The sequence below is a fragment of the Ricinus communis genome, chromosome 6, assembly GCF_019578655.1.
Source record: "Ricinus communis isolate WT05 ecotype wild-type chromosome 6, ASM1957865v1, whole genome shotgun sequence".
In the NCBI taxonomy this organism is placed as follows: domain Eukaryota; kingdom Viridiplantae; phylum Streptophyta; class Magnoliopsida; order Malpighiales; family Euphorbiaceae; genus Ricinus; species Ricinus communis.
Genome location: NC_063261.1, coordinates 19,941,637 through 19,994,645, shown reverse-complemented (window position 1 = coordinate 19,994,645; position 53,009 = coordinate 19,941,637). Strand labels below are relative to the sequence as shown.

Genomic DNA, 53,009 nt, shown 5'->3' with positions numbered 1-53,009 from the left:
TTGTTAATTGCTTGTCAGAACAAGACCTTACCTGTTTATCAGACAGGGATGATTCTCATTAAACCTTGTCCTACCATTCCTTTGTAGCCCTTAATAAAACCGTAAATGGTCTATACACAGACATTGACAACAGAACTTAATCTGACTATTCCTTCTTTCTTTTAAAACACAAAAAGATTTGTAATATGGAAGCTTTCAATAGGCAATATGCAAGGATTAATGGAGCTGCTAATAGTTTAGATCCATTATCTTACTATTAAAATCTTAAATTAAATAAAAATAGTAAAAGGTGCATATAAGTTATTTATTTATTTATTTATTTTAACTCTTATCCTAAAAGACAAATTAACTAATTAATCTTACTTAAATTCTAAACTCTTTTTTGGAACCATTACTAGTACCTTTCCTTTAAAAAAAAAAAAAAGGGAAAGACTTACAGCTAAATAGCCCTTCCCTTCAAATCAATGAATTACAAGTAACCCTTACCATTCCACAATCTAATGCATCATTGCTCAGCCATAAATGTCCAAAAGGTTTTGTACTTATTCTCTTTAACAATTTTGTATAGTTCAGAATATTTCAAGAATTGCTCTGCTATAAAAGAAAAAGAAGAATGTTTCAAGAACTGCATTAATAAAAGTCTGTATAGGCAAGATCAATACAATAGAGTTGAGCAAAAGTAAAAGAAGGGTTAGGTAAGGTGAGAGAGTAGGGACAGCAAAATATGCACTATGCATAGAATTGCATTAATTCAAAAAAAAAAAAAGTCTTAATACTAATTAATTAATTGATTATACCTAATCTCACAAAATGAATGCTGTGTATCTTTTGATTATTTAATATTTAATTAACTTAATTATTTAATATGTTCACAAATTTAATCTCACGATAAATATATATTTCGATTTAAACTAGATTTTAAGAGTATTCTTCCAGCATTTCATATGTAAGTGGACAAGAAAAAAAAACCCTTAATTAATTGGCTTCTTCCTCCAATAAAAAAGAATACTTAATTGACTTCTAAGTAGGAAAGTGAGATGGGTCTAAAGAATAAGGCAAATTTTTAATATGCTTTATGCTGTATCTTTCATCTTTTCCAGGAGAAAATCAGATTCTCTAATGTTTTTCTTTAAAAAAAAAAAAAAAAAAAACAAAAAACTATCAAGTACAACAGAAGCATAATGGCCAACAAAGCTGCCAAACTTACATTAATTGAATAGAATTGCAAGTGTTGCAACTAACCTTTCTGGTCTCAAAGACTCAATAATATGGAATCAGGTGGATGCTGGTTACTACAACCCAATCCTGCATTTTATGAACTAAACTCTTTTGGGTTCTCTTTTTCAATTATATTTGCAGTTATATTTCAGAAGGATCAAACCCATTGCCAGTCTTTGCTATATAATCTTTTCTTTCTAAAATGATATTAAAAAAAAAAAAATCTCAAAAATTTGCTTCTGATCTTTCTAATTGAAATCATATACATCCTATTGAGTTTTTAAAATTTTTCTCATATTTATTTACTATTTTAAAAAATATAATTCCAAAGATATTTACATATAAATTTTTATGATTTAAGAGAAAAATAAGTAAATACTCTACCTTTTTTTATCTCACCTTTTGCCTATCTCTAAAATTAAATATAAAAATCAATTCAAATTTGTCACAAATAAAACTTTATAACAAATTTTATTTAACTTTCTAATAAAATAACAAATTTTCAATAACTTACCATATTGAAAACACTCTTGTCAGAAATAAAAGTGTTTTAAACTACTAAATGTTTATATTTAACATTCACCTCTCTTATGTCGAGATGTAAAATTTTCAACTCAAAAGATAAATATTATAGAAAATAAATATCTAATACATATATTTCATCAATAATAATAAAAGATTGAATATGTATAGATCATTTAATACATTTAAATTATTTTTTAATTTACAATTTATTATAAATATAAAATAAAATTTTTATAGTGATATTTTATATAGGAATAATTTTATATAATTATAAAAAAATTTATTCCAATTTGAGCAAGTTGTAAATAGAAACAAACTCTATATGGTAATAAATTATAAATTTTTAATCTTATTTGAAAGACTATATTATTCTATACAGTAATATTTGGATATATATATTCTTAAAGAATATAGATTATGTCTAATGCAGTATTATTTTTCTATTGAATCTTATTTGTATAACATGATAAAATATTAACTTTTTTTATCCCTCAATGCTATTATTTCACCAACAAAATTAAATATTAAATCAAAAAAAATCTATAGTACTTAAACTTTTATTGAGTTATAATCTCTTCATTATTTGATCCCAAGTGTATAATTATAAGATGTTAGTGTATATCCCTTGAGGAGATAACTCTTACCCAAATATTACTTAGCATAAAGTTTGCTTTATGCCACCCTATTCACAAGCGAGGTGCAACTCTCCCTTTCTGGTTAGGCTTCACATGCAACTCTCTCTATGAAATAAATTTGATCAGTTGAGCCAGGTTCACGTTTACAGTAAGGAGTCAATTCCTATATCCAACTAGTTATGGCTCTATGAACATTCCGCAGCGAAAAAAAGCTTGTATAATTGCATTTAGCAAGAGTTTTTACCACTAGTCGCTCACTTTTATATTTCTTGGCCAAAAATAAAAATTTCTATATGATTCAAACTCAAATAGTAAGTAGTACTAATTATCTTCACCTTTATAAACCATATCAAAATTAGTAATAAGATGATCAATAATTTTTTTGTCTCTTCTAAATAAAATATATAATTTACATCCTGTGTTCTCAAAAAAAGGGAAAAAAATAATTGAGTAAAAATTGAGAGCTTCGTAATTAGTAAAAATTATAGTATTGCTTTGCATGCTGCTTAGGTCCTTGTTAATGTAAGATACTAATGATTATACACCTAATCCACATAGGAGAATAGAAATTAATATGATTCAATTACAAGCATATTTTGCTGATTCGGATGCTTGTAGATTATTACTAGTGAACCAAACTTTCCATCTTGCAAACATAAGATAGGCTAACTAACAGTCATATCTAAAGTCTCATTCTTTGAAAATTAGTAATTCACAATCATGGGTGGTATTTATATTCCCTACCATATGCTCCTCATCAATTCACCAAGTATTCACATTTCTCCTGTTGCCTATCTCTTCTTCTTCTGCTGCTCTTTCTGTTAAGTAAACAAACCAAGCAATTTTTCTACTGAAAAAGCAGACCAACAAAGCAAGCAATGGGTTCTGAGTCACTTGTTCACGTCCTTCTTATTTCTTTTCCTGGCCAAGGCCATGTTAACCCTTTGCTTAGACTTGGCAAGAAACTTGCCTCTAGGGGCTTGCTTGTCACTTTCTCTACTCCTGAGATCACTGGCAGGCAGATGAGGAAGTCTGGCAGCATCTCGGACGAGCCTACTCCCGTTGGTGATGGTTACATGAGGTTCGAATTCTTTGAAGATGGGTGGCACGATGATGAACCTCGACGCCAAGACCTTGATCAGTACCTGCCTCAACTTGAGCTTGTGGGTAAAAAATTCTTTCCCGATTTAATCAAGAGAAATGCTGAGGAAGGTCGGCCAATTTCTTGCTTGATCAACAACCCTTTCATTCCTTGGGTTTCGGATGTTGCTGAAAGTCTTGGTCTCCCTTCTGCAATGCTTTGGGTTCAATCTTGTGCTTGCTTTTCCTCTTATTACCATTACTACCATGGTCTTGTCCCCTTCCCCAATGAGGAAAACCCCGAAATCGATGTTCAGCTGCCATGTATGCCACTTCTCAAGTATGACGAAGTGCCTAGTTTCTTGTATCCTACTAGTCCTTATCCTTTCTTGAGAAGAGCAATTCTTGGTCAGTACAAGAATCTCGATAAGCCTTTCTGCATCTTGATGGAATCATTCCAGGAACTTGAGCCTGAAATCATCGAGTACATGTCTAAAATTTGCCCTATCAAAACTGTTGGTCCTTTATTCAAGAACCCTAAAGCACCAAACTCAGCCGTCCGAGGTGATATCATGAAGGCTGATGATTGCATTGAATGGCTTGATAGCAAGCCACCATCATCGGTTGTTTATGTTTCTTTTGGTAGTGTAGTGTACTTGAAGCAAGATCAATGGGATGAAATTGCATATGGACTTTTGAATTCTGGTGTCTCATTCCTGTGGGTTATGAAACCACCACACAAAGATTCAGGCTTTCAAGTTCTTCAATTGCCTGAAGGTTTCTTAGAGAAAGCAGGAGACAGGGGAAAAGTCGTGCAATGGAGTCCACAAGAAAAAGTATTAGCTCACCCATCAACTGCATGCTTTGTAACACACTGTGGATGGAACTCAACAATGGAAGCACTTTCCTCAGGCATGCCAGTCGTCTGTTTCCCACAATGGGGTGATCAAGTGACTGATGCTAAGTACTTAGTTGATGTCTTTAATGTTGGCGTTAGAATGTGCCGTGGAGAGGCTGAAAACAAGTTGATCACACGCGATGAAGTTGAGAAATGCCTCCTTGAGGCAACAGTTGGACCCAGGGCCGCAGAGATAAAGCAGAATGCATTGAAATGGAAGGAAGCAGCCGAGGCAGCGGTGGGTGAAGGTGGTTCATCTGACAGGAACATACAATACTTCGTGGATGAGGTGAGGAGGAGAAGCGTCGAGATAAGTAGCAAGTTAAGCAATAGCAATGGAAATGAAGAGAAGCCAACCAGCAACCAAAACGAAGAGAAGCCAACCAGCAACCAAAACGAAGGGAAGCCAACCAGCAACCAAAACGAAGAGAAGCCAACCAGCAACCAAAATGAAGAGAAGCCAACCAGCAAAGGAAAAGTAGAGAAGCCAACCAACAACGGAAAAGTGGAAGTATTGGTGGAGTCATCGGCATGAAGAAGAGTGTCAATCTACGGTCAATTTCAATCTTCAATGACCCATTGTTGAATAAGTTAATTGCCCTTCTGTAGGTTGGGTGTGTTGTTCTTTATTTATTTTTCTTCTTTTTAAGCTTACCCAATGTTTTTCTTGGAATAATGTGTCAAGTGTCATCTTTGTTTGGTTGTTATAACTAGAATGCTGGTACATTTTAGTTTTCTTCTTTTTCCAACTTTTGACCCATTGTAATTTTTCCTGTTATGCAATTTATTCTCTTGATGAAATGCCATGTACTGTTGTTACCTACCAATTGGTCTTAGTTCTATTGCCTGTGATTCTTTAAACTCCAATTGGGTACTAACTCATACTTCCAAACTGCATCAAAACTCTTTGCAAAATGGTGTTTGAATCAGTCTGATGCTCAATTCTATTAATCTACCCCCAGACATCCAAATATTATTACTCTCAAGTACTTACTGCAAGGATCAAACTCGAAATGATAGACTGGGAGTAACACTTGATTGCGTCCTGAAATTAATCTCCAATGCGTCCTGAAATTACTCTACAATGAAGGTTAACATTCTTGTAAATTTTTTTAGGTTTTTGCTGCCAGCTGATCCCTGTCCAAGAAAAAAAGGGGTTTTCAGCTTTCCAACCATATAGATGGGAGCTCCAAGTGCTGCAAAAAGCAGCATGTCGGCAGTGGCAAATGGACCCTTCAGATCAAATTTCAGTATTTTTTTTCACTTGAGAATGTTTTCTTATTCGATACCTTATTTTTCGACTGTCAGAGTTTAATTTTAGTAGAGTTACATAAACTGTATTATGACATGAAAACGTTTTCAATAGGAAACTCATAATTTTTTTAGCTGAAACATTAGATTTCCCCTTTTTTAATCCAATTTTAAGGCTAGACAGAAAGAACATTTCTTTTGTGAATTCTTTAACTCCCAGTCTAATATAATAAGACAAGGAAGATAAGTGCCCCTGTTCCAACCCTAACTAAACCCAGACAGATTTGGGGTTAGGTATTACCTAAAAGTTTTCTTCTTCTTCTTCTGCCAGCCACCAGCATGGATAGTTTTAGTGGTTGCATTTCAAGATTACTGCCAGGTGACTCATCGATTTGAATGGGTCATAATTTTAGCACGATATAATAATGATAAAAGAGAAATGGACAATAATCGTTATACAGTGCATACTCACACGGAGATTCTTCTTATTCTCGAGGAACCAAATGAGAACTCAGCATCTGCAGATTATACGAGTATACCTACTTACAGAGAAGAGCTGCAGAGCAGGGGGTTAGTGGAATAGAAAAGAAAGAAGAATGTTCAAGCAAGCATGGGAAAAAGAATCAATTCATAGGGAATAAAAGAAATGGAAAGAAGCCAACTGATCCTAATTTTACAATAAGCTTTTTGTTAATGAGAATTATTCTATTGCATTGGGTAGCTCATGCCACAGTTTCATGGCCATTGACCTCCCAATGAGCTAAAAGAAAAAAGGAAGAAATTGGGCAAGACATGTTTATCTATGAGGGAGGTAGTTATTTTCATTTTTTTTTGGGCAATAACATGTACAAAGGGAGGAAAGGCACCTTTACAATTTATGCACACAGCTAATTAGTGAAATACACATATAATAAACAGTATTGTCTCATATTACAAGTATCTAACTCAAGAATTACCCAATGACCTGAAAAATCCAATCATATGGTTGAAAACATCCTCCTTTGCTCGCTCGCTCAAGAGGAAGTCTATATGACCATAGTTCTCTAGATAAAGCAGCTGAGGTTTGGATTGCAGGTCCTCTAGAGTGTGCTCTACATCCTTCACATCCGCTAATCCATCATAGCCCCCATAACCCATCCATAAAGGCAATGACTTGGGTATTAGACTAAGATCAAATGCTGGGGGTTCAACCTGACCATATAGCTTGAGGTTTTTAAATATTCCATAATCATAATGTGAAAAAGTACCCTGACGAATCACTGTCAAGAACGAGAAAAGCGCATGAGAATTGAATTCAGTTTGATTGAACATAACAGTTCAAGTAAGCAAAAAATTTCCAACAGATGAACTTAAATTGGAATTTGCATATATGACTACTAAAAGAGAAGTGGGCGGAACATACTCTGGAAAAGATGGCGCAGGTTTTTTGTCGATGATGGGTGAGGCTCATATTCAAAAAAGAGATCCATACGTGAGGTGTTAAGGCAACAATTGCTCCCTGTAATGTTACAAAATACTTGGTTTAGGATGGAAAAACCGCATATATTATCAAACAATTTTTTTAAAGAGCATAACAGCACCTTAATTTCATTGGTTCTCCCAACAAAAACTATTTACTGTACTTCAGTTTGCCTCACACCCATGACTTACATGTTCATTCTTAGTAAAGCTAAGCATATATGAAAAGAAAAGGAAAAATGGATTTGCATCAAGATAAAGAGCCAAATTATCTTTTCTGTAATATTAATATCCAGGTATCGTCTAGCACTGTAGAATCAAGTTATAAACCATGAAATCATGAATAACATTATCAAGACCTATGATTCCATCAAAAGGGAACAAAATAATAAGCATTCAGCATTGAGAACTGCAAATTTATTAGTTCTACCAATATAGAATCTGATTAATCTAATGCTAGAGGACCTTCTGTCCAAGGAATTCTGCCCTAATAAATCTGTAGAAGTGATAATATAAACAAGCACAGTAACTTAATGATCCCTAATAAAAAAGAATAACAGGATAACAGGTAAAAACAAATACGACATGATGACATTAAAATGTGGTTCCAAGTTAGAGCAGCTGCAGCAATGCACCCAGACCAAACTGTCAGAAATACCTGCTGAACTGCCAAGTAGAAAAAACTTGCCCAACTAATTTATAAATCTTAAACGCAAATTATTATACTTCATGACTTTTTCTTTTTAATCCATTTCAACATTATACGATTAGCATGATTCAGTTGAGCTTTTGTGTTATTATGTCTAAATATACACTTCTTTTTCACTGCTACTGCATAAAAAGGACAGAATTCATAGGAGAACTTAAACCAGCAAACTGAAAAATTAAAGACTGCACAGAGAAAGAGAAAGAGAGAGAGACCTGTTAAAGAAGTTAGCAAGTCATTGCATTCCAGGCGATTGTCGCATATGGAATCCAAAAGGTTTATTAATACTTCACTGTAGACAACAGAGCAAATTACAAAATGAAGAAAAGTTAACTCACTAAAATATCAGAAATTTGAGCGAAAAAGTGCAAAAAGAAAATATGTGAGAGAGGGAGAGGGCGTAGTAGCTTAAAACCTTCTAAAGTTCAATTCATGTATGCCCATGGCCACAACCATCTGTCAGAAAGAAGAGATAAACTTATTCTATCACTGAACAGCCATAAGATACTGCAAAATATAGCAAACAAAATATACCTGATCAAGATGCAACCTAACCATTCGAAGTACAAGTGGAGCACTTATATGATTCAAGTATGATATTGGACACAGAAGCGCAGCAGCTTCAACCATTTCGACTATATTTGGCTTAATTAGAGCTGCCAGAGACATGATTGTCCCCTGCAGGAAAAGTAAATAACTTAAGTGCATACGGGAACAAGGAGCAAAAGCCAGATGCAATTGAGCATGAGTTATACCTGCGAGTGCCCAACAATAAAAATTTTAGAGTTTGTTGTTGAATATACATGGTGTATCATTGCTGCAAGGTCATAAAGAGCCAATTCCTGCCAACTCCAATCCCAAAATTCCTGAAGGAATAACACATTTACTTTGTGAATTCACAATATGGAAAAGAGTAGAACACCCAGAAATAGTCAAAAACAAATATTGACAGGTTTTTGAATTCAGTATGAGGCTCAATACTAGCACAACCACCGGAAAATAGGAATATCTTCTAGACTTCGTCTACCTTATCTTTCTTTGACAGGTATACATGCCCATAACTCCAAAAAGTCCCACGAACATTTCCAACCCATACATCAAATCCCTGATCTGCGAGAATGAAGCCTAATGACTGGTCTGGAGAGTTCAAAAACCATGCATCACCTGCCTGTTCACAAATTAAATTTAGGATTAATGTTTATATCAAAGAATACGAAACACCAAGTATTACTTCATTGTGAACAGCCAGCTCCATAAAAATGCATATTATTTTAAGAAAAACAACGTTGGTACGCTCTATAGTGAATTTTATTGGGAAAATATTCTTTACAAATCCAAAATGATTAATAAACAAAAAAAAGAAGGCAAATTCACTAATTTTGGTTCAGAAAACTCTTAAAATAAGTTAATTCAACTAGGAACTTGAGCTTATCGGAAACAACTAGGCATGTAAACGAATTAACCCACATTAAACTAATCTAAAAGTACTGTCTTGAAAAGTAACAAGCAAATAAATGGCATCTTAATTTCGTGGACACATTCTTCACCAGATTAATGTACAAAGTTACTGGATTCAAAGGACTAAGAAGTGTATGAGATTCATTATCAAACATTGCAGTGCATACTTAACTTCTTAAACAAGAAATCATGATAGTAAATACTAAAATTTTCAAGTCACTACAGAAAAACCAGAATTTTAACAAGAACCAATTGTAGTAAATATGAGTATCACCATAAAGAGTCCATGCTGAAGCAAAACAGGAGGTCCTCGTGTCAGCTTTAATTCACCATTACGCGATGATACACGTTGAAGAGCTAGTAAATAACCATCCTGTGTTTGTATCTATAAGACCAAAACCATTTATAATATAATTAAATCAAAATAATCTCAATTAAATCAAAACTCACTGCAGTTTTATGTACTTCAATACAACAAATAATTATATAAACACAAGCTTTTAGAAAAATAAGAAAAATATCGAATTACTTACAATTAAAGGGTTGATTAATTACAAATTCACTGACTCTAAAAACAAAAAATCATAATACATTTGATATTCATGAAATTAATGATACGACTGCGTTTCTTTTTTTGACTAAGCGACTGAGTGAGAGAGAGAGAGAGAGATTACAGTGTATTCGGTGCAAGGATAACCGGCGGGTTCGATGAGCTGACTGCACAAGGATTCTCCCGGTGTTCGGAGCCTGAGATAAGCATTTCCGGCGGGAGACTGACCGGAGATTGTGGAGATGAAGAGAGAAATGATTGTTGCTAAAGTGAGAAGCAGTTTCGTTTCCATCTAATTGGCGCGAGTTGTACACGCCTAATCTGCGGAGCGAAATACAACTTGCAATAGTTGAGTTTGCTTTGCGTTTGCGGGAGAGGAATATGCAAGTTTTTTGGAGATTATCCTACCCGCGAAATGAAGCGCGTTTGTTACACTTTCACTTGAGCTACTCAAAATCCTAGTTACGTGGCAGAATTATCAAAAATGGCTTTAAATCGAAGATTAGTAGCTGGATTGAATTTTTTTATTTTCATTTTCTTTTTTCCGGTTTAGGTATGGTTTAAAGCAATGCTATCAAAACCGGTTTAATCGTTGGATTAATGGTTTGAGCTATTGATTTTTTAATAATAAAACTAATTATAAATAACTAATAACAAAAATAGAAATAATAATAAAAATTATTTTAAAAAAGATGCATATTAATGGACACACATTAAGCTTCAAATGTCAAAATTTATCTGTCATGTAATTTCATATTAATAATAACTAATAATTTGTTGATTTTTTATTATATATTTTGTTAAAAAATAAATATATTCTTTACTTACTAATTTAAAATATTATAAAAATATTTAAAATTTTATATTTAATATTTTAATCCACTCGGTTCGTTACTATTCATACAATTTTTATGGTTTACGGTGAATTTTATATATTTTATCGAGATTTAATGGTTTTTTTATTTATTTAAATTTTTAATTAAACGAATTATTTTTCATCACAAATTATAATTTAATTGAAGAATCGGTTCAATTCTAAAAAAAAAAAACTGATTTCAAAAATTGTAAATAATATATGATAATTTAATTATAAACTTTTATCTCAAAAATCAATTGAGAAGTAATTAAATTTTTATTTTATTTATAAAAACATGTTAAAATAATTAAAATTTTAATATCTAAATAGGTGTTTAAATATGCTATCATGTCTTTAATATATCAGTATGAACTTTAAATATTAGATCGATCCAAAATGAACTTCATATAAATTTAACTTTAAATCATTTTAAAAATAGTTAAGTAAATAAGACAAAATGAGCGTTAAATAATTACTTGTACTTTGGATAAATATTTAAAGGCTCATCCATACTTGTGCATTTTTCAAGAACATATGATACTCATACTAGTCCGATTGGAGCTGCATCTGCGTATTAGTGAAGCAGACTGGGCACAAAACGACTAGGTTCAACGAACCACATCGACGCCTTGGGTCCAGCAAGAGTCACGCCTCCAGCAGTTTGGTCAAAGTCATCACTCATCCTCCTTATTCACCAAAAGAAAAAAAAAACAGAAAGCCAATTCCTTTTTCCTCCTTAAAAACCCACCATCGTTCCATCACCATCACAACCACAACCACAATCTCCGCCTTTGCATCCACATGGCATTCTCAGAGTTTAGGCCACTGGACGAGAAGTCTTTGATAGAGTATATAAGGGGTACTCCTGTATTGGCCAATAAGATTGGCGACAAGTTTGATGACTTGAAGATTAAAGAAGTTGGCGATGGGAATCTTAATTTTGTCTACATAGTTGTTAGTTCTGATGGTTCTTTTGTTATTAAGCAGGTAAAGATTGAATCTTTGGAATTGGGTTTTCATTTATATGTGATAAAGCTTAATTATTTTTTTAGTGGAAGGAGTGTAATTTGTGTTCAGATTGACTGTGTTTTGGCTGCCATTTGTAGTAATGAGTTGTATTTTCTTTTCCCGTTTATTGGATATGATTACTGTATTGGAAACTGGGAAATGGGATTATTCTGGGAAAAAATGAGAATCTATTAACATTTTAAGCTATATTCTTTATGGAGCTATGTATGCACTTGTGGAATTTAATAAATTTTTGAGCTCAACTATTTACTGTTGAAAGTTGATAATTCTGTTCACTTTTATTAGACGAAGGATAATATATATTTATATATTTGGAGATGATTGTCGAAGTGTTCTAGACTTGTTCTAATCTTTATTATCTTTTAGGCACTCCCTTACATACGCTGTATTGGCGAATCATGGCCTATGACAAAGGAAAGAGCCTATTTTGAAGCTCGGACTCTTAAAGAGCATGGCCGGTTGTGCCCGGAACATGTTCCTGATGTTTATCACTTTGATCACACTATGTGTTTGATTGGCATGCGATACTTGGAGCCTCCTCATATTATCCTTAGAAAAGGGCTAATTGGTGGACATGAGTACCCTCATTTAGCAGAACATATGTCGGATTATATGGCAAAGACTCTTTTTTATACATCCCTTCTGTATCTTACCACCACTGAGCACAAACGTGCTGGTAAGTGTTTCTGTCTTTCATTTATTGTTTATTTGATTTGTTAGGTAGACATTCAATTGTCATTGAAGAAATGTTGCCGACATGCTTATTTTGAATGCTGTATGCAGTTGCTGAATTCTGTGGGAATGTGGAGTTATGCAGGCTAACTGAGCAGGTTGTTTTCTCTGACCCGTACAAAGTTTCTCAATACAACCATTGGACTTCCCCTTACCTTGATCACGATGCTGAGGCTGTCCGTGAGGATAATATTTTGAAGCTTGAAATTGCTGAATTAAAATCCAAGTATTGTTTTCATCTTCATAGCTTTTTTCTTCACAAATTGTTTTAGTTAGTTCATCATCTAATCCATCAGACTTGTCTTTTTGCACAGGTTCTGTGAAAGAGGCCAAGCCTTAATACATGGAGATCTCCACACTGGTTCAGTCATGGTTACTCCTTCTTCAACTCAGGTTATAGATCCAGAATTTTCATTTTATGGTCCAATGGGTTTTGATATTGGAGCTTTTATTGGGAACCTGATTTTGGCATACTTTGCTCAAGCTGGCCATGCTGATTCAGCAAATGATCGTAAAGTAAGTCAAGTTCTTTTCCATTTTCAGTTTATTGATTTTCTCTCTTTTTCTTTTTGTTGCTTTTGGCTGTTCTATGCCCATTATTTGTCTTTTGTGTCTGTATTATTTCCAACTCAGTCTCAATCATATGCATTACCTCATGCATTCAATTTAGTTAAAGAATAGTTTTATAATTTCATTTAGTTGGTCCTTAGCTCCTATTATAATGGCTATGTTTCTAGATTTTGTAAAATTTCCCTTTGTACAAGACACCTCTCAAATTAAGTTGTTTATTCTTTCTAGCTCTACTGGTGTTTACTGTTTCTACCCTTTGCTATTTTGTGAAGAAATGCTACTTATTATTCATCTAAATAACTCAATTCATTAGGTCGTCAGAGGCATTCTAAATCATGGTTGTAATTGCACTAACGGGTTACAGACTTGCATCCAATGCTACTTTTAGTTGTTTCAAAAGTAGCAAGATAATACTCATTGCAGTAGTATAACACGAATTTACTGAAACATACAGCATAACAATACTTCTGAAATCTAAAAAAACTATCAATTCGTGCAAATACGTAGCATAATGCAAAAGCACAAACCCCCACACACTCGTATATATATATAAGCAAATAAAATCCGAAACTTCAAATCAAGTTGAGGAATGTCCAGGTCAAGAAAGAAATGTTGTCAAAATCATGTTATGATATAATAACAAGGTTGAAATAAAGGAAAGCAGTTGAGAAAAGTTTGCTTGGGCTGGCTGTTCGTACATTGAGCTGTAGAGACAATAATGTTGGTGTTGTCAATGACCTTGTAGTTAATGACCAAAAAAATCCTGAAATCTGCAAACTGATTTGACACCATCTCACATGTGAACTCATATCCCCATAAGGAAACAGGGTGCACGTGTTAACACCTGCTTCAATGTTTCTATAGGAATTTGTTGACTAATATATCCAACACTTTGACCCTGGTGATTTCTGGCTTGTGACTGCCATCAATCTTTGGTCTGTTGCCTATGTAAATTAGCAAATTTCTGTTTTGATCTTCTTATTTCTCCATTTTCTTTTGTTTCTTGGATATTCTCTGTTTGCATTACCTGTTTTTTTCAAAATAGCGATAGCTTGATGATGCAGTACAGGTTCAAAAGTATCTGCTTAGTAATTCCTCAATTGTGGCTGAATTCAACTATTTGATTAAATTTGGGGTTCAGATTTGTAAAAGTAAGTTTGGAGGTCGAAAATTGAAGCCAGGTTGATTTGAATATGAGAGAAGGATTTACTAAAATAGCAACTTTTTGCAACACTGCAGCAGTATCTTGGATGAAAGAAAGGAAGAAGAGGATAAAAGATGGGAGGCAGAGAGAAGATGCGCTAGGCACAGAATCCTGAATCAAATCAAATTAATCTAAACTTACATTACTAAAACTAAGATGGAAATAATTTCAAAAGTTCTTTTTCGTGTTCTGCATGATTCAGCTTGCTTATGGACTGGAAAGTAATCACAACTTCTCTTGCATATTTTACTTTGTAATTTTGTTACTTAATTATTTTTGAGGTTTATTTCTAAAAGTCACATTTAAATGCAGTCATATAAAGAGTGGATTTTGAAGATAATCGAAAATACATGGAATCTTTTCGACAAAAAGTTCATTGCACTTTGGGATGAGCACAAGGATGGACCTGGTGAGGCATATCTTCCAGAAATTTATAATAAGCCCGAAGTTCGGCAGCTTGTACAGAGAAAATTCATGAGAGACTTGTTCCATGACACGCTTGGATTTGGTGCAGCAAAAATGATAAGGTAAGCAAGCAAGTTTTTTATTTTGTCTTTGTAGTTTCTATGTACTTGTCCTGAGATTTGCTATTCTTGGTAATCTGAACAGGAACATCTTAATGTATGAGAAAAAAAAAAAATTAAGATGAATAAGCTTTCAAGTTCTAATGGAAAAAAAAAAGAACCAACTCTTACTTTTACATCTCGAAATGGTTACTTTTTGACATTCTGATTCAAACACCACACTGATAGTACTTTTTTTTTCCTCCATTTCAATTAATAGGAGAATAGTTGGGGTAGCCCATGTTGAGGATTTTGAATCAATTAAGGATGCTAGCAAACGAGCTGAATGCGAGCGGAAGGCACTCGATTTTGCAAAAATGCTTCTCAAGAATAGGCGAGATTTTGATTCCATTGATGGAGTCGTGTCAGCCATGCAGCCATTGGATAGTTGTCAAACTTTTGGGTAGAGCTTCTGCCTTGTTACTGATATTATGGCTCTGAGTATTGTTTTATACAGTCCAGAATACTTTTTAAGAGTGAATTGCTTTATCTGCAATCTTTATTTCTTTATCTGCGATCAATCGATGCTGTACTGCTAATATATTTAATTCAAGTGAATGGGGGTTGGCTATACAAGTTCTCTTTCTCCCACTCGTGCATCTTCATAAAGATATAAGGTTATAAGATCATCTTGAATTAATTTTCTCCATGTTAGTTTAGGATTACATAAATTTTGTTTTGCTTCACTTCATGAAATCCTTATATGATCAATCTTTCTAACTGGGGTACCAATAGGTTTGTGAGCACCATCTCTCAATTTCTCTTTAATGGGAGCCACTCCTACTTATTTTCCTAATTACAGGCAGGCACATCTTTTCAACAATCATCTTAGAGATATGTTGCTCCTTGTTCAATATTCACTATCATAATTTATTAAAGGTTTTCATATTGCGTTTTTAGTATTAATATACATAAAATAAGTAAAGGTACATACATGTTTTCTTTCATACATAAATACATTAAAGAGTAATTACTTTTACTTAGTATTATCAATAAAAACATCATTTTCATTCAATTTTGACTAGAGTGCTAGGAAAAGAATCAAATTATGTTCAGGTATCATTGAGTAATGCCTCAGTAAAGCATGCCTGGCCTTCTACTGGCTCCAAAGCTGATCAACATTAATAAAAGTATATCTCACCGTAACCACTCATCATTTTCATATTAACCTGAGCTACCAACTTCCTTCTTAGATCATCATCTCAATACTCCAATACCTTATTCATACTAATTCTCAAAATTACTCGCATTTATTCAGGAATGACAACAATTCTTAATTGCAATTTGTATTCAATTGATACATTAACATTAACTCAAAATTATGCTAATAGAGATACAATGTTTAATTAGCTATATATTCTTTTTCAAGTCCAGACCCACTATTTTATTTTGCATATTTGGCCTTGTAATCACTCCAAAGCTGATCAACAGACTTCCCTAGCAATTCAATGAAGAACTCATCACTATAATCATCTATCATCTTCTTGTTCAGCTCAGCTACAAACCCATTTCTAAGATCATTACAGTAATCCAAAAATCTTGCTGTAACATCGTACCCTTGATCCCACCTATCACCTTGTCCTGGCTGAACCCAGTGACTAGGCGCATAGTTAGCCTTTAACCTTACAAAATCAGCAATTCCTTCAATTAGTCCTCCTGGAGTTTGCCCATTTCCGTTCCATTGCCATATATGTGTCGTTTCATGATAGAGGATTCCAGTAACTTCACTTCTCAAACATTCCCTTGAACAATTTTCTATATATCTTGTACTAATATGCATCTCATTATCTTCTGTGTATGCAACCCCATCTATATCTTCAATGATCAAGCTGATTCTTGCAGCACATTTTCTATTTCTCAAGATGTTTAAATCCAACAGCTTCCATATGAATCCTGTGGCTTCTGTTAATGTTTTATTGCTGAGTTCAACTCCGATTTCCCCTGCGAATCGGACGCCACCTGTTGATGTTTCTGCTTTGTTGATCACTTGATATTGAACCAGAGAAGAGACTCCCATATTTTTTCTTGATATGGTGCAATGGTAGGTAAAGGCTATGTGGTTTTATATTGGATTATTGTCTTTGTAGTTTCCAGAAACAAATTGTTCTATTGATACAGACATATACATATATTACTGAGATCAAAGGATCACAGGCTAAACAAGACAAGAAAATGAGTTTGTCAAGGGCTATTAAATATATATTCTAACATAAGAATGACAAGTGAAAGAGCCAAATGAAAATAACAAAATTCTCCACTCAGCACACAATTCTTTACTACACCATTACAAAGAGGTGTTAGTGGAATGGAGTGGAGTGTGTAGAAATCCAAAGACAGCTGATGTTAGTGGAGTGGGTTATTGTAATAACTTACATACTAATCAGCGAGTAAGAGATATGAAATAGGGCTAAGTAGTATGTGCTTATTCTTATCAATGTTGGTGAATAAATAAAAGTACCAATCAATTCAATCCTTATTAGATCCAATTATCATTTGGCTGGTTTTGGTCTGAGAATTTATTTGTATTTTTATGTTATTGACAAGATTACAAATGCATTAACAAATTTCAGTAAAAAATGACTTGCATATAAATAGTATAGAAACATATTTAGAGGTTTTCCAATGAAAGTTTTTAGAAAATCTATTCTTTAACTATACAATTTCAATTGAGTAATACTCCATATATATAAATGGTTTTGTATTACATGTTCATTTAAAGAAAAAATGATACTCTAAGGAATATATTTGTAATTAGAAAGATAAATTATTTTAAAATACTAAATCAAAAAATAAATAATTAAAAAATTACAATTTTTAACCAATGAAGTTTCATATTAATGTAGTGATTGTACATCCAAATTGTATTTATTAGTGATTAATTAGTAGATAAGAATTAGCTGTTTGTACTTGAGAGTATAAAATACGTGGGTTCTTCAGTATTGGTTTAGAAATTGACATCAAAGAAAGATAAAATAAAATTGTCCTATTTATTAGGAAGTTTCTGTCTCGTACAGAATTGAACGACAGTAATTGAACATTACATAAGCATCCTGTGAAAGTAAGAATGTGAGAAGTGAAGCCACTCAGTACAAATTACAACATCTCCACTGCTCAATGCGCATCTTTTACTGGGGTGAATTTGAAGGACAGAGGGATTTAGACATTGTTTAATTTAGATGTTGTTTGTAGCAAATGATAGTTGATATTTTCATTAATTAATAGTTGATAAATATGAATTAGTTGGTCAAATTTAATTAGTTGTTGTTAATTTGATAAATTATAATATAATATTTTCAATGTGTTTGATATTTTACTGAACAAAATATTTAAAAATGGAAAATACTCTTTAGAAATATCATAATTAATTATATATATATATTATTAAATAAAATTTTTTTAAACAAGAACGTCATCAATGTAACATTTCTTTTTTAAAATAATTAAAAAATTCTTATCTAGATTTGATGTATACGCCGTAATAAATAAGAGAGTGACATATATTATGAATTTACACGTTAGTATTGAGTGATTGACACATATTCTATTAATTAAAACTAATGAATATGTGGCAATCGTTTATCACTTTAATGTATAAGTGAGGACATATAACACGTTTGAATAAAAAAAATTTAAAATAATTTAAATTTGAAAATCATAAGTATAAGATGTTAAATTTAATGATTTTAAATAAAATTTATCTATTATATTATTAAAAAAATAAATTACATAAAAAAAAACCGCAAAACAAATTAATATATTATTAATTACTTTTTCTTGGTGAAAAGCCAAAACTGCGAACTTATTAGCTCAAAACATCAACCATTTAAATATCTGGAAATGAACAAAAGAAATAAATGCCCATACAAATTCCTATAACCAAGAGATCATAGCAGAGTGATCTGCTACGCCTAACTTCAAGAAAACTTTGATCTGCACCATTATTTAATAATACAGTATTCTGAAAAATCTTCAGGTTACAAGCCTGCCGCAGGAAATGAACAAACTGTTGCACATGCAGAAAGCAAGTTTTTCTCATCTTTCCTTGCAAATTCCTGGCTTTAGTCTTTCTGCTGAACCAGGAAATCCCTGCACTTTAGTCCTTACTTGCCGAGACATCCTCTTTAGAACAAAGAGCTTAAATCATCCCCATATAGCCCCCATCTTCTTCTCGTTCTGCTCTTTGTAGATAATTTTGTTCTGCGCATATAAATTAAACTATGTTTAGGGATGTGCATTGGTCCCCAAAGCAGCTTGCACCAAGTCATCTTTTTCTGCTTGTCTCTAATAAGTTCATCAACATTATCAGCATGCTTCCGGAAAGCACTGCACTGATCCTAATTAACAGCATCAGGAAAGCACTTTGGAAACTATTTCAGCACCTGCTGCATGCTTCCGGAATGCTTATGATAGGATATCTCTTAATCAAAGCACAATCATGAGGCCAAGGATCATACAATAAAGAGAAGGATCTTCCATCCCCAAGCTCATACAATAGAAAATCGTCACACATTCACCGCTACAGGAGGAAATTTGGTTTAGGGGTTTACCCTTTTGGTATTGAAATTAAATTTTTATTTTGCTTCCCACTATTAAAAGATAATACCTTATCCGGAAAATTGTTATTCCACCAAGATAAACGACCATGTTAACATCAATAATGGCGGAAAGCCCATTCAAGTTCTTGAAACAGGGATTATATATTTTCTTTTTCTTACATCAATATATAAGCTAATAGATGGTTCTTTTTTCATAGGAGCTAGCTGGAATAAGCTCCTATTCTTATTTATACGAATTCCGAAAATTAAATTTTGTCTCGTTTTACTTTGCATATAATTGGAAACGACAACAATTTTATTGCAAATTTATTTAATTAATACATTGATATTGACTCTAGTATGCTAATGGAGATTCAATGTTTTATTAGCTTCATATTGTTCAACTCCAAACCCACTATTTTGCATATTTGGCCTTGTAGTCACTCCAGAGCTGATCAACAGATTTCCCAAGCAAATCAACAAAGAACTGATCACTGTAACCATCTTTCATCTTCTTGTTAAGCTCAGCCACAAAACCATTTCTAAGATCATTACAGTAATCCAAAAACCTTGCTGTAACATCATACCCTTGATCCCACCTATCACCTTGTCCTGGCTGAACCCAGTGACTAGGTGCATAGTTAGCCTTTAACCTTACAAAATCAGCAATTCCTTCAATCAGTCCTCCTGGAGCTTGGCCATTGCCATTCCATTGCCAAATATGTGTCATTTCATGGTAAATAACACCAGTGTATTCCCTTTTCAAGTCACCTGAATAGCCCCCTATGTATCTTGCACTAACATGGATTTCATTGTTGCTAGCATATGCAACTCCATCCATGTCATCGATAAACAAGCTGACCTTTTGTACATTTTTTCTATCTTCTGCATTGGGTTGTTGGAATAGTCTCCATATAAAATCTGTAGCAGCTGACAGTGTCTGCAAGCTATAATCTTCTCCTATTTCGGCCGAGAACCGTGCCCCGCCGGCCGTCGAACCGGCAGTGTTGGTCACGGTGTATTCTACTGCATAGTTGCCTTGAATGGTTGCTAGGGTTACTAGCAATGAGAGGATCAAAGTGTGGGGAGACATGGTGTAGCTAGTTTTAGTGCCTTATTTGCTTTGTTTCTCCAAGGTTTTTGTTGAAGAAATCTGCTGTTGCTCTATGATTTATATAGAGAGCTGGTTTTCATTTATGATCATACCACTTAAGAGTCAATTTAACAATTGTCTTAAGGGTTGGCTTTTAATTATGTATGTGATGGTGACTTTTATTTTTGTTTAAAGGATAATGTCATGGAAAATCAATCTTTTCAAGGTTCTTATACTTTTCAAATTCTGTTACGTGAGAAATGAGTTATATTGACTTGACAAGTCCACAATTGAGGCACAGAGTAAATTAAGATTGTAAAGCTAATTAGGAAATCTTAAAGAGCTGCCTAATATTTGAAAAAAAAATAAAAAAATTAACTTAATATATACGTTGCAGTATCAAAAGAGAAACAAATGCAAAACTACTGAGAATTAGGATTCTTGTACAAATTAATGAAGTTCTCATTTAAACATATGAGTCTGTGAGACTACTTTTTTTAGAATAATTATAGATATTTTATTAATGAAAATTAACAAGTACATCGAGATATAAAAAATAAAAATAAATATCAAACATTAAGAATTATATGTTATAATTTTGTAGAAGTAGTAGTTCCAAGTTTATGGGAAAAGCGTTTCACTTTATAGTACTAAATTACATATTGACTTTACAGGTGCTTCTTAACGAGTCTAATTGTTTGGATATCGGATTGATATTTTATCTTTCTTCACCATTTTCATAAAGAGAAAATTTAACACCCGTAATGGAAGACCTCCTACATAATAACTCAACACTCACTCCATAATAGAAGATCATTATTAAAATATTAATATAAAATAAAAAGAAAAAAGAATCATTGTTGATCCTCCAATTACTAATAGACTTAATGACATTAAAATTTCAAACATTTATCACTTTTTATAAATTTGGTTATTCTTTTAAATTTTTTCTTAAATAGCTCGATTTAGCTAATTAATTTCAATTATAGCCAAATTAAAATTTCGATCAAAATCGGATGCTACCTTCTTAACTCTAAATACTAATATCATTTTACTTTATCAATATTTTAAAAAAAAAAATCATAAAATCACGTCAAAAGTGAGAAAAGAAATGACTTAACCCTTCATTCTTCTTTTTAGTTTATGATTTTCATTTGTCATTCACACCTGAAATTTTAATTTGGTTATAATTATAATTAATTAGATAGATCGGATCATTTAAATAACAATTTAAAAAATGGACTGAATTCGCAATTAAATGTAAAAATTTAAATTTTTTATATCATTAAACTTTACTAATATATCATTAACCTAATGTCAAGTATGATGCATTGAAACAATTTTGTATTGTTTAGTTTCTAATAGAAATAGATTAGAAATTATAATGAATAAAAAATCAAGATTTTTAGTTGAAGTTTTTTATTCAAATATTACTCGGAATATATCATCTTTATAGTGTAAGAAACTAACTATACATTGGCATTTAATAACTAGAGAAAAAAATAAAGAAAGAAAGTTTCCATGATTGACTTTGACCAAGATAGTTGAGGAGTCTCTTGCGGCCGGCCGACTAATAATGGGGTCACTAAATCTCTTTGGTTCTAGAAAGTCTAAACATGTTTAATTCTCCAAATCCATAATTATAATAGATATCTTTCATGAGCTGTGGCAATTAAAGGAACGGTCCACTCTCATAATCACAATGAGAAGATTAAATGAGCCAAAATAACAATTCTTCTCCAAATGGGTAAGAAAGATATATAGAGTGTTTGTTCATTTCAAAGTTGATTAACAACATCAAACAAATGCTAAACCCCAAACATATAATGGAAAAAGTAACATGTATATTTAATTATTTAAAATTAATAAATATAAATTTAATAAATCTATAGATATAAATTTAAAAGATAAAAATTTTCTTAAATTACCTATTCAAATAGAATAAGTCAATTTAAATTCGAATACAATAAAGAGAAGAACAAGTCTACATCTATATAATAAAGAAGGCCTCATAATTCATTCATTCATATTTTTCTTGAGTATGTTTCTGTTTTTAGAAAAATAAATTAATTGAATTCAAGGACAAAAGAATATATGTCTAAAAAAAGGGACCCCAAATAAATGTTGCCAATTGTTAATTTATTTTATGTAAGAATTAAATCCTTTATTATGAGAGCTAAGCAATTCTCAAGAAAAATATCGTATTCTTACTGTGTATTTTTTTTTTTCAAAAATACTGTTTTTTTTTTTAATTTACAATTTAGTTGTTTTCAGCTGTTTTTTTCAAAAATAACTAAAATTATAATATGTAAAAAATTTAAAAAGTATTATTAATATTTTAACACAATAAAAATTTAAAAAAATATTATAAATCTGATAAAAAATTTAAAAAATATGAGTATTTCCATTTTTTTTTCTATAAATAAACCCATGTTATACTAATGTGGTTTAACATAAACTCCAACTGACTTGAGGTCATCAGGTTCGTTGAATCTTCCATGAAATCCACCAAACTGACCAATTCTCCATATGGTCCATAAGTCTTTACACTGGTAGTGAACATAAATGACTTCATACCATCTGAATAGTATTTACCCCTCAACCTTATAACGAACCCCTTAAGGGGTAATTCAATTTAATCTGCAAATTCAAATCAACATTAGCAAATTCTACGAATGCATTATATTTGCACTATTCTTATGCTTTTTCATACTTTATGCTGCCATTGGAAAACAAAATAATACACATAATTAAGAGTTAAGATGCACTTGCACACTAAAATCTTGGACCATGTTTGCCCATAATTTGGAGAAAGCACGAAGGAGCCATTCTGATAATATTGAAACTTGGATGGATGAAATTACCATGTCCATCAACAGAAACAAGAATTTGAGAGATTTCAGAATGGCCCATATGATTATATTTGCTGCTTCCATTATTTTACCACCAAGAACTGTCACTTTGATCATTTTGATAAGGAGGTTGTTGCTTCAAAATGTTAGCATTACTTTTCTTTTTCAGTTCAAAGTGAACACCTCACTTCTTATTATTAGGCAGTTGATCACACAAAGATAGGTTTTGCTTTGGTTTTCTAGTTCTATTTTCCACTGTGATGCATCAATTAACTCAATTGGCATTGTGAATGTTTCAAAACTTGAAGTCTTGATGTCTTTCTGGCTTCTCCAAAAGAACCCTTCATTTCTTTTCCTCTCCTCTATGAGTCTTTCTTTTTCTTTATACCTTCCCTTTTTTTTTTCTTTTTTTGTTTGCTGAGGTATAGATTTGCTCCTTTGGAGAGGTATTCAATTTGTTTGACCATCCAACAGGTATTCTGATAGTGTTTTTTATTTTAAAGATACTTTTTATTTGTATTTAAATTTAAAGAATAAAAAACTTTATTTGAGTTTAATAGTCTCTTTAGGAGGATGTAGACCAACAAGCATTAATGTTTTGATTTTTTCCTTCTTTTTCTTTGAATGGAAAAGAAAAATTATTTTTAAAGAAACAAAGTCAAAAATAATAAATACCAATTAATAAAATGTATAAGAATTTTTAGTATATTAATTATTATTAATTATTATGAGTAAATTTTTTATATATATCTTTTATTCTTTGATATTTTTTTATTTTTTATATTAAAATAAAAATTACCAGAATATTTATATTTCCTTATAAGAAAGAACTCAATCTCTTTCCTGTATTTCTTTTTTTTTTTTTTTTAAATCTGCCTACTGGCAAAGAAAAAAAAGATTAAGATCCACTCCCTGGACTTGAATGCATGAAAAATACAATTTCCATCCTTAGACAAAAACATTTCAAAGATTTTATTTAGACTTTGAAAATCGCTAAATACATATTTATACTTCTAAACTTGTATCAATTTAACACTTAAATTTTACTTTTTTTTAAATATCTAAATATTTTTTTCAATTTTAATCTAATATAAGCTAGAATTTTAATTTTTTGTAATATTTAAATACCTTTATGTAATATATATATATATATGTATTAAATGAAGACATGTTAAAATATTACAAAAAAATAAATTCAATTGTTTGTTAGGTTAGATTGAAAGAGAAAATGTGATTTCTTTTATATTTGAAAGGTGGAAAGAGATGACCTGATTTGATCTGGAGCTAATATGTAATTATTAATTTGAGTTGAATTTCAGTTTTTTTTGGTGACATATTTATTGTGCCATATCAGTTTTTCAACCATTAATTAAATAAAAATTGATGAACCATTAATTAAATAAAAATTGATGGTAAGGAATTTAATGATATTTCAATAAAAATTTAAAAATTTTAAGGACATAAATTTAAATTTAAAAATAATTATAATATATAAACAAAACTTCCTTCTATGCAATTTACCAATATTTTTCTACTAGAATACTTATTTTCTCTTTTTAAGAAATATATTTGAGATTGGTACAATTCTACGGTGAATAAAAATCACCGACTGTCGTTTTAAACGATTCAAATAAGCTTGTTTTCCAATGAAAATCAAAGTACGTATGTAAAATTCTGGTTTCTTATATAATTCTTAGAAACTTTGGAGTGGCCATGGACACCAATGTCTCGAAGAAGCTCCTCCGCTGCCTAATTTTATATTCATCATGCATATATATCAAAAAATTAGGTAGATTCAGAACATAAGAAATGGAATAGAAAAATCAAGCTCAGCAACAAGTTCACACCCCAGACCATGACATGAGATATAACAACTGGCTGACAAATCATATTTTTCAAAAATATGCAGGGCATAGCCACTTGGTATAATATTTCAACTGCATCAGAATCGTATACATGTTCAAGTAGCCAAACAGAAAGCAACTACAGAAACCAAAAATCACTATCTGAAAGCGTTGTTACTGAGGCTAGGAAAAGTAAGCCAAGGAAAAGAAAATCACAAAATGGAAATTTAATCCTCATCTGGGCCACCTGCTTCTTTGACATCAACATTAAAGCTATATTCCTGGTCACATCCCAGATAAGAATCACACATGAAGTAGAGAGTATACGACTTCCTTCCAGTTTCTGATGGGGCCGCAAACTCGAGTTTCACCTTTGACTTTCTCTGGAGAGAGACCCTCTTGATGGCCAGCAGCTGGTTACTCTTGGTATCGCCAACAACAAGCCACCAACCTTCTTCTTTAGCTTTAGGATACCTGGCAGCATCAACTGGTCCAACCTCAGTCCTCCCCTCCAGATCACGCTCTAGAGTGACTTGCAGAGTAATATCATCTCCCACCCTCACATCCTCCCCATCCATTACCTCATATGACATATCAATGTTGGGGAACCGGTTGCAGAACCTTACAACATCTAACAATTCTGAGTTGGACATTTGGAGTAGCTCCCGCCTCTCATCATCTTCCATCTCTACCAAATCAAAGACTGTCTCTATACTCTTTCCTGGATTCTCTTGGCATTTCTTGGCCAGCTCCTTCGTAAAATGTGGAAGTTGGAGAAGCATGGAATCACGCTCCCACATCCCCTGTGTCACCATTTGGCTAACTTCCATTGCTAGAAGAGCAAGGCTCAACCAACCATTGCTTGAAATAACATCAACCATTGCTTGAAGCAATCTGCTGGAAGAAAGGAGCACCTCTCGCTGGTCTAATGCTAGGTTTCCACCCACAGAATGCCTTGAGAAATGGGCTTGTAACAGTACATTTGCCTTCACATGTGGATCACTGTATCTGGGATTTTCAAATGAGAACCTCTGGTGATTGATCAGCCTACGAAGCACCTCTTCCTCTCCAGGTCGTATTGGAAGCTGTGCATACTCTGAAGCTGAAGCAAGAATTTCCAGAAGACCCTTCATCCTTGTTTTAGAAGTCAAAGAAGAACTGAAACGCTCAATGGTAGTATAACTGATGTAATAGTAAGACGCTATCATGCCAAGGTTCAATGGAGAAAGATCCATGTCCTCCTCAATAGCAACACATTTACTTGCTTCCAAATCACTCAATGTGTTCTCAACAAGCTCTGAAAGATGATCAGAAAGATGCCTATGACTAACTCCCTGGAGATTGTAGTAGTTCGGATTTTGTGTGAGCCGCCTATACATGAAAGTCCATGTAAGGTAATCTACTGCATCCTGCTTGTTTTCAATAACTCCAGCAACTACTTCTGCATTAAAATTGTCGTGCAGGAAATGGTGCAAATGACTTTCTACAGGGAATGCTTCATATAAAAACTTCTTGTAATATTCTTTACGTGGTGCGTGACAAAGGATGACACACTTTCCAGAGTTATCTAGTAAAGGTCGACTAGCATGACCCATCATCTGTAAGAGATCTGTAACTGGATAATCTGTGTGAGCATTTTCACGCCCATCATAGTACTGAGTTCCCATCACAACCACCAAATGTGCTGCCAATGGCACTCCCCAACACATTGAACTGCTCATAACACAAACCTGAATCCACCCAGCTTCGAAGAGCTGTGACACTACTTCTTGATCCAAACTACTCAAGCCCTCATGCAAGTACCCAACTCCTTGACGTAAAGTGGATCTTAACATTTCATCCTGAACCCTGCCAACAAAAGGTTCCAGTTCTTCTATGGATCGCATCATAAAAGCAGGCTTCTCTCCACTGTCTGCACTTGAGTATGTCATTAGATCCACTGCAGTAAGACGCACATGCTTTCTTGTAGGAACAAAAACAATAGCAGGCTTTCCATTTTTGGCATGTTGAACTATTGCAGTGTATGTCGGTTTTGTCATGGCCTGCATCCTTGCTTCAAAGTTTGCAATATCCACTCCCTGAATGTGTATTTCCAAGGGGACTGGGCGCACTCCAGGAGGGAAATTAAAAAGGCCATGCGAGGTGGCTCCTATCCATTCTCCAAGATCCTTAGCATTTGCAAGAGAAGATGACAAGGCCACAATCCGAATCTTATTCTCTATCTGACTAGCAATATACCTCATCCTAGAAACAATCACTTCCAAGATTGGACCACCTTGACCCCCAATCAAGTGGAGCTCGTCAATAATAAATAGACTAACCTGCTGGACATACTTCCGCTGTTTCCAGCGACGAGACAAAGCATCCCATTTTTCAGGAGTACTGATGATTATTTGACTCTTTTCAAGCAGTTTTAAGTCTGTTGCTGTTTCCCCAGTTAATTCAACAACCCGCATGCCAAGACCTCGACCAAATTTCCGCTCCCAATCACGATAACGCTCCTTGGCAATTGCTTCAAGAGGTGCAATATACACAGCGCGCGTAACACTATCAGGTCCCTTTTGATGATTTCTCAATATAGCAAATTCAGCACATATAGTTTTCCCACTACCTGTTGGTGCTGCAACTAATACATTGTCATCTGTATTATACAGAACAGTAAAGACCTGAGTTTGGACAGGATTAAAATGTTTAAAATCTTGATAAAGAGCTTCATATGATGGATTCCGCAATGCAGTCACAGGCAAAGGTTGCAAGTCCAATAACTCTGTGGGAGGAGGATACTTTTCTGGTAAGATAAGGTGCCTAAAAGACACTGGCAAAACAGTTTGTGACCCAAGCCACTTATCTGACACAACACGGATGAAATACTGAGGCGGCAATGGCTCATAGATAGGCACTGTGAAGTTCAATGTGTGGTCCTCATCGATGTACTGCTTCTTCAGCATAAAGTATTCATGGTGGAGAATATATTCACCGTCATTATCCTCCACAATGACCCAAAATGGCTCCACATAACCATGAACCTTATCCTCCCATTGGAAGTCCGGTGTTATGGTAAGTTCCACCCTCAACACTGTACGAGTGATTGGCTGAACGTGTGCCGCCAGGTTTAGCTTTGGAAATTGGTGAATGAACTTGTGTAATGTTCTGCCCATCTTTGGAAAACGAATGAGTTCACCGATCTCCTGTGATGAGAGATCATAATACCTTTCCCAAGCCAAATCTTTCTTCTCCAACTTCATCAGAATTTCATTTGGGATCCCATTGAATTGGCGCAGTGGCGTCTGGACACTCCACATCCTCTTGTTGATCATTTTACATAAGTTCAAAGCTTTCTCAGTTAATTGCGCCCAACCTCTCTTCAGGACAATCTCAAAAAGAGCTCGAAGAAGACGGCCCGCACTCTGACAAAGGAAATTAAAGAGCACGAATGAAAATATCACCAAATTAAGATTTTAATGAAACAGCAAAGCAAAGGAAAACAAAAGTTAAGTTGAAAAAAAACCTGAGTGATGAACACCATGTCTGATGTAAGAGAAAGCCCCTCAAGCTTAAGTTGTGAAATATATGCTTGAAGCAAAACATTAATCTTAGCACTAGGCTCCTCCAGGCTTTCCTTGATTGGAATTGGAACACGGTCCAACAGCTTTGCTAGTTCCATCTTCTCATCTTGTCTCACTGTCACATACTTAAATTCTTCACTCAATGAGAACAGACGACATAACTCTATATCCCCCATTGTTGGCTTCAGATGCTCATTATACGTGGATATTGTGCCATGAGTTATATAGTAATAGCTAGCTATGCGACCCAAGTCAGTAACCTGGAAATATCCACTTTTTCTATCATACTTAACCAGATTATTCTTGTCTAATATAGTCGCAGAAGAATGAATCTGCGAAAAACATTAAAATCAAATTAGATACAAGATATAGCAGCTAAACAAAGGCAATCAAGAGTCTAGATCAAGAAACGGTGAGAGTAAAGAAGCACCAGAAATCAAAAAAATAGATGGTAACTCTCAAATATTTTAGAACAGAATGCGGGTGAACCTAATAAGTTAGCAATTATAATAATGATTCCAGCACAAAAACATGAGGAGAAAAGGAATGCAATATTAGCTAGAGTAGAATATTGGACAGGTGCAAAATTGGCAATGCCAACTCAATTCCTCACTGATCAAATAATCCATCAAAATAACCAATTTTAAGATAATATTATTAGATAAATATCCTAATTCATGCTATGACTGAAATTAAACTGCTAACCTAAAAATTTACTTGTAATAGATTAATTGACCAGAATAGACAAAATCTAAACACATGAATTAAAAGCTCTAACAAATCAGGATTCAGGAACCTTCAAAAGTTTATTTGGAAAATTTCAGTGTTTGTGCAACTGAAGAAGAATTGAAAATGCTGAAATAACAAGTATAGCCTCTCTCCCTAATCCAATCTCCTAACAAACAAACAAACAAATAAATAAATAACACTAACAAATACACAAAAGTTTGCAATAAAGTAGTGTGTCGGGAGATATTAGAAGTTAACAAAAGAAGCAAAGAACTATTAAATAAAACAAATTCATTAAAAGGTAGATGCATACCAAATCAGCCCTCCTCTCCTCCAGTGTAATATCTCTTGTGAGAACATCTGGTGCTAAGCCATACAGTGTTGGGTTTCGCAGCATACGAATATACAAGTAAGTGTAGCCAAGCCAGTTGCAAGCTTCTCTAGCATTTTGTACAGTTCCAAGAACAATTTCGGCATTCAATTGATCAGCCAGTTTGGACACAAACTGACTTTCAATGGGAAGTTGTTGATTCATTAAAGACAGATAGTATTGAAGTTCAGTATGGCCAGTAATGATAATTCCTTCCCCATATGAATCATACTGGGGTCTTCCTGCACGACCCAGCATCTGCATAACATCCAACGGACTTAATTCAGTCCATGCTCCTTTTTCTGGATTGTATATCTGAGTCCCTTTAATAATCACAGTATGAGCAGGCAAATTGACACCCCAAGCAAGAGTTGCAGTAGAAACCAACACTTGTACATGTCCATCTGCAAACAGATCCTCAACAAGTTGACGGTCAGCCCTTGTCATGCCAGCATGATGAATTGCAAAACCATAGGGCAGAAGATCTTTCAGGTCATTGCTTTTTACCATATCTGTATGACTTTGAAGGATCTCACGGCTAGCACTGTCCTCTTTCAAGAATCTGCCCAGAGTATCATTAGCAAGTGCAGAATCCCGTATTGCTCTAGCTGTCTTTGCCGTTTCCTTTCTTGAGTGGACAAAAATAAGAACTTGATGCTTTCCAGCAACTGCCATCACCTTTTCATAACAGATATCATTCATCAACTGAAACCTCTGCAGTGGCTTCTTCACAGTGATGCCAATATACTGTTGAGAGAGAGGGACAGGTCTGTAACTATTGTCAAAATGGAAGAGTCCTTTTTTAAGGTCAACTCTTAAAAACAATGCCACATCTTCATAATTAGGGAGCGTTGCAGATAATCCCACTAGGCGGATATGTTCTTTAGTAGTTTCAATTTGTCTAACAGTTCTAGCAACAATACTCTCAAGGACAGGTCCTCTATTATCATGGAGAAGATGAATCTCATCAATAATAAGTAGTTTCACAAGCTGAGTGTAAGTGCGATCCCCAGACTTCCGAGTAATAATATCCCACTTCTCAGGAGTAGTCACAATTATTTGAGTTTCTTCAATTTGTTGGCGAGTCAATGACTGGTCTCCACTCAGCTCCCTAACCTTCACACCATACTCCTGCAGACGATTGGACAAATTACCAACAACTTCAGCAACAAGAGCTTTCATAGGTGCCACATAGACTATCTTATAGTCGCTATGGTTGAATGAACCGTCTTCTTTATTCATCTTCAATCCAAGTTGCTGAAGTATGGTGAGTACTGCAACATTAGTTTTTCCTGCTCCAGTGGGGGCACACAGGAGAACATTATCTGCCTTAAAAAGCGCAGTTTCATAAACTCTACTCTGTACTCTATTCAACTGCTGCATCCCTTTGAAAGCAGGTTGTGCCCAACCTGGCATGTCGGATATCTTGACAAGCTTCTCATCAGATGCTATAGGTCTAGGCTTCAAGGCTGGCACATGAACTTCCTCATAACCTTTGCTTGTATGCCTGTAGGAACCAACTGGAAGATCACATTTCTTGGTTGCCATCAAATGACCCCCTTGCTCAAAAGCAATGCTTTCTAGATCAAGCAACTGGGGCTGGCCTTTCACCCAGCCACTTTCTGCATCTCTATCCACAAGCCCCCTCCTATCTCTATCATAGTCCCCACCACTCTCGTCCTTGAGCCGGCGAGCCTCTTCTCTTATACTCTTCTCCAAGTTTTTTTGCCTCTCTTTTGCAGTTGCCCTTGTAGCATGCAACTGCTCCAGAATTGCTACTAAATCTGGACCAGAACTCATCATTTCTTCCTCAATCTGCTTCCTCTCTTGCTGGTCTTTAGCCCTTGCCAAACGAGTACACCATACTATCTTCAGCCTGTTACGCATAAGAATCCTAACAAGGTTGAACATCTCATAAGAGAGATGCAAGAGTAACTTGTTCTCAACTTCCCTGTCCTCTCCTCCCTCGGCAAGTATTTTAAGGACCTCCTCTGCAAGTTTCTGGCACTGTTGTGGATCCATCTTCTGCTCAAAAGCTTGTGATATCTTCCTTTGAAGCCAATAAGCATCAATATCCTGCACATTGAGGCTCAACCCTACATTCGCCTCCTGCATTTCTTCATCATCAATACCACCCATTTGCATACCACCAGCCCCAGAACCATTCTGTTCTGCCACATCCTCCTCCTCATCATCTTCATCATCAGGCACCATATCCAAATCACTCTCATCTTCATCATCCTCGTTATCTTCCTCAAACTCAACAGCCACACCCACATCATCATCAAGGGCGTCATCACCATCACCATTACCCACAGCATTCCCTGCAGCATCACCACCCGCACTCACATCTTGAAAATCAGTAATAAGCCTACCAATTGAAACAAGCTGATCGAAAACATGATTTGGAACAGGATTCAACAACTTCTCAATTTCCTTCTTCTTATCATTAGTCTTAACGCTCTCATTCTTCAAAACCGCCAAAATCTCATCCGCAGCTGCACTGACAATATTAAGAGGCTGACCACCCAATTGCTGCTGAATAACACTCAACATTGCCTCATAAGCCGCTCTAGTCTCCTTAGTTTTGGGCTGATAAACACCTTCTTCAGTAGAAGTAAGCACACTCTCTTCCCTAAGGCGACGTCTTTTCGCTTGACGCTTAGGTACAGGCTCCGCATGCGGGTCCCTCTCTTTCTTCTTCTTAGATTTCTTAAGTTTCTCCTCCAATTCAGGAGGCTTCCCTCTAAAAGCACGGTCACCGAAGCTTTTGGGATCAATTTTTCCCCAGAGGGACTCAGGTTCACCGGTGGGCTCATGCGTGTCACGTGGGCGTGAGTCAGTGGTTAGCACTAGACTAGAATTAGCTCTATACTCGTACTGTTTAAAACGGGCATGCGCCTCAGCACCACCGCCTAGATGCGCCATTAACGGCACTCAGAAAACCTAAAATCTCAAATATAGAAATCACAACAAATCCTTAGTTCAATAAAAACTTTTAGGGTTTTAAGCACTCAAAACCCTAAAACAGTACACCAAAACTCAACAAACCCTAAGTTCAATGACAAGGCAGAATAACTCACCCAAGTAAAATGATGCAATGCTGTGAAATGTTTTGCTACGATTTAAGATACCATAAGATACAATACGATCGATAAAAGTTTTGGGTTTTTCTTTTTTTTTTGTTTTTTGGAAAAATGGACGCAGAGCCTTACTGCGCGTGCTAGTTATGAAGGGCTACATATAGTCCTTTTGTTGCTTAGTATGAAACGTCGTCGTATTGATGAGTCGGCGATCTCCTGCCTAAAATCAAAGGCGGCAAGTATGTTTTGATTTGATCGTGAGGCAGGCTTTGAGTGAGATTTCATCAGAGTCCAGCTCCACCTAATTACCCATCAAAAGCCCAATTGGGATGGCCTGGGCCTCCAATATAAATTAGGGATGATATTTTAAGTGCTAATTACCATTTCCCCATTCAGTTTTCATTGTATTCAACACTTTTATTCTTTTATTTTTTTCAAATTACAAATGGATTCTTAATATTTGAAAATCGAATTAAATAGTTTTGATTTCAAATTAATTATTATATCTCCCTTAATTTGATGTGTTCAATTGGAATTCGGCCTTTGTTTGCTTATACAATTATCAGATGAAAATTTACGTACTTACAAGTTTTTTCGAAATATTAGAAATACATATTAACCCTTTCTTACAAATACAAATTTAAGTCTTTATAGTAATTTTATAAAAAAAAATTAAAATTCGAAAACTATAATCTTATTATTAAATAAGAGCCAACATCTAACAATAAACAAAAAGAAAAGATGTGGCTAAAATGCAATAACAACTTAATTAGATAACCAAATCACAGCAAGGTGGCACTCAAATTTCTGATTTCTCCATGCTAATTGTCTGTCTGCTGCCACTTGTCAATTCTTAGTGGAGGGATTGAAATATAATCCAAGTGACTTGAGGCCATTCTTATTACACCCAATTGGCCTTTCCCTCCAATCTGAAAATTGAAGTTATCATAATACTCTTCCGTTTTGCAACCCAACGGTCCATATTGTCTCATCATTATATTTTGAAAAATTAAAATTTTTTGTAAAGAAATGTATCCCTCGTAAAAATATATATAAAAACACTTATTAAAATATATCTATCGAACAATTATTATTTTTTATAAATATAATTTTTCAAAATAGTATATTTATATATGATTACAGTTGTTTTAAATGGTTATGCTAAATTAGCCCTCCCTAAAGAAATAATTTGAACTCAAATCCATTAATATGACTCAAAAGCGGTACGATTATTAATTTACAACTAAGTTGAAGTATGATTAATTCTAAAGTATTAAAAGATTAAATAATTATAAACTTCATTGAAATCAATGGAAAGGTACGAGAAGAAGCTTATAGCATGAAATTTTGGGCCATGTTTTGCACCAAAGAGTGGAGAAAATACTCACGTTCAATTATCAACATCTTCAAATTGGATTGAGTTTATAATTTGTACATCGTAATAAACAAAAATTTGAGAGATGTTTATGTTACCTTTCTCATCCCAAACTTGGCACTCAGCATCATTCCTACGAACAGCTTGATACTGATAAAAGATGCTTCAATTTTAATGGAGATCTTAATCATAGGCGAATTCTAATATGTGTTGCCTAGTTATACAAGTGGGGTAATTTGCCTAGCTGGTACCAATCCTTGGCACTATATATCAATTTGATACCAAGACTTTAATTTGAGTCAATTTGGTACCAAACGTACGTAAAAGTATATCAATTCAGTTCAAATGTCCAATTTTCGACAACCGGTGGTGACGTGGCATGCTAAGTAGGTATATTCCGGTAGTTTTGCCCCTTCAGCGTGTGCCACATCAATTAATGAATTTGAGTTAGCAAAATCTCCAAATTAAATCCCAATTCCCGAATTATTTCCCTAATTTCCCCTAAATCAACTCTAATTCTATTCCACTCTCTTCATGCCTTAGTTTTCCCAACAGCTGCATCTACTGGACAAATTCTTTCTTGCTCAAGTAATTCATATTCTTGACTCTTTTAACAGCAACGACGACATTGGATTCCAGGTTTGATTTGTAGGTAATGCCAAGTTTCCCCTTCCCTAACACTTTTACCGATGACCTTAGCAAATCATCCAAGTCAAAGACAAGTATATTCCTGTCAAAAAATTCCAACTCCACTCTTCTTTCAAGGTCCTTTGTCCTTTGGGAAAGTGTTAATTTCTTGTCTATCCATCCTGCAGAACTAGTAGCACCTATTCCTAAAAAGAACAAAGAAAATGAATTTGAAATCCTATTATTATTATTTTTCAAATCAATTAAGAAGCAAATATAAGAGAATCATCAAACCCTATATTTATATTCAGAGGATATCAAACTTCCATTGAAAATAAATTAATTTCCAATTAATTTATATGTGTACGTATGACTGATGAGCATAATTTTATACATATTTGCTTGCATATTATTGCATATATTCTTAGCAATTATTGTGCTTTTATTCCCAGATCACCCGTATTTTGTGTTCTTTTTCATTTCAGGAACATTTATAGGACCGACATCGGTATTTAAGCAATTATAGATCAATATGTGCAGAAATGGACGAGAATTCATCAAGATCGGACAAGAGCCCGCGTTGCACACATTGAGCACGGCCTTGAGCACGGCCCGTGCTACCCGGCATGGACTCGGGCCGTGCTCAACCATTAAGCCCGATTCTTGAAATGTGCATTTGGGCACGGTTTCCGTAGCCATCACGACCTTGACCTGACGGCCGTCTTTGGCCAACACGGGGAGCAGCACGCCCGTGGTGAACCCGACTCGACTAGATCCACATTTTCAGCATGGCCTGGAACACGGTCGTGCTGAGTTATATATATATGAAAAGAGTGACATTGAGCGGGGGGGTTGGTTCGTTTTTCTGCACAATATGGAGTGCAAGAGAGAGTTGCAGTAAGTCAGAATCCCGGAATTGCAAGATTCCGAGTGCAAAACAGAATGGAACAACTCAAGAGGCAGTCTGGGAGATTAATCAAAGTGTACATCCAGATTTGGAGCTGTTCATCCAATTCGAGAGAAAAGGGTGTACATGTTTTATTTTCATTATTCTTTCATTGTGATTGATTTCCTAAATTGTTTTAAACATGAACATGTTTAGCTAGACTGATTTAATCCATTGGGATTTCTTTACTATGTTGGCTTGATATTATATTTTTGGATTGTGTGAGTTGGTTTTGTATTCTTCTTGTTTTCAATATTAATGAAATAATGCATTATTCATGAGACGTTATGAATTGTGATGTTTGGATTGCTTTATGAGATTGAGAAATCCGTTTGGCAATTGGATTTTTGAATAACAAGAACTGGTTAATAATCACTTAGAGATAAGGATAATTAACTAGCCGGATTAAGAATTAACAAAGCTTAATAGAGGCGGATTAAAGCTTAATGCTAATCTAAGAATCAATCGTTAGGAAGAGATTCCAACTTTAGGTTATTAGATTTAGGAATTCGGTTATCTCGAGAGAGAAACTGAATTCGGTCAAGAATTCATCCACGGGTAGCATAATTAGACTCACCGATCCTTTATCTTTTGTTTGGTTGCCAACTAGTTTAGATTCCCTTTGGATTTGTCTTCTTGTCTTGATTATTTCACTTATCAATTACTCCTGCATCTCCCTTAGAATTTAGTTCGTAGTTAATAGCTAGTTTAGAAGTTATTCATCATCCATTTTAGGTTAATATAACAAAGAACAAAGAAGTAACTATGGGCTTTCGCTTTCCCGAGGAATACGACCTTGATACTCGCCATTAGTGCTAGACTGCATCGATAGGTATACTGCCTTAGATTGTAGCTAACACGGATTTAGCCTATCAAGTTTTTGGCGCCATTGCCGGGGAATCTGTTTGAAAACTAGAGTGAAATTTGCTATTTGTTAATTTAGCCAATTTTTTTTATTTCTTATTATTTTATGATCTTTATTTTTATTTGTTCAATTATTTTATTTTATTTGTACATATTTATTTAGTTTAAGTTAATGATTCAGATAGTGAATGATAAGGAGGTTCAATGCTAAACTCAAACTCTTTGTATGAGGCATTGGAAAATGGGATTAGGAACCAAGAGAGTGCTAAAAATTGGGATGCCCGTGCATCTTTAGATGCACGAGTGGAATCATTTTGCCGGGTTACCTATCAACTCTCTTCTCCTATCCTTTCATCTCAAGTCTTTTGTGAGTTTTGTTGTGGTTTACATATGTGTAATGATTGTCCATTGTATAGTGATGTTGCTCATTGTTCTTATAATTGTGAACAGGTGAATTATACGGGAAGTTGGCCAAATGACTCGTATAGAAGCACCTATAATCAAGAGTTGAGCACTCATTCACCCTATGGATGGAGCTTAGCTGGCCCAGAACCACCAGAATCTCAGCAACCACATCAGCAGCCTAAACTTGCACCGTCAACTCAAGATGAAGAGTTAGTATCGGAAGAGCTGATGATGAGGTTCATTACAAGTCTTGATGATAGATTCCAACAAACAGAGAGGATGCTTGAAGATCAACAAGCCTCGATTAACAACATAGAGCATCAAGTTGGCTTAATCTTTAAGTTACTAGCTGAAGAGCAATTGGGAACTCCATCAAACGCTACTGAATCCGAGGAACACTTGAGCGCCGTCACTTTGCGTTCAGGTGAGAATTTTTCTGGTTTATCTATTATGTTTGACGATGATGCTTATGTGCAGGATGATTTCTTGAACATGGAGATGGAACTAGAAAAGGAAAAGGAAAACATGATCCCTCTGAAAGACTACCAACAGAAACGTACAGTTGATGATGCCGAGTTGCAGATAGAGGAATTTTTGGTGGATTCTTCACAAGTCCCTTCGATAATGGAAGATGAGCACGAGTTATCCAATGAGGAAGTCTTGGAGGAGCTCGAGTTTCTTCTAGCAAGTGAACCAAGCCGAGGACTAGAGAAAACCATCAACGTTGCCAACCCGTCGATCCTTCAAATTGGTGAAACTCCAGCTTTCAAATTGGAAGAGCCCCTGCAGCATCATGACTACGTTCAATTATACGAGGAGCGAGTTTTGCCCATCATACTGGCAGCTTGCTTGATAGTCGGGAAGAGGAAGTCGACGATTATCCCTTTAAGCGGATATTTAAAGCCATTTGCTTGGAAGAAGGATGGATGGTCGCCAATCCCCATCGTTTGCTTTTCACCATGAGTCCAGCTAAGAAGACTCATCACCTCAAAAAGAAGCGCTTTTGGGAGGCACCCCAAATTCTATTTTCTAATTTCAATACTTTACTCTTGCAATGTGAACTTAGTTGATTAGGTTTTATAGTTGGTTTTTGTTAAGTTTTATTTATGTTGAGTGTATGAGTTGAGGACTTATTGGTTTTGCAAGTGAGAAAGAGTGAGAAAATGCCGAGAATCACAACGTTTACATTTTCTGGAGACCCACACGGGCGTGTTCACGACCGTGTCCACTAACACTTCCCGTGTTCTAATTGAAGGAAATCAATATAAGATGAACACGTTCACAGTATATAACACGGTCATTTATGCCAGACCGTGTCCCAAACACGTCCCCGTGTTCAATACCGTGTCCTTACACACGGGCGTTTTCTCGGAAGGTAAGTCAGCACGTTCGAATTCAAATAACACGGCCCGATATCCGGACCGTGTCCACGAACACGACCGATGTTGACAAACACGGGCGTGTTCCGCACACTTGCCTATATATACCACTTCATTCAAAAAAAATTTTGCTCTCTCCCATCTCTTACTCTCTCACTTCTTATTTTTTATTTCGAAGGCTTTGGATATTGCATTTATCAAGTAAGTTTCCTCGAACTTCATTTTTTTTTATTTTTTTTTTATTTTGATATTAATTCGAATTTATATTTTTGTTGTGTTTTAATTTTTGTTTTTTTTTAATTTTTTTAATTTTTTTAATTTTTTATATTTTTGTTGTGTTTTAATTTTTGTTTTTTTTAATTTTTTTAATTTTTTTAATTTTTTATTATATTTTTTTTATTTTATTATTATTTAGTTATTTTTACCTTATTTTATTATTTGGTACATGCATTTACATTCGTGTTTATGTTTAATTTTCTTTTATTTGCTTTAATATAGTTTATATACTTAACTGGCTCATATTTTCCGTTTTTCTTTTCTACCATATTTATGATTGTGATTAATTTCTTATTTTTCGGTCGCTAAACAATAGGCTCTGTTATAAATAGTCGACTCTGTTTATGTCTGTTTTATATTACCATGTTGGTTTGCTTTGTGATGGATTATGGCGAAGTAAACTTCATATGGATGAATTGCAAATTTAATTGGTTAGCATTGGTTGACAGTGTTGTGGATTAAATTTACTTTGCAGGACATTGAGCAGTTTAAATTTATCGAGTTAAATCATGTAGTTTGTCCATTTTATGCCATTATGCTGCCAAAAATTTTATTGATCCTTAGTACTAAAAGTTTCATTTTCAGGTACCATGTCCACCAGACGAGGATCAGGAGTTTACAAGAGGAGGCGGACCGATGATTCCTCTTCCTCTCGATCGTTAGGCGCTGCACCGACTAGTTCAGGCCAGATTAGACCACTGCAGCGCCATCGATTCCTGCTTTTCCAAGGGCAGCCTACCTTTGAGCAGAGATATCAATCGATGAGGCACAAAGATTTGGGAAAGGCGTGGGATAGGCGCCAAGATGTCCGGACTTGCAGTGCGATCATGCGATATCTTGAGGCGCCCCCATTTCAAAATTTCTTTGACATTGTTGAACCAACATATAGGGAGTTGGTATGGGTTTGCCGACTTTCTTTTCTCGCAAAGCCGGTTCGCGGGACTTCCAACAACCGGATGCGATCAGTTTGGATTAGCAAGGCAAACTTTCACGATGAGTGTACAACAGTTTGGGGTACACTTAGGCTTGTGGGTGAGGAGGATGCACCGGAGAGGTTTATAGTCATTGTATACACAAGCCCTGCTGCGTCATATCCGCAGATGTGGGCCGAGATTTCTGATGACACTGAGGACTACAATGCCAGCCAGTCCAAGGCGTCTAACTTGCCTGAGGGACTGCGGTACTTGCATGCATTGCTGGCTAGGACCATCACTGGCAGAGGAGATAGCAGTGGTGTAGTTACCCAAACGGACTGTTTATCTTGTCGGCATGCACGGGGTACTTATTGGCCAGACAGATCAGTGCCTTCTGCAACAACTCAAAGAAGGTATTTTTCTGTTTTGGGACTTACATTACTCGATTGGCTAGGAGCTTAGGAGTTTTGGAGGAAGCGATACCACATTTGACAGAGTTGGGGGTAATGGAGACATTGGGACTTCCCCAGATGGTTAGTATGGGGATGGTGACTCGTAGGCAAGGTCCGTTAGGACCAGAGTATAGACTGAGAAATGCTCTCTTGGCAGCACTCAGAGAGGAGCGACCTGCCCCACGAGCCCATGGTACACAGGATGTCCCACCTTCTGATATTCCGGAGTCTTCCTCCAGACCGTCTACTTCAGCTCTTTCTGGTTTTTCATCAGCTGTTTTAAGAATCTCCCCAATTGAGTTTAGAGAGCTGCAGCTTAGAGTGCAAAGGTTGACAGAGGAGCAGCAGCAACATTTCATTCAACAAGAGGCTTTTCAACATGACCTTTTACAGCGTCAGACTGAGTTTCAGAGCCAGATGATGGCTCAGTTTGAGAGGCAGAGGGCTATGCTTCAAGCCCTGATTGAGCAGGGAGGCAGGTTAGAGGCCTCTATGGCCAATGATATGTTTGATGATATTTTTGCTACAGACTTTGCACTGTCCATGAGGCCGGGTTCAGGCGAGGGCCATTTTGACATCTCTCTAGCGGATGATCCAGCTGGCCCTCCCTCTCCGACTGAGCACCCTTCAACACAACAGCCTGACGAGCCTCCTATTGACGCTGTTCCTGCTGATCCACCTGCTCCTGCATGTGACACTACCGATCCTCGGAGAGCGACCACTCCTCCACCATGCGGACCAACCAGCTCGATATACTGTTGATGCACCTCTTTTCACTCCAGAGCAATAATCAGGGCAGTATTAGTTTCTTTTTTTTCCTTTTTTATTTCATATATTTTGTACACTGAGGACAGTGTGTTCTTCAAGTGTGGGGTGCTTATAGGTAAAACCCCTAATCTCTCATATAAATTTTTAATATATCTGAAATTGCTATGGCTAGGTGTTGTGTATTTTTAGGTGATGTTAGGACACTGTGTTTTTATTTTGAGAATTGTAGTTACTTTTCTTTATTGTTCATTGTCCTTGAAAAATAATTTATGGTGTTTTACACATCAACCCTGCCGGGTTAGACCGGTGTTATTTAATTGTTTTTCAAATTTTCGAATTTTAACTTAGAACGTTGATAATATCATATGCATGCGTTTCTTAAGTAATGATTCAATTAATGATGTTACGAACCAACTGCACCTAATACCACACCTGAAAGTGAGATTTTGAGCCATTTGAGCATTCATTATACTTATGCTCTTTATATTTCTTGTTTGAGTGTGCATTGTACTTAACTTTGCTTCTAGAACTTGCTTTGTAATGCGTATTGAAGTTACATGAATATTGTGAACTTAACTTTGCTTCCACATTTGACCAAAAGCCTATCACCTTATGTTTCCATTAGTTAACCAGTTTTTGAGCCTTAACCTTTTCTTCATAATCTATGCCTATACACTTCAATCATACCATTCTTTACATTTATCTTTCCTTTACCCTTATGTTGGAATTTCTTTTTGTGATATGTTCAACTTTATGTGGGATTAAAATGCCTCCCTTTGATCCAATTTGTAATTGTTATTGTTTATGTTTATTCAAGTTGTATGCAGCGGTCACTAATAAGCTGCTAGTTCATTTTTTTCTCTAAAAAAAAAAAAAAAAAAAAGAAGAAGAAGAAGAAGAAGAAAAAAAATATAATAAACAAATCTCTTTAATTATTTATTGGATTTAGAGCATTTGCGAGTGTTATTCTATGAAGTAGAGATTTTAGTGAATGATTCTTTTTGTGATCTTAGGCATTTAGTCCTTTGAGCTTATAATATTGTTTATCGCACAAATTCCAGCATTTTCATACTTCTGTCCAAATCTCCGTACCTTTACCCTAGCCCCATTACAACCTTGGTAAAGACCCTTTGATTTTGGTATTTACTTATTCACAGTAGCGAAGATATGATTTATAAGCAAGCTTATGGTGAGCGGGTCTTGTGCATTTGCTTTGAGGGATTTGTTATTCATCTAATATACACTTTGAGCGACTTGAGTGATCCCTGTGAGGCATTGGTTCATGATGTCTGTGTTGAGTTGTCATTTAAGTTGCTCATGCATTAATATTATTTCCATTATTTGTTAATGATTTGCAATTTGAATTATGATTGAGTATCTTTTGAGATGTGTTGAATACTATCTGTTGTGTACTAGGGGCATAAATTGAAAGGAATTGCTAACTCTAGTTTTATGGGGTGAATTATTAATTGCTTGAGGACAAGCAATAGCTTAAGTGTGGGGTAATTTGATGAGCATAATTTTATACATATTTGCTTGCATATTATTGCATATATTCTTAGCAATTATTGTGCTTTTATTCCCAGATCACCCGTGTTTTGTGTTCTTTTGCATTTCAGGAATATTTATAGGACCGACATCGGTATTTAAGCAATTATAGATCAATATGTGCAGAAATGGATGACAATTCATCAAGATCGGACAAGAGCCCGCGTTGCACACATTGAGCACGGCCTTGAGCACGGCCCGTGCTACCCAACACGGCATGGACTCTAGGCCGTGCTCAACCATTGGCTTCGATTCTTGAAATGTGCATTTGGGCACGGTTTCCGTAGCCATCACAGCCTTCAGCACGGCCCGTGCTGGCCAACACGGGGAGCAGCACGGCCGTGGTGAACCCGACTCAACCAGATCCACATTTTCAGCACGGCCTGGACACGGCCCGTGCTGACCAGCACGGCCTGGAACACGGTCGTGCTGAGTTATAAACAAGACGATAAGGCGTAAAACCGATAGATGTCCTAAAAGCAGTCCTAAACGCCCATAATGCATCATCTAATTTAAGAGTCCAGTCCTTCCTACTGGTACTAACGGTTCTTTCTAAAATACGTTTGATACCCCTATTAGTCACCTCAACCTGCCCACTAGTCTGGGGGTGATAGGGAGTAGAGAATCGGTGAGTAACTCCGTACCGCTTAAGTATTTTCTCTAATTGGGCGTTGCAGAAATGTGTTCCTCTATCACTAATTAGTGCCCTAGGTATGCCAAACCTAGCAAACAATCGCTTAAGGAACCTGCAGACAACCCTAGCATCATCAGTGGCTACAGCCTGAGCTTCAGGCCACTTAGAGAAATATTCAACAGCCACCAGAATGTACTTATTTCCACACGATGAAGGAAAGGGTCCCATGAAGTCGATGCCCCAAACATCAAAAATCTCAATGACTTGCACACCAGTTTGGGGCATCTCATCACGAGAAGAGATATTACTGCTTGTGGCGGTCATGAAACTGGACAAATTTCCGTGCATCTTGGAAGAGCGTAGGCTAATAGAATCCTGCCTCTAGCACCTTCATCGCCGTATGGTTTGCTGCTTGATGACCTCCAGTGGGTCGCTCATGGCATTGCTTCAATATTTGGAAAGTCTCATCGCCATATACACAACGACGAATCACCTGATCTGCACATACTTTAAACAAAAAGGGATATTCCCAAATATAGTATTTCAAATCAGCGAAGAATTTCTTCTTTTGCTGATAGGTCATACTCTTTGGTAAAACCCTAGCAACCAAATAGTTAGCGTAATTAGAAAACCAGGGGGTATCAGTGTATACCTGAGTGATATAAATGTTCTTTTGGAAATCGATCATTTATGGTCGTCTCATCAAGTGCATCTAAGTGAGGATTTTCCAATCTCGATAAATGGTCCGCTGCCAGATTCTCCGCTCCCTTCTTATCCTTGATCTCGACATCAAATTCCTGTAACAGAAGAATCCACCGAATTAATCTCGGTTTCGCATCATTTTTCAGGAATAAGTACCTCAACGTCGAGTGGTCCGTGAAGACAATGGTTTTGGATAGAACGAGGTATGATCTAAACTTGTCGAAGGCGTAAACAACCGCCAATAACTCCTTCTCGGTGGTGGTGTAGTGTTCCTGGGCTCCAGTCAAAGTCTTGCTAGCGTAGTAAATGGGTTGGAATTTCTTTTCAATCCTCTATCCAAGCACAGCTCCAACTGCATAATCACTAGCATCGCACATCAGTTCAAAAGGTAGTCCCCAATCAGGAGAAACCATGATTGGGGATGTAGTTAGAAGTTTCTTGAGTAACTCAAAAGCTGCTGCGCATGCATCATCAAAATTAAAAGGTACATCCTTAACTAACAATTGAGTGAGAGGCCTAGCAATTTTAGAAAAATCTTTAATAAATCTCCTATAAAACCCTGCATGGCCCAGAAAACTCCTAACAGCCTTAACAGAACTAGGAGGAGGTAGCTTAGATATTACTTCTACTTTAGCTCTATCCCCTCCATCCCAGCCTAAGAGATCTTATGCCCCAAAACAATCCCCTCTCTCACCATGAAATGGCATTTTTCCCAGTTTAGTACCAAGTTCGCCTCAATACACCTGGCTAACATGCGCTCAAGGTTCGCTAAACAAAGAGAGAAAGAATTACCAAAAACAGAGAAGTCATCCATAAATACCTCCATAGACTCCTCAATCATATCCTCAAAAATAGCCATCATGCACCGCTGAAATGTAGCTGGTGCATTGCACAGTCCAAATGGCATCCGTCTATAAGCAAACGTTCCATAAGGGCAGGTGAAGGTAGTCTTCTCTTGGTCCTCAGGTGCAATAGGAATCTGGAAGTAACCTGAAAAACCATCGAGAAAACAATAAAACATGTGACCTGCTAAACGTTCAATCATCTGATCAATAAAAGGAAGAGGAAAGTGGTCCTTCCGAGTTGCATCATTAAGCCTACGATAATCAATGCAAACCCGAAAGCCTGTTACCGTCCGAGTCGGGATTAGCTCATCCTTCTCATTCCTTACTACAGTGATGTTTCTTGGGTACAACTTGCACAAGACTCACCCACGAACTGTTAGAAATTACCTCCTTCTTTACCACTTCCTTCATATTCGGGTTGAGTCATCTTTGAGGCTGAACAACCGGCCTGAAACTGTCCTCTAATGAAATCTTATGAGAGCAGAAACTTGGATTTATGCCCTGGATATCGGCTATATTGAAAGCAAAGGCCTTCTTGTACTTCCTTAGAACTTCCAACAGCATGGCTTGTTCTTCAGGAGTTAGGTCGGCTGCTATGATTATTGGTAAGCGCTTCTTTTCATCCAGGAAGGCATAAACCAAGTGGCTCGGTAACTCCTTCAGTTCTAAGACAGGTGGGTCCTCGAATGAAGTCTTTACTTTCTGCACCCCAGACCTGTCAAGAAAAAGATAGGGATCAGTTGACAAGCTCGGCTCAAAAGCCAATAAAACAGCGAGTTGCTCCAACACTTGCTCGTTGGACAATTCCTCCTCATCCTCAGCTAATGCTACTTGCAAAGGGTCAGAACATAAAATTTCTTGTAAATGGGACTCAACCACATCATCAATCACGTCAATAGAACATACAGTATTATCACAGTCCAGTGACTGTCTCATGGAAGTGGCCAAGTCAAAGGTAATAGTCTCATTATCAACTCTAAGCTTAAGCTTTCCATCGCTTACATCTATAACCGCCCTTGATGTAGCTAAGAAAGGCCTACCCAAGATAAGAGGTACATATCCATTACCATAAAATCTACAGGAAAGATAAATTTATCTACCTTTACAAGTACATCTTCAATAATACCTCTAGAAATTTTAACAGTCCTATCTGCTAACTGAACACTCATCCTAGTAGGCTTAGGCTCATGCAACCCTAATTTGGCAAATAAACTAGTGGGCATTAAGTTAATACTTGCTTCTAAATCAGCCAATGCACCACCACTAATCAATAAATCACCAATCATGCAAGGGATAGTAAAACTCCCTGGATCTCGTCGCTTGAGTGGCAATTTGTTCTGGAGAATAGCTAAACACTCCTCATTAAGCACCACCTGACCAAGATCCTCCAACTTCCTCTTGTTGCTCAAAATCTCCTTTAAAAACTTGGCGTATTTCGGCATCTGTGAAATTGGCTCAACAAAAGGTAAGTTAATTTTCAGCTGCTTAAATAAGTCTAGAAACTTACTGTATAGCTTGTCCACCTTATCCTGTCTCAACCTGGCAGGATATGGGACCGGGGGCTGATGCTCCCGCACAGGGCTCTTTTGCCTGTTTTCTTTCTTTCTCTCATTCTCTACCACCTCAAGGTCTGGTCCTTCCTTAGCTGGTTCGACCTGCACGATTGTATTATCCTCATCAGCTAAAAGCGAAGAACTAGTTAATTTCGTACCTGAACGCAAGGTAATAGCCTTGCAATGCTCCCTCGGGTTTGACTCTGTAGTGCTAGGGAGCGATCCCGAAGGTCTCTCTGAGAGCATCTTAGAAATTTGGCCAATTTGCGTCTCCAAATTTTGAATCGAGGCTTGCTGATTCCTAAGTGCACTATCAGTCTGCTGGAATCTCGTTTCTATAGACGTCACAAACTTCATCATGAGCTCCTCCAAATTTGACTTCTTTTCTTGGGGAGGAGGATCTTGTGCAGGTCCAGCTGGTTGTTGCTGTGGCAGTTGATGAAGTCTTTGGAAACCTGGTGGACCCTGGGCATTATTGTTCCTCCAACTGAAATTAGGGTGATTGCGCCATCTAGGGTTGTATGTATTGCTGTAGGGGTTATTCTGCTGACTTGGGGCATTCCCCATATAGTCAACCTGTTCAACATCAGAAGACATAGCAGAATTAGATGGAAACGTAGTAGAGGATGAAGCAAACATACCTCCATGATGCAGTTCGCCTTTATGTCATGCACAAAAACTCGCGACCAACGTCATTGCATGCGGCATCTGAGGTTGGTCGATCTTCTTGGCTAAGCTCTACTTGGTACCAAGGCATTGTAGAAGTCCACTTGGTTGACCACTCCCTGTCTTCCTGGTCGGCTCTAGAGGATTGCCAACGATAGTTGTTCATGGCCATTTCCTCTATCAAGTTCGAGCTTTACCGTTTAGCGCCCCCATAGCATCCACCATCGCCTCGTTGCAAGGTTCAATCCATCAGAAGGTCAACACCATCCATCTGGCAATCCGTGATGTGGGCAGCATCTCAAAAGATCTTTAAATCTCTCCCATGCATCGTACATGCTTTCATCATCAAACTGCATAAAAGAAGATATGTCATTTCTAAGTTTAACAGTTTTAGCGGGAGGAAAATACTTATATAAAAATTTTTCGGCCAACGCCTTCCGGGTAGTGATAAATACATTGTGGAAGAGATTGCAACCATCTCTTTGCTCTGTCCCTCAAGGAAAATGGAAACAATCTCAGCCGAATGGCATCATCGGTTGTTCCATTTATTTTGAATGTATCACAAATCTCCAAAAAGTTGGAGATATGTGCATTGGGATCCTCGCTGGGCAATCCTCCAAACTGCACGCTTTGTTGGATCATCTGGATAACATTGGCCTTTATCTCAAAATTGTTGGCCGCTATAGTAGGTCTGACTATACTAGTTTTCATCCCATCCAAAGATGGTCGAGCAAACTCATACATCGTCCTCTGATCCTCAACGGCGCGGGGGTCATGGTTTTCCATCGTGTCTAATCTATCCACAGGTACCTCAACCTCAATCTCCTCCTCTTCTAATTTCAACCTCTTCTTTAAGAGTTTGAGGAATCGTTTTGGATCAGTTAGAGGCTCTATAGGAATCGAGTTTGAGCTCCTGGTCATAAACTACCTGGAACCGAAAGTCCACACAACCACCAATCAACAAAAACGAAATAATAATAAATACTAAGGAAATTAAAGAATAAATGAATAAAATAAATAATGACTAAATTAACACAAAAACAATTCACTCTAGTTCACCGTTATGGGTTCCCCGGCAACGGCGCCAAAAACTTGATAGGCTCTTTATGCAACCTACACCTAAGGCAGTGTACCTACCGATGCAGCCTAGCACTAGTGAGTATCAAAGTCGTATCCCTGGAGATCGGATGAACCTAGAATTACTACTGCTTGCTATGTTATCTAGTCTGAAATAGGGTGTGAAAGTTCTAACATACCAGCTACTGGTAATGGGTGCAATTAAATAAATGCAGGACAACAATGGACAGTCAATAGACAATTGTAAAGAGAGAAACAAATCCAAAAGGGAGCCTAAGTGATGGATTTCTAAAGATGGATTTTATTGATTGCCGATCTTGCTTACCCGTGCCTAAATCCTGAATTGAATCCCGGTTCCTCTCTCTCGCTTACCGGATTCCTAAACCTGCACTGACCTAATGGAATCTCTTCCTATCAGATTAATACAGATTAGCATTAAGTATGATTTAAGACTATTAAGAGTTGTTAGTTCTTAATCCGGCGAGTTAATCAACCTTATCTCTAAGTGTTAATTACCAGTCCTTACTATTCAATATCCAGTTGTAACAAGCATTTCTCAATGTCAAGAAACAACCTAATAAACAATTAATCCAATGTATCAAATTAATTGAATCAAACTTGATTACTGAATAGCAAGAAGATTACAAGGATGACAATTATAAAAAACTAACAATTAAGCACAATCCATCACAAAGGTGAACCCTAATGGATTCAAAGGATCTAGCTACTCATGTTCATATTCAAAGCAATTAAGGAACAAAATTAAAGGCATGTACACCATTCTCTTTCAAGATGAATGAGACACCCTCCAATTGCAAATCTGAAATCTCAACCCCTCATTGTCTCTTGAATGCTCCCAAAGTTGTCTTGATCTTTGATTCGGTGTTGGAACAAGTGAGATCTCCCTTCAATTGATGAAAAATTGATCTTCCCCTGTCTATAATTGAGGTATAGGAAATATTTGGTTTTGTGTGTCTCTTGGACTCTTGTCCAAAAATCGTCCCCCCTTTCTTTAGAATGAAAAATCGCCTATATAGTTGATTCGGAGTCAGAAGCTACCACAGGCCGTTCCGGTCTTGGTCCACCTGCCGGTCTTTGGAGGCCGGTCTTGGCGTGGTGGCTGAAATGGCACAATTGGGGATGGCTTTTTGATAATTCGACGGCCGAGTCCGTGCTCAACCCTCGGGGTGCTTGTTCTCGACCAATTTGATGGATTTTGCTCCGAAATCAACATATTTCCCTCGATTCGATGGTGTCCTTGAAAATGACACGAAGCGAAAAAGGAAACAAAAGACAGGTGATTCTAGCATAAAACGGGATAATCATGCATAAAAATGTGAATAATCGAGCATGAAAACATGTGTAGTATGATGCTTATCAATAACTCAAATTAAATAGGTAAAATATATGGCGTACCTGCTTCTGGTTCTTTTGTTGTTTCTTTTTTGTGCGCCTACTTGTAGCAGCAAAAGCAAATAAAGGCAAGCAGGAAAGGAATCAAGGCAGTTGCCACCGCAATTGATACAATGCTCAAAATTGGAAGTTTCTTTTTCCTGTCCTTGGGTGGAATTATAGGCGGAGGTGGCAAAATCCCGTGTGGAGGAGGTGGAACTGGGCAAAGTTTTAATGGAAAGCCACAAATATCCAAGTTACTGAAGGAAGTCTCTGGGAACCTTCAAAGAACATCTGTTTCAGGAATTGAACCTTGGAGGTAATTATAAGAAACATTGAAATCTATCAATGTGGATTGATTGAAAGGCGAAATTTGATCCTTGTAAATAGTTCTGTTGAAGCTTTAGTTGTTGAAGATTTGGCAATTCGATGTAGTTGGAAGGGATTGAACCCGCGAATCGATTGTATGAAAGCAAAATAGATTGCAAGTGAGCAAGATTGGTGAGATTAGGAAGAGGTCCAAAGATAGAATTGTTTGTAAAGCTGAGTGTGGTCAGAAAAGTAATGTGGCAGAAGAATGCAGGGGGGAGAGAACCCGAGAGCTGGATCCCTTCAAGGACAAGGTGAGTGACGTGCTAATCGGAACAAACAACCCCAAACCATCTCCTTAAATTTCCAATACAAGGAGGTCCGGTCCAATTACTGTGCAAATTGAAAGAGGAAGTCATGGAATTCCTCAGCTGCAATAACGCATCTCGTTCTCCAGGGTAATATTCATTAAAGTGAAAGGAACTAATAGGAGATGTTAACAGAAAATGCAGAGGCAATGCTGCTGCAAGAATTAGGGGGGAATAGAATTAGGGTTGATTTAGGAGAAATAAGAAGAATAATTTGGGGAATTGGGATTTAATTTGGGAATTTTGCCGACTCAAGTTCATTAATTGACGTGGCACATTTTGAGGGGGCAAAACAACTGTAATATACCTGCTCAGCATACCACGTCACCACCGGTTGTCGGAAATAGGACATTTGAACTAAATTGATATACTTTTACGTACGTTTGATACCAAATTTATTCAAATTAAAATCTTGGTATCAAATTGATATATAGTACCAAGGATTGGTACCAGCTGGGTAAATTACCCTACACAAGTGATTAGGTCTATTAGTAATCAATTAAATAGGGTATGTTAATTAAAATGAAGTAGCATCTTGAATGTCAAAAGTCTTGAAATCTATTGCACTTCTCAAGGCTTAAGTTTGTTGACTACTTGAAATTTGTAGTGGGGAAATTTACAATATGCCCATGATTTTTTTTAATTTTTCTGTACATGTTTTCAAGAATTCAAAGAAATAAAAGATTTTGTTGAAAAGGGTTTTACTTTGAATTTTTCAAAAAGTCATTTCTATTTTCCAAGAAAAATACTTGTTTTTAGAAGGAGTTGAGCCTCTACTTGTAATCTTTATACACCATTACTAAGTCCGGGGTGAGAAAAAAAAAAAGGAAGAAACGGGTTGAACCCAAAATTAAAACCGAAATTGATAAAATAGAATATAGAAAATAATTAATAAGATTCAGCAATTTTAGTTTTTTTTTTTTAATTCTTATTCATTTCTTAGTTTTTTAATAACCAGTAAAATATCTTTTTATATATATACATTGTATTATTATACAAATTAAGCGTTGTATTGAGTTAATAAAGAAAAGAATAAAGTATAAGCTGATTAGTGAAAATGATAACTAGTACACTAATAATAATAATAATAATAATAATAATAATAATTGGTAGTATCACTTAAGGGCACTATTGAACAAAACTAAAAGAAATAAATGCCTAACATTTGCAAACATTGACAAATACAATGAATTTGTAGCAGGGAAATTTACAACATGATTTCTTGTAAAGTTTCTGAAGAGACTAATGAAAAGCATGATTAATTAATTAAAGAATCCCATATTGGAACAGCAAGTTTCGAGCTGCCCTTCTTGCTCGATGAAGTCCTGGAACAGGTAGAGGCATTGAGGTTTACTCTTTTATCCCTTGCAAGTATATCAATGATTTTATGTTCTTGGTAAATGACAGCCAAATGCAAAGGGGTGTTTCCATCATTGTCTGGTTCGTTTAAGAGCCCAACAAGCATCGGATTGCCTGAAATGTACTTGACAGCATGATCATTTCTGCTTAAGATTGCAGAATAGAAAATCGTTTCAACTCTTTCATTATAACGATGTTGCCTTCAGATGCTGCAATATGAAGGGCTGAGTATCCTTCAGGATCCAAAATGTATGCTGCAGAACTATCATACTTCATCAAAATTCTAACTGCTTTCATGTTCATCACATAACACAGCATAGCGAAGAGGAGTCCGTCCGATGGAGTCTGCTTCTCTGATAATTTCCGGTCTTTTCTCGACAAGTATTTTCATTATTTCTAATGCTTCAACAGAACAAAATTTGAAACATTTTCAGCATATTTCTTTCATGTATGTATGTATATACATGAAATCCTCTTCAAAATAGTGAGACTTTGAATTCGAATCTCCCCTAAATTCTAAATTTAAAAAGAATCAAAAAATAAAAAGAAAAAGGGCAACGCATGATCAACATTTAGAAAATGGTAGGCTTTGATATGAAGGTATAATTAATTAAATGTTGTTGAGTTTACCTCCTTTACAAGCTGCTGCATGATTCCCTCCCTTATGGGAAAATAATGAAGGCGGAGAAAGCTTTAGGATTAAGATAAAGTGGAGACCCGTCAATACAATTGACGAAACTAGACAACTCAGGATCTACATTCATCAAACACTTGACAACATCATGGTGCCCATTTCTTGCTGCACAATGCAAAGCAGTGTCTTCATCTCTATTTGTCTTCTGGATTAGATCCTTATTGTACGCTAAGAGTTGTCTTGTATGCCTTGGATTTCCACACAATAAGATGCTTGTTATGAGGAAGAGGACAATTTCGATGCACCCAACTCCTGCAGCAACGTGTAAAGGGATGTCACCATTGGAATTTTCCTGCCAAACCAGTGAAGGCAGACATTCTTGATGAATTCTGTTTGTTTGAATTCAGCTGCAATGTGAAGAACAGTGTTCTTCTTTGGTGTTATCTGGGAAAAAAAAAAGTGTAACTGATTCTTCATCAGGTGTCACTCTTTCCAAGAAAGCAATTTCTCCAGATGTTGCAGCCTTGAATAGTTCAGGATCCATAGCTTATGTCAACTTTTTATCTAAGAAACAATTCTTAGCGCTCAAGTTAATACAATTCTTTTGCAGTTTGTAATTATAATGCAAGGAAATTTTTCATATCCTTCAATTTTTGTTACTAGGAAAAAATCTTATTCTTTCTGATGTTCCCAATCAAAGATGTGAAAAGTAATTAATAAGGCTGCCAAAAGAGAAGAACATTATAACTGAAAAAACAAACAAAATGTTCTTTTGGAGAAGAAAAGGTAGAGAATTTACTTTTTGTTGCCAAGGAGATCTCAAAATTTCAAAGTCTAATAAAAAAAATTAAAATTATCTGTTAGAAATATTTTTAGGAAAATATCAATTTGCTAATATAGTTCTTAAAATAAAAAATACAGGTTATATAAAAGCATTTATGATCGGCTTCACAGTGGTTTATAGTATATTTTGGACCAAATGCATATTTATTTTCTTGAATTTTGATCATTTAATCAGTTTAATATTTTTATTTTCAATTTAATCTAACAGACACCTAATTTTTTTTTCTGATATTTTAACACTTTTTAACATATGTCTACGTTTAATAGG

General features: G+C 35.8%; 6 protein-coding genes, 1 non-coding gene and 2 pseudogenes across 8 annotated transcripts; 3 read left to right on the top strand and 6 right to left on the bottom strand.

Moving 5' to 3' along the window:
- The first annotated feature begins 3,134 nt into the window (after positions 1 to 3,134).
- On the top strand, positions 3,135 to 5,183 carry LOC8288107 (gallate 1-beta-glucosyltransferase 84A24). The gene has a single exon (XM_002518622.4). The coding sequence runs from the start codon at positions 3,257 to 3,259 to the stop codon at positions 4,889 to 4,891; it is 1,635 nt and encodes a 544-aa protein (XP_002518668.1). The 5' UTR covers positions 3,135 to 3,256; the 3' UTR covers positions 4,892 to 5,183.
- A 1,021-nt stretch (positions 5,184 to 6,204) lies between these two features.
- On the bottom strand, positions 6,205 to 10,329 carry LOC8288106 (triacylglycerol lipase 1). The gene is made up of 9 exons (XM_002518621.4): positions 9,904 to 10,329; positions 9,504 to 9,614; positions 8,799 to 8,939; positions 8,527 to 8,637; positions 8,306 to 8,449; positions 8,187 to 8,227; positions 7,987 to 8,063; positions 7,010 to 7,105; positions 6,205 to 6,866 (listed from the first exon to the last, which is right to left on the bottom strand). Exons 1-9 carry the CDS (start codon positions 10,069 to 10,071, stop codon positions 6,553 to 6,555), a joined length of 1,203 nt encoding a protein of 400 aa, XP_002518667.1. The 5' UTR covers positions 10,072 to 10,329; the 3' UTR covers positions 6,205 to 6,552.
- An 838-nt stretch (positions 10,330 to 11,167) lies between these two features.
- On the top strand, positions 11,168 to 15,304 carry LOC8288105 (methylthioribose kinase). The gene is made up of 6 exons (XM_002518620.4): positions 11,168 to 11,622; positions 12,031 to 12,340; positions 12,448 to 12,622; positions 12,711 to 12,912; positions 14,483 to 14,697; positions 14,954 to 15,304. Exons 1-6 carry the CDS (start codon positions 11,437 to 11,439, stop codon positions 15,138 to 15,140), a joined length of 1,275 nt encoding a protein of 424 aa, XP_002518666.1. The 5' UTR covers positions 11,168 to 11,436; the 3' UTR covers positions 15,141 to 15,304.
- A 509-nt stretch (positions 15,305 to 15,813) lies between these two features.
- Positions 15,814 to 16,961, bottom strand: LOC8288104. The gene has a single exon (XM_002518619.4). The coding sequence runs from the start codon at positions 16,748 to 16,750 to the stop codon at positions 16,118 to 16,120; it is 633 nt and encodes a 210-aa protein (XP_002518665.3). The 5' UTR covers positions 16,751 to 16,961; the 3' UTR covers positions 15,814 to 16,117.
- A 2,602-nt stretch (positions 16,962 to 19,563) lies between these two features.
- Positions 19,564 to 20,447, bottom strand: LOC8288103. The gene has a single exon (XM_002518618.4). It carries the CDS (start codon positions 20,359 to 20,361, stop codon positions 19,684 to 19,686), a length of 678 nt encoding a protein of 225 aa, XP_002518664.1. The 5' UTR covers positions 20,362 to 20,447; the 3' UTR covers positions 19,564 to 19,683.
- Positions 20,448 to 25,074: 4,627 nt separating this feature from the next.
- LOC8288102 (DExH-box ATP-dependent RNA helicase DExH12) lies at positions 25,075 to 32,961 on the bottom strand. 2 transcript variants are annotated; one of them, XM_048375683.1, is made up of 4 exons: positions 32,806 to 32,961; positions 29,666 to 32,675; positions 28,566 to 28,955; positions 25,075 to 28,464 (listed from the first exon to the last, which is right to left on the bottom strand). In XM_048375683.1, the coding sequence occupies exons 2-4, from the start codon at positions 32,648 to 32,650 to the stop codon at positions 25,285 to 25,287; spliced, it is 6,555 nt and encodes a 2,184-aa protein (XP_048231640.1). In that variant the 5' UTR covers positions 32,651 to 32,675; positions 32,806 to 32,961; the 3' UTR covers positions 25,075 to 25,284. The 2 variants fall into 2 exon arrangements, with proteins under 2 accessions (XP_048231640.1, XP_002518663.3); XM_002518617.4 differs by having other exon boundaries at positions 29,666 to 32,668; positions 32,806 to 32,955.
- Positions 32,962 to 34,681: 1,720 nt separating this feature from the next.
- LOC107261213 lies at positions 34,682 to 50,257 on the bottom strand (annotated as a pseudogene).
- LOC112534795 lies at positions 47,036 to 47,142 on the top strand. The gene has a single exon (XR_003079045.1). It is a non-coding gene; the product is annotated as a small nucleolar RNA R71 (small nucleolar RNA).
- A 493-nt stretch (positions 50,258 to 50,750) lies between the features above and the next one.
- Positions 50,751 to 52,475, bottom strand: LOC8288100 (annotated as a pseudogene).
- Between the last annotated feature and the right edge of the window lie 534 nt (positions 52,476 to 53,009).

Coding starts and splice junctions, on each gene's coding strand:
- LOC8288105 (XM_002518620.4), top strand. CDS start 11,437: ATGGCATTCTCAGAGTTTAGGCCACTGGACGAGAAGTCTTTGATAGAG. Junction 12,341..12,447: donor CACTGAGCACAAACGTGCTG/GTAAGTGTTTCT, acceptor TGCTGTATGCAG/TTGCTGAATTCTGTGGGAAT. Junction 14,698..14,953: donor GGTGCAGCAAAAATGATAAG/GTAAGCAAGCAA, acceptor TTCAATTAATAG/GAGAATAGTTGGGGTAGCCC.
- LOC8288107 (XM_002518622.4), top strand. CDS start 3,257: ATGGGTTCTGAGTCACTTGTTCACGTCCTTCTTATTTCTTTTCCTGGC.
- LOC8288102 (XM_048375683.1), bottom strand. CDS start 32,650: ATGGCGCATCTAGGCGGTGGTGCTGAGGCGCATGCCCGTTTTAAACAG. Junction 28,956..29,665: donor AGGAGAGGAGGGCTGATTTG/GTATGCATCTAC, acceptor TGTTTTTCGCAG/ATTCATTCTTCTGCGACTAT. Junction 28,465..28,565: donor ACATGGTGTTCATCACTCAG/GTTTTTTTTCAA, acceptor TTCCTTTGTCAG/AGTGCGGGCCGTCTTCTTCG.
- LOC8288106 (XM_002518621.4), bottom strand. CDS start 10,071: ATGGAAACGAAACTGCTTCTCACTTTAGCAACAATCATTTCTCTCTTC. Junction 8,940..9,503: donor TTCAGCATGGACTCTTTATG/GTGATACTCATA, acceptor ATTTGTGAACAG/GCAGGTGATGCATGGTTTTT. Junction 7,106..7,986: donor CTTGCTAACTTCTTTAACAG/GTCTCTCTCTCT, acceptor GTAACATTACAG/GGAGCAATTGTTGCCTTAAC.
- LOC8288103 (XM_002518618.4), bottom strand. CDS start 20,361: ATGTCTCCCCACACTTTGATCCTCTCATTGCTAGTAACCCTAGCAACC.
- LOC8288104 (XM_002518619.4), bottom strand. CDS start 16,750: ATGGGAGTCTCTTCTCTGGTTCAATATCAAGTGATCAACAAAGCAGAA.